Source organism: Zootermopsis nevadensis, unplaced genomic scaffold (genome assembly GCF_977971745.1).
Source record: "Zootermopsis nevadensis isolate Lab colony 2312 unplaced genomic scaffold, Znev_1.0 Znev_ptg000005l, whole genome shotgun sequence".
NCBI classification, from domain to species: domain Eukaryota; kingdom Metazoa; phylum Arthropoda; class Insecta; order Blattodea; family Termopsidae; genus Zootermopsis; species Zootermopsis nevadensis.
In genome coordinates, this window is record NW_028259137.1 from 1519358 (window position 1) to 1591446 (window position 72089).

The 72089-nt window shown below is 36.3% G+C and overlaps 1 protein-coding gene and 1 long non-coding RNA gene across 4 annotated transcripts; both read left to right on the forward strand.

Moving 5' to 3' along the window:
• The first annotated feature begins 3832 nt into the window (after positions 1–3832).
• Positions 3833–18819, forward strand: LOC147874789 (uncharacterized). 2 transcript variants are annotated; one of them, XR_015533743.1, is made up of 3 exons: positions 3833–4213; positions 5961–10838; positions 13945–18819. It is a non-coding gene; the product is annotated as an uncharacterized LOC147874789 (long non-coding RNA). The 2 variants fall into 2 exon arrangements; XR_015533744.1 differs by having other exon boundaries at positions 3834–4202; positions 5961–10849.
• A 1196-nt stretch (positions 18820–20015) lies between these two features.
• Positions 20016–25463, forward strand: LOC110835434 (uncharacterized). Of its 2 annotated transcripts, none has more exons than XM_022075640.2 (2): positions 20016–20286; positions 22060–25463. In XM_022075640.2, exon 2 carries the CDS (start codon positions 22782–22784, stop codon positions 24333–24335), a length of 1554 nt encoding a protein of 517 aa, XP_021931332.1. In that variant the 5' UTR covers positions 20016–20286; positions 22060–22781; the 3' UTR covers positions 24336–25463. The 2 variants fall into 2 exon arrangements, with proteins under 2 accessions (XP_021931332.1, XP_021931331.1); XM_022075639.2 differs by having other exon boundaries at positions 20016–20248.
• Positions 25464–72089: the final 46626 nt, after the last annotated feature.

The following is a 72089-nucleotide window of genomic DNA, read 5'->3' on the forward strand; positions in this document are numbered from 1 at the left end:
GCTAACTAGTAGACGAATTTTTAGAACTCGTGATAAATATATTGATAATAGAAAAAATGCCACGTAAGAAACAACCACCTTCGTTAATCAAAATATGCCTAAAAGCGTTCACAGACTGGTTCTTAAATGCATGGGAGACCACTAATTGGCAAGAACTAAAAAATTTTGGACTGGAAGTGCAGAGATTCCTGTCATCGCATATTCCTTCTGTGGTTGCCGACAGCTTAATTTCACAAATGATCGAGTCATTCGTTAAGAGATATCGACGTCATGGTTATATGCGTACGATCGACTTCCATGACTATATAATTCTGCCGCGGTTAAATGTTTTAGATCTCTCAAATTTAAAATACCTTATATATATCATGAAAGGATGTGAAGATGTTATGGCTATAGAATTACACTCGCTTGGAAGGTTGGTGAAGATTTATTTTAAAATTCATGGAAATCGCAGTGACCTACAATTATGTACTAATCACACTTTGGAGCTAATTGGAAAGAACTGCCCACAACTAAAGTCATTAAATGTTTCTTATAATAAATTTGTTAGTAATGGAGGCCTGCGGTGTCTTGTTCCATGCTCAGAAAATCCAGGGTGTCCTCTCTTAGAAGAAATATTTGTTTATAATTGTCATGTTTGTGAGATAGGAGTGGCTAATATTCTGAGGTCATTGCCCAACATTCGTTTAATTGGATACGAGAAAATGGTTTTATGTCTTCTGGAGTTGCATAAGCAGATTACCAGATACGGCAGGCCTTTGAAAGAGCGTCTTAAACTTACACATGTTGAAAATACGAGTATACACCTTGATCGAAGTTACATGCGATTTGACAAAACAGTGGTCGATGTCGTATGTACGCTTTGTCCACACTTGTATGATCTTAAAGTCCATGTAGCAGATGAGGATGTTCCTAAACTTGAACAGTTCAAGTCTCTCACTTCACTGGAACTGATCTATAAAATTAAGAGACCGGCGTCTCCAGGGGAAGGTACAGAGTACTTCCTCCGTGTTCGAGGCGCACAGCTCGGCAGCCTCAAAATAACTTGTGACGTCCTTCACGAGAAGCAAATTATAATGCTTGGGGAAAATTGCTCTAACTTAAAACATCTGTATCTGAAATGCGAGAGGCTAGAACTGTGTCATTTGGAACTGGAACATGACGACGCGCTCAGCAAATGCAAATTATTTAAACTTGAATCACTGTATTTTTCAACTGAGGAAGAACCGGAGCATGTGTCCGAATTTCCTGTGAGAGTTGTACAGTGCATATTACGTAATACAGACAGGCTTGAAGAGCTAATGATTTTTGTAAATTATTCCTCAATATCAGATGTTTGGATGAATGAGTTGTTATCATCTGTCAACACAGCAGTGCTGAAAGAATTGTTCATTGCTTTGCCTGGCTCAAAGAGTAATTCGGAAGTCATTGATCTGTCGATGTCATCTGTTAACAAGATAATCAGCCGTGCTCCTCATTTGCAGAAGTTAGGGGATCTTTTCTGTTGGAATGTGGAGAAGGAAGAAGTGTTGATGTTGAGGGATCAAATGAAGATATTGAATTTTGATTTAAATATAATGTACTATACCATGCCAGTGAGTTAGTAATGGAGTTTGAGTAGTGTATTTTGAATTTGCAGATGGAGAGCATTTATTGAGAATCAGAATGTGTATTCTGCACTAGAATTATGAACAAGAACATTGCCTGTAACGTCAGAATTGCTTGTATATTAATATTTAGGTTATAAAAATATTATTCACAAAGATGTATATAAATTTCTTCAATGTACTGCAATTTAATATTACCCGAAACATTGTCGTGTGCTATGAAACAAACGCTACTCTATTTTCATAGAGTTGCTGTTTAATATTTTATTGTTTGAATGCAGATATACTGAACTGAACTTTGTCCTTATATTTCAGTACGCTTTATACATCGGTATTTCGAAACTATATGCAAACTGTGTGCCAGTTGCTCTTTATAACAGAACGAGGTAAAAGAATTATATTGTGGTTCTTCAAATATGTGTACGTAAGGTCACTTCATCTTTTATTTACAATTGTATCTTATACCTAATGTCGCCCTCGGTGAATTAGTGGTTAGCTTGCTCGTCACTGGACCCAAGGTACGTGGATTGAAACCCGGCTGAGGTCGATGGATTTTTAAGGTTGATAAAAATGCGTAGTACAACAACTTCCTTCAGAGTTTAAGTAAAGCCAATGGTCCCAAGTTGTAGATTCGCTGCATGTGAAAGAACATTATGAGCATGAATGAGATGTTTCATAAGCAAAATTCAGCGGCAATTTCTCACCTGTCTCTGCTGATTTACTACTAGATGGCTCTAGCAGTCACATCAGGAATGAATTGAAATTGTGCAGAGGCAGAGAGCTGGTCTCACTACCGACAAATGCACGTTTCAAAGACTGGGAAACCTCCAAAAAAGGAGGTGGCGAAGACCCACAACTGGATTGTAGAATTAATTGCTGTGGTCAGACACATTGAAAAATAACGTAATTAATGTAATGAAATTTTCTTATTTCTCAGGAGTTGTCATTTTAAGGCAAGACAAATGTAATTTCTATATGGCAGTATTTCTCACTATTTAAAATGGAAATGAATATTGAAGTTTTTCTACGCATCGAACAATAATTCACAAAATGTAACAGCAGCAAGATCTTGTTCTTTACTGTTTTGTTCTCTCTTCCTTTGTAAAAAATGTTCAGCCTTGGTATTTTCCTTTATATTTGTTGAAAGAAACGTCTGGTTAAAAATTACTGGGCGTGAACCTGTGCTCGTACTAACAGACTCTAGACTCCTTCGGCATGTACCCACTTGTTCCGGTAAGTGTTCAAAGCACTCACTTCAGTAAAGATACCGATGTTCATCTGGGTTGTGATGCCATCCGGACGTGTAGGAAGATATGAACCTTTCTGTAAAATGTTGATATCCACTTACAAGTCCACTCGGTGTTACTAATGTTACCAGCCAGAAGAAAACCACCGTGTTCTGTTGTTTGCATGTCAATTGATGTTTTGTTTCCTTTTCAAGGTGTTTTAAGCTTAGGAAATGGGAAATGTCTCTAAATATCTAACACTACATTTGTATGCGTAATGTTCCAGTATCTGGTGTAATCTTTGCTTGAGATATGTTCTTTCCTGGAAAATCGAAACCCCTCAAAATGTAACAAAAACACTCAGACGTAACAAACGCGTATGATTAGTTACAGACGTACACACCTTAAATTTTTGTGGATTTTACTAACAACAGACAGAATGTTATATAAAATTTAATGCAGTACATACCAACTATTTTTAAAAAAATTCAATGGACGGTAATGACGTTCTACTCTCGTAAACGTCAGGCTAAAGCAACATTTGGTTTATGTTAATATGCTAAATAATTTTGTGTTGTGTTAAGATCTTTTAAATTTTGTATGTTTTATAACTGATTTTCTAAATTAATTTCAAATTTTGATTTGAACCAGTTAGACCCATTGAATTTGTCATGGGAACACATCGACATAGATGGGTGGATAATATTTGCATGGAGGTTACAAAAAATCTGTGGGGACTTTAACTGGATTTATGTGACTCAAAATGCGGAAAAGCAATGATCCTTTGTAAACATTCGAGTTTCATAAATAAGCTGAATCTCTTGGTTTTGTGAGTGACTATCAGCTTCTCAAACAGGGCGCTGTTGCATGTAATTGTGGCCTAATACATCTAGGGAAGGAGAACTGAGACCGATAAATTCGCTATATATTATAACATTTTATAAACAATTTATAAATGGGAGAGACCGTTTATGTCAATGAAATACTTAAATGTCATAACCTTAAAAGTGGCTGTATCTTTATTAATCGTTGACTATTGGCAGTTTTTCCTCGGCGTAGTAACCATGTATGTGGAATAAATGTAAACTCTGTGACGCTCTGTGAGGCCATGGTTGCTAGACTTGTGGAACGAACGAAAGTCGCACATCTCTAGGTTTAATTGCAACCACATGTTTGGTGGCTGTGTTCTGCCGAGGAATTAGTTGCTGATGAATTCAGTAAAAGTTTCCTGGTAGTTACATTATTATTACTCAAGAAAAGCGAGCTGAACTTCTCAAGTTTGAAATTTTCAAGAAACCAACGGCAAAGGAACCATCTACGAATTTGCACAAGTTTGTCTATTGATTCAATGCTGCTTGTAAAAGTTATAGTGAGTATGAAGTACGTATTACTGACCACTTACCGTATGATGGCAAAAACTAGGTCAAATCTACCCACAGAAACGTACCATTAAGGGCGTTACAGGATTTACAACTGTGTTGGCCCTTAAGAGTAACTACAAATTTAGGTTATATTGCAGTTGCAACAACTCACCAATTGAATGGTTTAGGGAATCCGGTGATTCATCACCGAATTAACCAAAGCCCTCCACCAGCCCCAATCCTGGACCAGCAAAATCCAATCGACTTGAACTCTTATGTCCCATAGATCCTGCTTAATTTTATCTTCCTATGTAGGTAGGTCTAGGTCTCTCCATCGATCTCTTCCCCTCAAGCTTCCGAACCAATACCTGGTACACACCTTTTACCCCATCAATGCGTGCCACATGACTCGCCCATCTGTCTTCTTCACATTATCACCCTGACAATACTGTGGGAGAATTACAAATTTTTAAGTTTGTCATTATGCAGTTTTCTCCGTGTCCCATCGTCTTTTCCTCTAGGCCCAAATATACTCCTCAACACCTGCAATCTGTGTTGATCCCTCAGAGTGAGAGACCAAGTTTTGCACCCATACAAAACAACAGGCAAAAATATTGTTTTGTGTGCTTTGATCTTTAGGTTCTTAGAAATCAGAGGAGGAGACAAATATTTTCAACTGAGAAGTATTAAGCATTTCCAGAATTTAGTCTCCTCCTAATTTCCTTTTTGATTTGTTATTGTGATTGTGCATACACTTTTAAAAATACACTATTTTGTGTCGTATGCTTTTGTTGTTCCTAAAGATTTGAATGCAATTACTTATAAAAATACAATATTTAAATATAAAAATTGTGTGATCAGTTTCTGGCTATGATTACCTGGATGCTTTTCCCCATCAGGAAGAAAGAGAAAGACTTGGATATTATGGAGGCCCTGAGATCACTGCCCCAGTTGTTCCCCCTTAAAATCTGGCCCTGATTTAGGAGGTGTGTGGTCCAGTTTGCTAATGACAAACAGCGAAGTAGGTCTACTAGCAAGCATGAAAAATCAGTTCTTAGTAACTGCTTATGAAAATTAAGTACAAACCATTCAGTTATGTTCAAAAGTTTAAAGAGCGGTAACAATAGCATGAGTCGCTGTACTTGAAAGGTCATTGTTGTCCATCAGATCTTATTATTTAGATAAAGTTCATGTTTCAGAGGGGACCACCATACTTGAAAGTTATTCTTGTGATTAAAACTTACATTTTGAGGAAGAAGTTTAGCCACCAGACAAGTATGCTAAGTGATGACTTAATATGGTATTCTATAACTTGCCTGGGTCCAGAGGTGGGATCTCATAATTTGTTAATTCCTAATACCAAGTGAAAGAAAAAGAATTTTTAACCATTTACTCCTTCTATAACGGGGTATGGCTATTTCTGAAATCTATTTATGTGATTTTTTCTTAGATAACGATTTATTGAAGACAGAAATCTAATGTCGCAGATTCGAACCTGATCACACTTTTGATATCACTTCATTTTTATAAATCATTTCGTTATCTAATGAGATATACATTTTATATTAGGCCCTAATACTAAAGCTGTGAGATCCCAAACTGATTGTTGTGACTGTGTTGCACCAGAACAATTATTAGATCAGAGTGAATGGGATTAAATTCAGAGGAAATCAATTTTTTAAATTTGTTTCGTGGAAAAGGGTTCTGCAGGACTTTTTGTTTGAAATTTTATGTATGTGAACCGAAATTGTCGCACTTTATTTCAGAATGTGTTTGCTTGTGAGCAGTGCTCTCACGTTATAGAAATGGCCATGTAACTGCAGACTGTGCCATGACGAGGGCTGCGAAGCCACAAAGTTGATATCCACATACCGAAACTTGACGCTGCACGAAATGTCACTTACAACAGAAGTGATATGGAAGAAATTCACAAGTGTAAGATCTTTTATAATATAAGAATAAGCACAGTAAGTAAGTGAAAGTGAAAGTGTTTATATCTGAAGTGTGGCCGGATTAAGATATGCGTAACTTAAAATATGTGAAAGTTAAATATACTGAGTTTGCTGCACAGAAATTAACATTAAATAAATTTGTTTTATATTAAATATTTGATAAGCTTTAGTAAGATTTGTGAACGTCAACTATAATATCAACAGTTGAAGTAAAGTTGTATAAAAATTAGTGAAGAAACTGTCAAATGGTGGAACTGAGCTGAACTGACACCGCTTAATACTGTAAAATATTTAGCTGAGCGCCCACTGATTCTGGCCTACGGTGACCAGACTCCTCCTCACTGTTAATTCAGGTACATTTTCTTGTCTACTTTTACTCTTCAGAATATATTTTTTGTGAAAGTTCACCACAAACGTGACACATCACGCCATCTGGCAGAGACGTTAACACTGGACTCTCTTAAACCCATACTCAATTTTTTGTCAAAAATCGCTAACTTGTAGACGAATTTTTGGAACTCGTGATAAATATATTCATAATAGAAAAAATGCCACGTAAGAAACAACCACCTTCGTTAATCAAAATATGCCTAAAAGCGTTCACAGACTGGTTCTTAAATGCATGGGAGACCGGTAGTTTGCAAGAACTAGACAATTTTAGACTGGAAGTGCACAGATTCTTGTCATCGCGTATTCCTTCTATGGTTGCCGACGGCTTAATTTCACAAATGATCGAGTCATTCGTTAAGAGATATCCATGTCATAATTATATGCATACAATCGCCTTCCGTGGCTTTATAATGCTGCCGCGGTTAAATGTTTTAGATCTCTCGAATTTAAAATACCTTATAGCTATTATCAAAGGATTCTGTGAAGATTTTATTGCTACAGAATTACACTCGCTTGGATGGTTGGTGAAGATTTGTTTTAAAATTCATGAAAGACGCAGTGACCTACAATTATGTACTAATCACACTTTGGAGCTAATTGGAAAGAACTGCCCACAACTAAAGTCATTAAATATTTCTTATAATAGATTTGTTAGTAATGAAGGCCTGCGGTGTCTTGTTCCATGTTCAGAAAATCCAGGGTGTCCTCTCTTAGAAGAAATATTTGTTTATAATTGTCATGTTTGTGAGATAGGAGTGGCTAATATTCTGAGGTCATTGCCCAACATTCGTTTAATTGGATACAAGAAAATGGTTTTATGTCTTCTTCATTTGTATGAGCAGATGACCAGAGACGGCAGTCCTTTGAAAGAGCGCCTTAAACTTACACATGTTGAAAATACGAGTATACACCTTGATCGAAGATACATGCGTTTTGACAAAACAGTGGTCGATGTCGTATGTACGCTTTGTCCACACTTGTATGATCTTAAAGTCCATGTAGTAGATTCGGATGTTTCAAAACTTGAACAGTTCAAGTCTCTCACTTCACTGGAACTGACCTATAAAATTAAGAGACCGGCGTCTCCAGGGGAAGGTACAGAGTACTTCCTCCGTGTTCAAGGTGCACAGCTCGGCAGCCTAGCAATAACTTGTGACGTCCTTCACGAGAAGCAAATTATAATGCTTGGGGAATATTGCTCTAACTTAAAACATCTGTATCTGAAATGCGAGAGGCTAGAACTGTGTCATTTGGAACTGGAACATGACGACGCGCTCAGCAAATGCAAATTCTTTAAACTTGAATCATTTTTTTTTTTAATTAGGGAAGAACCGGAGCATGTGTCCGAATTTCCTGTGAGAGTTGTACAGTGCATATTACGTAATACAGACAGGCTTGAAGAGCTAATGATTTTTGTAAATACTTCCTCAATATCAGATGTTTGGATGAATGAGTTGTTATCATCTGTAAACACAGCAGTGCTAAAAGAATTGATGATTGCTTTGCCTGGCGCAAAGAGTAATTCGGCAGTCATTGATCTGTCGATGTCATCTGTTAACAAGATAATCAGCCGTGCTCCTCATTTGCAGAAGTTAGGGGATCTTTTCTGTTGGAATGTGGAGAAGGAAGAAGTGTTGATGTTGAGGGATCAAATGAAGATATTGAATTTTGATTTAAATATAATGTACCATACCATGCCAGTGAATTGGTAATGGAGTTTGAGTAGTGTATTTTGAATTTGCAGATGGGGAGCATTTATTAAGAATCAGAATGTGTATTCTGCACTAGAATTATGAACAAGAACATTGCCTGTAACATCAGAATTGCTTGTATATTAATATTTAGGTTATAAAAAATATTTTTCACAAAGATGTCTATAAATTTCTTCAATGTACTGCAGTTTAATATTACCCGAAACATTGTCATGTGTTATGAAACAAACGCTACTCTATCTTCATAGAGTTGCTATTTAATATTTTATTGTTTGAATGCAGATATACTGAACTGAACTTTGTCCTTATATTTCAGTATGCTTTATACATCGGTATTTCGAAACTATATGCAAACTGTGTGCCAGTTGCTCTTTATAACAGAACGAGGTAAAAGAATTATATTGTGATTCTTCAAATATGTGTATGTAAGGTCATTTACAAATGTATCTATATCTAATGTCACCCTTGGTGAGTTAGTGGTTAGCTTGCTCATCACTGAACCCGAGGTACGTGGATTGAAACCCGGCTGAGGTCGATAGATTTTTAAGGGTGATAAAAATGCGTAGTACAAGAACTTCCTTCAGAGTTTATGTAAAGCCAATGGTCCTATGTTGTAGATTCGCTGCGTGTGAAAGAACGTTATGAGCATGAATGAGATGTTTCATAAGCAAAATTCAGCGGCAATTTCTCACCTGTCTCTGCTGATTTACTACTAGATGGCTCTAGCAGTCACATCAGGAATGAATTGAAATTGTGCAGAGGCAGAGAGCTGGTCTCACTACCGACAAATGCACGTTTCAAAGACTGGGAAACCTCCAAAAAAGGAGGTGGCGAAGACCCACAACTGGATTGTAGAATTAATTGCTGTGGTCAGACACATTGAAAAATAACGTAATTAATGTAATGAAATTTTCTTATTTCTCAGGAGTTGTCATTTTAAGGCAAGACAAATGTAATTTGTATATGGCAGTATTTCTCACTATTTAAAATGGAAATGAATATTGAAGTTTTTCTACGCATCGAACAATAATTCACAAAATGTAACAGCAGCAAGATCTTGTTCTTTACTGTTTTGTTCTCTCTTCCTTTGTAAAAAATGTTCAGCCTTGGTATTTTCCTTTATATTTGTTGAAAGAAACGTCTGGTTAAAAATTACTGGGCGTGAACCTGTGCTCGTACTAACAGACTCTAGACTCCTTCGGCATGTACCCACTTGTTCCGGTAAGTGTTCAAAGCACTCACTTCAGTAAAGGTACCAATGTTCGTCTGGGTTGTGATGCCGTCCGGATGTGTAGGAAGATACGAACCTTTCTGTAAAATGTTGATATCCACTTACAAGTCCCCTTGGTGTTCCTAATGTTACCAGCCAGAAGAAAACCACCGTGTTCTGTTGTTTGCATGTCAATTGGTGTTTTGTTTCCTTTTCAAGGTGTTTTAAGCTTAGGAAATGGGAAAAGTCTCTAAATATCTAACACTACATTTGTATGCGTAATGTTCCAGTATCTGGTGTAATCTTTGCTTGAGATATGTTCTTTCCTGGAAAATCGAAACCGCTCATAATCCTCAAAATGTAACAAATCACTCAGACGTAACAAACGCGTATGATTAGTTACAGACGTACACACCTTAAATTTTTGTGGATTTTACTAACAACAGACAGAATGTTATATAAAATTTAATGCAGTACATACCAAGTATTTTTAAAAATTTTCAACGGACGGTAATGACGTTCTACTCTCGTAAACGTCAGGCTAAAGCAACATTTGGTTTATGTTAATATGCTAAATAATTTTGTGTTGTGTTAAGACCTTTTGAATTTTGTATGTTTTATAACTGATTTTCTAAATTAATTTCAAATTTTGATTTGAACCAGTTAGACCCATTGAATTTGTCATGGGAACACATCGACATAGATGGGTGGATAATATTTGCATGGGGTTACAAGAAATCTGTGGGGACTTTAACTGGATTTATGTGACTCAAAATGCGGAAAAGCAATGATCCTTTGTAAACATTCGAGTTTCATAAATAAGCTGAATCTCTTGGTTTTGTGAGTGACTATCAGCTTCTCAAACAGGGCGCTGTTGCATGTAATTGTGGCCTAATACATCTACGGAAGGAGAACTGAGACCGATAAATTCGCTATATATTATAACATTTTATAATCAATTTATAAAGGGGAGAGACCGTTTATGTCAATGAAATACTTAAATGTCATAACCTTAAAAGTGGCTGTATCTTTATTAATCGTTGACTATTGGCAGTTTTTCCTCGGCGTAGTAACCATGTATGTGGAATAACTGTAAACTCTGTGACATTCTGTGAGGCCATGGTTGCTAGACTTGTGGAACGAACAAAAGTTGCACATCTCTAAGTTTAATTGCAACGACATGTTTGGTGGCTGTGTTCTCCCGAGGAATTAGTTGCTGATGAATTCAGTAAAAGTTTCCTGGTAGTTACATTATTATTACTCAAGAAAAGCGAGCTGAACTTCTCAAGTTTGAAATTTTCAAGAAACCAACGGCAAAGGAACCATCTACGGATTTGCACAAGTTTGTCTATTGATTGGATGCTGCTTGTAAAAGTTATAGTGAGTATGAAGTACGTATTACTGACCACTTACCGTATGATGGCAAAAACTAGGTCAAATCTACCCACAGAAACGTACCATTAAGGGCGTTACAGGATTTACAACTGTGTTGGCCCTTATCAGTAACTACAAATTTAGGTTATATTGCAGTTGCAACTACTCACCAATTGAATGGTTTAGGGAATCCGGTGGTTCATCACCGAATTAACCAAAGCCCTCCACCAGCCCCAATCCTGGACCAGCAAAATCCAATCGCCTTGAACTCTTATGTCCCATAGATCCTGCTTAATATTATCTTCCTATATAGGTAGGTCTAGGTCTCCCCATAGATCTCTTCCCCTCAAACTTCCGAACCAATACCTGGTACACACCTTTTACCCCATCAATGCGTGCCACATGACTCGCCCATCTCAGTCTTCTTCACATTATCACCCTGACAATACTGAGTAGAGTAGAGTAGAGTTTAGTTTATTTACATTGCGTAGATCCTTCTTAGGACTCAACCAAAGGATGTAGAACATGTCATTTCATACAATATACATACACTTCACAACTTTCAACACAAGTACAAGAACGTATTTCACATATCAATGTACATAAATTTCAGATTCTGCAATACAAGTATGAAAAATAATTTTACAAATTAATATACATAAACCTCAGAATTTTAAATATAAATACAAAACTTGCTTTACATATACGTAGATTATGGATATAAAGCTTAAACATTTTCAGCAGAGATGAAGTTATCTACAGAATAAAAGGAGTGAGTAAAGAGGTAATCTTTCAATGCAGGCTTGAATACCTTTATATCATAATTTAGACTTTTAATTGTTGGTGGAAGATTATTAAACAACTTGGTATCTGTATAGTACACTCCTTTCTGATATTTAGTAAAGTTAGCATTTGGCACATAGAGATCATGTTTACGTCTTGTATTTAAATTACGTACATCTGTATTTCTTTTAAATTTATCCATGTTTTCCACCACAAATGATAACAAGCAGAGTATAAATTCACTTGCAAGTGGAAGTATATTAAATTTACGAAATAATTTTCTACAAGATACCCTGCTTTTGACACCAGCCATTATTCTAATTATTTTCTTTTGCATGTAAAAACCTTTATTACTGTCTGTTGAATTTCCCCAAAAGATTAATCCATATGACAATACAGAGTGAAAGTAAGCAAAGTAAACTAGCTTTAAAGTATCTATTGTCATGAGTGGTACGACTTGCAGAGCTTGATTTGGGAATAATATACTCAATGTGTTTCTTCCAATTTAAGGTACTGTCGACTTGTAAGCCAAGGAATTTGTTTGTTTCAACTTCCACAATTAATTTTTCTTCAAAACCTATATTTAATCTAGGATATGTCTTGTGCTTAGTAACAAATTTTATGAAGTTTGTTTTTACAAAATTTAGTGCTAGTTTGTTAGCTCTAAACCATTTGTTTATGTTGGCAAAGACATCATTCATGATATTTTCAAGATAGATCAATTCTTGGTGTGCAATAATGATACTTGTATCATCAGCAAAAAGAATGGGTTTGGATATAGAGTTCACAGTTGCCGGCAAGTCATTTATATATATGAGGAAAAGTAAGGGCCCAAGAACTGAACCTTGTGGCACTCCGTGATTTACGATACCCCATTCTGAATAGGTATTATGACTGGTATGAGGGCTTTCAATTTCTACTTTCTGCCTTCTATTATTTAGGTAGGATTTAAACCATTGTCCTGCTATACCGCGAATCCCATAAAATTTCAGTTTCATTAGTAATATTTCATGGTTTACACAATTACAAATTTTTAAGTCCATCATTATGCAGTTTTCTCCATGCCCCATCGTCTTTTCCTCTAGGCCCAAATATACTCCTCAACACCTGCAATCTGTGTTCCTCCCTCAGAGTGAGAGACCAAGTTTTGCACCCATACAAAACAACAGGCAAAAATATTGTTTTGTGTGCTTTGATCTTTAGGTTCTTAGAAATCAGAGGAGGAGACAAATATTTTGAACTGAGAAGTAGCAAGCATTTCCAGAATTTAGTCTCCTCCTAATTTCCTTTTTGATTTGTTATTGTGATTGTGCATACACTTTTAAAAATAAACTATTTTGTGTCATATGCTTCTGTTGTTCCTAAAGATTTGAATGCAATTACTTATAAAAATACAATATTTAAATATAAAAATTGTGTGATCAGTTTCTGGCTATGATTACCTGGATGCTTTTCCCCATCAGGAAAAAAGAGAAAGACTTGGATATTATGGAGGCCCTGAGATCACTGCGCCAGTTGTTACCCCTTAAAATCTGGCCCTGATTCAGGGGGTGTGTGGTCCAGTTTGCTAATGACTATCAGCGAAGTAGGTCTACTAGCAAGCATGAAAAATCAGTTCTTAGTAACTGCTTATGAAAATTAAGTACAAACCATTCAGTTATGTTCAAAAGTTTAAAGAGCGGTAACAATAGCATGAGTCACTGTACTTGGAAGGTCATTGTTGTCCATCAGATCTTATTATTTAAATAAAGTTCATGTTTCAGAGGGGACCACCATACCTGAACGTTATTCTTGTGATTAAAACTTACATTTTGAGGAAGAATTTTAGCCACCAGACAAGTATGCTAAGTGAAGACTTAATATGGTATTCTATAACTTACCTGGGTCCAGAGGTGGGATCTCATAATTTGTTAATTCCTAATACCAAGAGAAAGAAAAAGAATTGTTATCAATTTACTCCTTCTATAATGGGGTATGGCTATTTCTGAAATTTATTTATGTGATTTTTACTTAGATAATGATTTATTGGAGACAGAAATCTAATGTCACAGATTCAAACCTGATCACACTTTTGATATCACTTCATTTTTTAAATCATTTCATTGTTTAATGAGAAATACATTTTATATTAGGCCCTAATACTAAAGCTGTGAGATCCCAAACTGATTGTTGTGACTGTGTTGCACCAGAACAATTATTAGATCAGAGTGAATGGGATTAAATTCAGAGGAAATCAATTTTTTAAATTTGTTTTGTGGAAAAGGGTTCTGCAGGACTTTTTGTTTGAAATTTTATGTATGTGAACCGAAATTGTCGCACTTTATTTCAGAATGTGTTTGCTTGTGAGGAGTGCTCTCACGTTATAGAAATGGCCATGTAACTGCAGACTGTGCCATGACGAGGGCTGCGAAGCCACAAAGTTGATATCCACATACCGAAACTTGACGCTGCACGAAATGTCACTTACAACAGAAGTGATATGGAAGAAATTCACAAGTGTAAGATCTTTTATAATATAAGAATAAGCACAGTAAGTAAGTGAAAGTGAAAGTGTTTATATCTGAAGTGTGGCCGGATTAAGATATGCGTAACTTAAAATATGTGAAAGTTAAATATACTGAGTTTGCTGCACAGAAATTAACATTAAATAAATTTGTTTTATATTAAATATTTGATAAGCTTTAGTAAGATTTGTGAACGTCAACTATAATATCAACAGTTGAAGTAAAGTTGTATAAAAATTAGTGAAGAAACTGTTAAATGGTGGAACTGAGCTGAACCGACAGCACTTAATACTGTAAAATATTTAGCTGTGAGTCCACTGATTCTGGCCTATGGTGACCATACTCCTCCTCACTGTTAATTCAGGTACACTTTCTTGTCTACTTTTACTCTTCAGGGTATATTTTTTGTGAAAGTTCACCACAAACGTGACACATCACGCCATCTAGCAGAGACGTTAACACTGGACTCTCTTAAACCCATACTCAATTTTTTGTCAAAAGTTGCTAACTAGTAGACGAATTTTTAGAACTCGTGATAAATATATTGATAATAGAAAAAATGCCACGTAAGAAACAACCACCTTCGTTAATCAAAATATGCCTAAAAGCGTTCACAGACTGGTTCTTAAATGCATGGGAGACCACTAATTGGCAAGAACTAAAAAATTTTGGACTGGAAGTGCAGAGATTCCTGTCATCGCATATTCCTTCTGTGGTTGCCGACAGCTTAATTTCACAAATGATCGAGTCATTCGTTAAGAGATATCGACGTCATGGTTATATGCGTACGATCGACTTCCATGACTATATAATTCTGCCGCGGTTAAATGTTTTAGATCTCTCAAATTTAAAATACCTTATATATATCATGAAAGGATGTGAAGATGTTATGGCTATAGAATTACACTCGCTTGGAAGGTTGGTGAAGATTTATTTTAAAATTCATGGAAATCGCAGTGACCTACAATTATGTACTAATCACACTTTGGAGCTAATTGGAAAGAACTGCCCACAACTAAAGTCATTAAATGTTTCTTATAATAAATTTGTTAGTAATGGAGGCCTGCGGTGTCTTGTTCCATGCTCAGAAAATCCAGGGTGTCCTCTCTTAGAAGAAATATTTGTTTATAATTGTCATGTTTGTGAGATAGGAGTGGCTAATATTCTGAGGTCATTGCCCAACATTCGTTTAATTGGATACGAGAAAATGGTTTTATGTCTTCTGGAGTTGCATAAGCAGATTACCAGATACGGCAGGCCTTTGAAAGAGCGTCTTAAACTTACACATGTTGAAAATACGAGTATACACCTTGATCGAAGTTACATGCGATTTGACAAAACAGTGGTCGATGTCGTATGTACGCTTTGTCCACACTTGTATGATCTTAAAGTCCATGTAGCAGATGAGGATGTTCCTAAACTTGAACAGTTCAAGTCTCTCACTTCACTGGAACTGATCTATAAAATTAAGAGACCGGCGTCTCCAGGGGAAGGTACAGAGTACTTCCTCCGTGTTCGAGGCGCACAGCTCGGCAGCCTCAAAATAACTTGTGACGTCCTTCACGAGAAGCAAATTATAATGCTTGGGGAAAATTGCTCTAACTTAAAACATCTGTATCTGAAATGCGAGAGGCTAGAACTGTGTCATTTGGAACTGGAACATGACGACGCGCTCAGCAAATGCAAATTATTTAAACTTGAATCACTGTATTTTTCAACTGAGGAAGAACCGGAGCATGTGTCCGAATTTCCTGTGAGAGTTGTACAGTGCATATTACGTAATACAGACAGGCTTGAAGAGCTAATGATTTTTGTAAATTATTCCTCAATATCAGATGTTTGGATGAATGAGTTGTTATCATCTGTCAACACAGCAGTGCTGAAAGAATTGTTCATTGCTTTGCCTGGCTCAAAGAGTAATTCGGAAGTCATTGATCTGTCGATGTCATCTGTTAACAAGATAATCAGCCGTGCTCCTCATTTGCAGAAGTTAGGGGATCTTTTCTGTTGGAATGTGGAGAAGGAAGAAGTGTTGATGTTGAGGGATCAAATGAAGATATTGAATTTTGATTTAAATATAATGTACTATACCATGCCAGTGAGTTAGTAATGGAGTTTGAGTAGTGTATTTTGAATTTGCAGATGGAGAGCATTTATTGAGAATCAGAATGTGTATTCTGCACTAGAATTATGAACAAGAACATTGCCTGTAACGTCAGAATTGCTTGTATATTAATATTTAGGTTATAAAAATATTATTCACAAAGATGTATATAAATTTCTTCAATGTACTGCAATTTAATATTACCCGAAACATTGTCGTGTGCTATGAAACAAACGCTACTCTATTTTCATAGAGTTGCTGTTTAATATTTTATTGTTTGAATGCAGATATACTGAACTGAACTTTGTCCTTATATTTCAGTACGCTTTATACATCGGTATTTCGAAACTATATGCAAACTGTGTGCCAGTTGCTCTTTATAACAGAACGAGGTAAAAGAATTATATTGTGGTTCTTCAAATATGTGTACGTAAGGTCACTTCATCTTTTATTTACAAATGTATCTTATAACTAATGTCGCCCTCGGTGAATTAGTGGTTAGCGTGCTCGTCACTGGACCCAAGGTACGTGGATTGAAACCCGGCTGAGGTCGATGGATTTTTAAGGGTGATAAAAATGCGTAGTACAAGAACTTCCTTCAGAGTTTAAGTAAAGCCAATGGTCCCAAGTTGTAGATTCGCTGCATGTAAAAGAACGTTATGAGCATGAATGAGATGTTTCATAAGCAAAATTCAGTGGAAATTTTTCACCTGTCTCTGCTGATTTACTACTAGATGGCTCTAGCAGTCAAATCAGAAATGAATAGAAATTGTGCAGAGGCAGAGAACTGGTCTCACTACCCACAAATGCACATTTCAAAGACTGGGAAACCTCTGAAAAAGGAGGTGGCGTAGACCGACAACTTGATTGTAGAGCCAAGGAAGAAGAAGAATCTTATATTTAATATTACAGTCAACTTACATGAATGATACTTTTAGTTTGGAGAGTTACTATGGATAGAAATAATTGCTGTGGTCAGACACATTGAAAAATAACGTAATTAATGTAATGAAATTTCCATATTTCTCAGGAGTCGTCATTTGAAGGCAAGACAAATGTAATTTGTATACGGCAGTATTTCTCACTGTCAAACTATTTAAAATGGAAATGAAAATTGAAGTTTTTCTACGCATCGAACAATAATTCAAAAAATGTAACAGCAGCAAGATCTTGTTCTTTACTGTTTTGTTCTCCCTTCCTTTGCAAAAAATTTTCAGCCTTGTTATTTTCCTTTATATTTGTTGTAAGAAACATCTGGTTAAAAATTACTGGGCGTGAACCTGTGCTCGTACTAACAGACTGTAGACTCCTTCGGCATGTACCCACTTGTTCCGGTAAGTGTTCAAAGCACTCACTTCAGTAAAGATACCGATGTTCGTCTGGGTTGTGATGCCGTCCGGACGTGTAGGAAGATATGAACCTTTCTGTAAAATGTTGATATCCACTTACAAGTCCACTCGGTGTTACTAATGTTACCAACCAGAACAAAAACACCGTGTGCTGTTGTTTGCATGTCAATTTATGTTTTGTTTTCCTTTCAAGGTGTTTTAAACTTAGGAAATGGGAAAAGTCACAGATAGCTGTAACTGGCGAGTAGCGAGGCTGTATTAACTGTGTGGTAGGATGTGTAACTGAAACATACAGGGTGCACAACAGAGGTTTATGACACTGCATCATGAGGACTTGAAGATGTCTCAGGATTTGCAAGTAGAAATGTTTATTAATAGTCGGGCCTTGTGGGAATGTACTCATAATGCACAACACCGTTGCAGAAGAAAAAGGACGCTGAGCATCGGATTTGTTTTGTTGTGCTGTTGACATTTTTTAAATGCAGGGACAACTGTAGAGCTATGTTTCATTGTGTGTGATAATTATAGTAATTTAAAAAGTATTATTTCTCTCTTCTCATAAATATTCTTCATTAACATTTTTGACTCTTTAGCCTGCGCATTGGACACGCGGTCTGAGGCATGGAACTCGTGCGCCTGGCCGCTCTCGACATTGGGTTCGAGTCCCACTCGAGGCATGGATGTTTTTCCGCGTCGTTCTGTGTTGGTATATGTAGAAGCTTTGCAGTAGGGCTGAACACTCATGCAAGGAGTTCTACCAATGTCCAAAAACAGATCAGCCGTAAACCGCCAAGAGAGGTAAAAACGCAGAACCTGCGATGCGAGGCAAATGCAAATGAAGAAAAAAAAATTGACTCTTTGAATTGAGTGTGCTTTTCATCATATTCCTTCGTCTGCTATTTGGTCTTATTATCTGTTCTTTTCCTATATCTTTTCACCTTGACTGTTGTCCTTGGGATCCTTATTTTTCATAATCATGTTCAAACCGCACTACACTTTTTTTCTTGTAGTTGTATTTGTAACATTTTCATATTAACCAATATATGAATGTATATTATAGAAAAACGTGTTTGCAGATGTACATCTAATTCATTTCGTTTTGTCTTTGTATGTGAAGAGTTTAAAATGTGAATAATTTATAATGTAATTTTGTGAAACAAGTAATTGTGTGGTGTATCTATAGACAAGGAGCAGTACAGCAAACATTTCATCAAGTGGAATAATAAAGGAAAATATACAAAATTGTATTTGTTACCCTGTTACCATTCTCAGATGTCATTAACTCTTACATTCTCATATGTCGTCAAACTCGGAGTCTCAAAGTCTCACAGAAGTGTACGTGCAGTCTCTCGTCAGATTCAAGAATATATCGTCATAGTATGGATGGTGATTTTTGTTGTTTTTAAGAAAATTATTTTCTACGTGAAAACATACAGTCAGTAGTTTTGTGTAATTGTAAATGTATAAAGTGATTGGTTTTCGCGAAGGATAGTTTATTGAATCACCATCACTGCCAGCTTAAAATTCTTCTAAATTAGCCCTACTGCTGCAAACAGATTCTGAGATTACTCCAGAATTTTAACAGAATCAGTCTTTAGTGAAGTATCTAACACTACTTTTGTATCAGTAATGTTCCAGTATGTGGTTTAATTTATGCTTGAGATATGTATTTTCCTGGGCAATCAAAACCGCTGATAATCTGCAAAATGAAACAAAAACACTCAGACGTAACAAATGCATAAGTTTAGTTACAGACGTGCACACCTTAAATTTTTATGGATTTTTCTAACAACAAACAGAATGTTGTATAAAATTTAATGCAGTATGTACCAGCTATTTTTAAAAATTTTCAATGCACAGTAATGACGTTCTACTCTCGTAAACGTCAGGCTAAAGCAACACTTGGTTTATGTTAATGTGCTAAATAATATCGTTGTATTAGGACCTTGTTTTAAAATGTTTATGTTTTGCAACTGATCTTTTAATTAATTTTTAATTTTCGTTTGATCCAGTTAGATCAATTCAATCTGCCGCCGGACAACCTCGACATAGATGTGTTGATAATATTTGCATGTAGGTTACAAAGAATGTGTGGGGATATTAACTGGATTTATGTGACTCAAGAAAAGGGAAAGTAATTGGCTTTTGTAAACATTCCGACTTTCATAAATAAGAGGAATTTCTTGATTTTCTGAGTGAGTAATCAGCTTCTCAAAAAGGGCTCTGTTGCATGTAATTGTGGACTAATACATCTACGGAAGGAGAATTCAAACCGATAAATTCGCTATATATTATAACATTTTATAAGCAATTTATAAATAGGAGAAACACTTTGTGTCAATGAAATGGTTAAATGTCACAACCCTAAAAGAGGCTGTAGCTTTATTAATCGTTGACTGCAGGTAGTGCCCCCCTCGGTGTAGTATTCATGTGTCTGAAATAACTATAAACTCTCTGACGCTCTGTGAGTCCATGGTTGCTAGACTTGTGAGAGTTAAAGTCGCATGCCTCAAGGTTTAAATGAAAAACATGTATGGTGTCTGTGTTCTGCCGACGAATTAGTTGCTGATGAATTCAGTAAAAGTTTCCTGGTAATTACATTATTATTACTCAAGAAAAGCGAGCAAAACGTTTCAAGTTGGAAATTTTCAAGGAGCCATCTACGAGTTTGCACAGGTTTGTCTGCTGATTCAATGCTGCTTGTAAAAGTTTTAGTGAGTATGAAGTTCATATTACTGACCACTTACCGTATGATGGCAAAAACTAGGTTATATCTACCCACAGAAACGTACCATTAAGGGCATGGCAGGATTTACAACTGTGGTGGCCCTTATCAGTAACAACAAATTTAGGTTATATTGCAGATATAACTAACTAACTGAATGGGTTAGGGAATCCGATGGTTCGTCACCGAATTAACCAAAGCCCTCCACCAGCCCCTGTCCTGGAACAGCAAAATCCAATCGCCTTGAACTCTTTATGTCCCAAAGATTCTGCTTAATATTATCGTCCTATGTAGGTAGGTCTAAGTCTCCCCAGCGGTCCCTTCCCCTCAGGGTCACAACCAATACCTGGTACACATCTCATGACCCATCAATGCGTGCCACATGACCCGCCCATCTCAGTCTTCTTCACATTATCACTCGGACAATACTGAGGGAGAATTACAAATTTTTAATTTCACCATTATGCAGTTTTCTCCATGCCCCATCATCTTTTCCTCTAGGCCCAAATATACTCCTCAACACCTGCAATCTGTGTTGATCCCTCAGAGTGAGAGACCATGTTTTGCACCCGTACAGAACAACAGGCAAAATTATTGTTTTGTGTACTTTAATCTTTAGGTTCTTAGAAATCAGAGGAGGAGACAAATATTTTGAACTGAAAAGTAGCAAGCATTTCCAGAATTTAGTCTCCTCCCAATTTCCTTGTGAATATCATTTTGATTTGTTATTGTGATTGTGCATACACTTTTAAAAATAAACTATTTTGTGTCATATGCTTCTGTTGTTCCTAAAGATTTTTTAAATGCAATTACTTATAAAAATACAATATTTAAATATAAAAATTATGTGATCAGTTTCTGGCTATGATTACCTGGATGCTTTTCCCCATCAGGAAAAAAGAGAAAGACTTGGATATTATGGAGGCCCTGAGATCACTGCCCCAGTTGTTCCCCCTTAAAATCTGGCCCTGATTCAGGAGGTGTGTGGTCCAGTTTGCTAATGACAAACAGCGAAGTAGGTCTGCTAGCAAGCATGAAAAATCAGTTCTTAGTAACTGCTTATGAAAATTAAGTACAAACCATTCAGTTATGTTCAAAAGTTTAAAGAGCTGTAACAATAGCATGAGTCGCTGTACTTGAAAGGTCATTGTTGTCCATCAGATCTTATTATTTAGATAAAGTTCATGTTTCAGAGGGGACCACCATACTTGAAAGTTATTCTTGTGATTAAAACTTACATTTTGAGGAAGAATTTTAGCCACCAGACAAGTATGCTAAGTGATGACTTAATATGGTATTCTATAACTTGCCTGGATCCAGAGGTGGGATCTCATAATTTGTTAATTCCTAATACCAAGTGAAAGAAAAAGAATTTTTATCCATTTACTCCTTCTATAATGGGGTATGGCTATTTCTGAAATCTATTTATGTGATTTTTACTTAGATAACGATTTATTGAAGACAGAAATCTAATGTCGCAGATTCAAACCTGATCACACTTTTGATATCACTTCATTTTTATAAATCATTTCGTTATCTAATGAGATATACATTTTATATTAGGCCCTAATACTAAAGCTGTGAGATCCCAAACTGATTGTTTGTGACTGTGTTGCACGAGAACAATTATTAGAGCGGAGTGAATGGGATTAAATTCAGAGGAAATCAATTTTTTAAATTTTTTTTCGTGGGAAAGGGTTCTGCAGGAATTCTTGTTAGAGATTTTATGTATGTGAACCAAAATTGTCACACTTTATTTCAGGAAGTGTTTGCTTGTGAGGAGTGCTCTCACGTTATAGAAATGGCCATGAAACTGCAGACTGTGCCATGACGAGGGCTGCGAAGCCACAAAGTTGATATCCACATACCGAAACTTGACGCTGCACGAAATGTCACTTACAACAGAAGTGAGATGGAAGAAATTCAGAAGTGTAAGATCTTTTATAATATGAGAATAAGCACAGTAAGTAAGTGAAAGTGAAAGTGTTTATATCTGAAGTGTGGCCGGATTAAGATATGCGTAACTTAAAATATGTGAAAGTTAAATATACAGAGTTTGCTGCACAGAAATTAACATTAAATAAATTTGTTTTATATTAAATATTTGATAAGCTTTAGTAAGATTTGTGAATGTCAACTATAATATCAACAGTTGAAGTAAAGTTGTATAAAAATTAGTGAAGAAACTGTCAAATGATGGAACTGAGCTGAACCGACAGCGCTTAATACTGTAAAATATTTAGCTGTGATTCTGGCCTAGGGTGACCAAACTCGTCACTGTTAATTCAGGTACATTTTCTTGTCTACTTTTACTCTTCAGGATATATTTTTTGTGAATGTTTACCACAAACGTGTCACATCATGCCATCTGGCAGAGACGTTAACACTGGACTCTCTCAAACCCATACTCAATTTTTAGTCAGAAGTAAGTAACTTGTAGACGAATTTTTGGAACTCGTGATAAATATATTCATAATAGTAAAAATGCCACCTAAGAAACCACCACCTTCGTTAATCAAAATATGTCTACGAGCTTTTGCAGACTGGTTCTTAAAAGTATGGGAGACCGGTAGTCAGCAAGAAATAGAAAATTTTGGACTGGAAGTGCACAGATTCCTGTCATCGCATATTCCTTCTGTGGTTGCCGACAGCTTAATTTCACAACTGCTCGAGATGTACGTTCAGAGATATGAATGTAATCCCGATATGCATATGAGCATCTTCCTTCACTGTATAATGCTGCCACAGTTAAATGTTATAGATTTCTCAGAAGTAATAAACCTTGGCATTAATACCATAGGATTCTTTGAGTATGTTATTGCTTCAGAATTACACTCGCATGGAAGGTTGGTGAAGATTTCTTTGCAAATGCATGGAAGAGACAGTGACCTTCAATTATGTACTGATCACACTTTGGAGCTAATTGGAAAGAACTGCCCACAACTAAAGTCATTAAATGTTTCTTATAGTGGCCATGTTCGTAATGAAGGCCTGCAGTATCTTGTTCCATGTTCAGAAAGTCCAGGGTGCCCTCTGTTAGAAGAAATATTTGTTTATAAATGTGCTGTTTCTGAGATTGGGGTGACTAATATTCTGAGGTCATTGCCCAACATTCGTTTAATTGGATACGAGAAAATGGTTTTATGTCTTCTGCAGTTGTATGAACAGATGACCAGAGACGGCAGTCCTTTGAAAGAGCGCCTTAAACTTACACATGTTGAAAATACGAGTATAAACCTTGATCGAAGTTACATGCGTTTTGACAAAAGAGTGGTCGATGTCGTATGTACGCTTTGTCCACACTTGTATGATCTTAAAGTCCATGTAGCCGATGAGGATGTTCCGACACTTGAACAGTTCGAGTCTCTCACTTCACTGGAACTGACCTATAAAATTCAGAGACCGGCGTCTCCAGGGGAAGGTACAGAGTACTTCCTCCGTGTTCGAGGCGCACAGCTCAGCAGCCTAGCAATTACTTGTCTCGTCCTACACGAGAAGCAAATTATAATGCTTGGGGAAAATTGCTCTAACTTAAAACATCTGTATCTGAAATGCGAGTGGCTAGAACTGCGTCATTTGGAACTGGAACATGACGACGCGCTCAGCAAATGCAAATTCTTTAAACTTGAATCGCTGTGTTTTTTTACTGGGAAAGAACCACGGCATGTGTCTGAATTTCCTGTGAGAGTTGTACAGTGCATATTACGTAATACAGACAGGCTTGAAGAGCTAAAGATTTTTGTAAATACTCCTTCAATAACAGATGTTTGGATGAATGAGTTGTTATCATCTGTCAACACAGCAGTGCTAAAAGAATTGATGATCGCTTTGCCTGGCAGATACAGGAAATCGACAGTCATTGATCTGTCGATGTCATCTGTTAACGAGATAATCAGCCGAGCCCCTCATTTGCAGAAGTTAGGGAATCTTATATTTTGGAATGTGAGGTCAAAAAAGGTATGGAAGTTGAAGCGTAAGATGGAGAAATTGAATTTTGATTTAAATATAATAATCGAATCCATGACAGAGAATTGGTAATGGAGTTTGAGTAGTGTATTTTGAATTTGCAGATGGAGAGCATTTATTGAGAATCAGAATGTGTATTCTGTACTAGAATTATGAACAAGAACATTGCCTGTAACATCAGAATTGCTTGTGTATTAATATTTACGTGATAAGAAATATTTTTCACAAAGATATATATAAATTTCTTCAATGTACTGCAATTTAATATTACCAGAAACATTGTTGTGTGTTATGAAACATACGCTTCTCGATCTGCCTTGTTGCTTGAAACATAGAGTTGCTATTTAATATGTTATTGTATTTCAAAACTTTATGCAAAGTGTTATCGTCATTGTATGGATGGTGATTTTTGTTGTTCCTAAGAAAATTATTTACTATGTTAAAATGTACAGTCAGTAGTTTTGTGTAATTGTAGATGTATAAAGCAGATGTGGACGTAATTCAAAATAAGCAAGTTGAAGTTTGAATTTCTAATGGTTTTGCTAGAATATAAATTAGTACTTCAGCTGGGATAGCTCAATTATAATGACTAGGCTACAGGTTGGATGACCAGTGTTTGGTATCCTGACTTCAGAATTATTCTCTTTTCCGCAATGTCGAAACTGACCCTGGGGCCCATCTAGCCTCATGTCCAATGGGCACCAAAGTTTCCACAGATGTAAAGCAGCCAGGGTATGAAGCAGACCATCCATTTTCTTCTGGTACCCCATGCATCTGCATGATGTGGTGTTCCGTCAAGCATCGGGTAAACTAAGCCGTTGGTTCTAAGATTAATAAGCTGCCTAACATAATAAAATATTTTAATTCTTCACAGGAACAGTAACATCGCACACAAAATCTCAGTTGTATTAGAAGTAGCGTTTGTGTCCACAGGTCTGGTCATATTAATGTCGATGGATTCGTGTTATTGTGTACTAGAATGTAGAATGTATTGTTGAGGAACTAACCATCTTGTAGTTATTACATTGCACAGTTAGAAACCATTTTTCCATATTTATGTAAGTGTTCACCTTGTTAAAAATGTTTGTAGACCTGAATGACATTTGTAATTAATATTTTTACTTTTTTCAATTGGTACTTGGTGTCACTGTAAAGCAAAATAGAGGTTATGTCTGACAAATACAAACTTTGTGAAAATTTTTTTAGTGTACATTCCCAGCACCACGTTCAGCTGACATCTTGTCTGTTTCAATTAATTAGAAATGAAATGGATGCTTGTGAAATAGACCTAAGGTAAGTCTTGTCATAAATTAAGAAGTGACTTTTATAAACCTGTAGAGGTAGGTGCAAGGAATATACAGGTTCATGAATTTGGAGTGCAAATAATGGACACGAGTGTGTGAAAAACTGTTTAAGCCTTTTAGATCGTTTGTCATATATAAGTCAGAAATCTTTATACTCTGAAATTAAATAGAGAATGTGAAACTGGCCTAGGTATTTGTCACATTTAATCCAACATTTACAAAATTATATTTGAGTAGTAACAGCATCTGGTGAAGTGTTATATAAAGGTAATTTGGACTTCAAAGGGTTATGGAATCCTGTTTACAAATGTTTCATGGTAACGGGTTGATTGGGAAGAAATATAAACATCACAGAATCGGCTACTGAAGAAATATACTCCAGGAAAATGTAAATGACTGAGAAGAAACGTGTTGAGGTTAGTGAATCACTTTGAAACAGCCACAAAAAATAAGGACCAAAACTAATTGTAAACTTTTCATGTTTTCAAAAAAGTGCAATCTTTTCTGGCACCAACATTTTCAAGTTTATCATCTGATTTCAGAAGGCTTGGGAATGAAACAGCACAATTTTAAGCAGCATTGAGAAAGCCTTAAATACGTTATGCTTTACCCTGCTGAAGAGTTAATAATGTTTAAAATAAACTCACAAAATTTAAAAGATTTCTTGCCTTAATATATCATATAATGTAGAGAATTTTAATGGTGTTTCTAGACCACAACTATTAATTTTGATTTAATTTTTAGTGCTTGTTGTGTGGGGGTTGGTAAGACTAATTTTTCAATAAAATATACGCGGAACATTTCCCACGGATAAATTTCAGTTTCTCGTATTTTCCATCACACCCAATTTCTTCAACAAAAGAGGCTAGGGCTCAGAAGAGCAATATTACATTTAACCTTGCATATATGTCTGGTCGCAAAACTTTTTTTGTGTGCTTTACAGACGCGATTTATCAGTCCATACCATCATCAGCGGCTTTTCTAAGGCCACTCGATCTGCACTAATGAGAAAAAACTGCCTAGAACGCTATTTGCGGAAAGTCGTATTTAAAGTAATCAAAATGTGTTAGGCTTACTGCAAATGGTTGGATAAATATAATTTATATTAGACCTGCTATAAATCTGAAGCTGCTGCCACCTGTGGGTAGCAGATGAAATTAATTTTTGACTTCTTTAAATTCTTATGTTAAAGTAGGCAATTTGTTATGCATATAACTACTCTGTGACTTCTAGATTTGTTTATAGTAGGGAAGTTTGGAATTGTACTTTTTTAAAACATCTGTGAAATTCCCTGACTCGTGTGTTGGACACACTTGGCACAGTAATTTAGAAGATGTCGGTTGTGAGCTTGTGACCGTGTTGCGTGTTGTTTGATTACAGTGGACTAAGTGTGACTGTGTTTATAACAATTGTAAAGATGTGATCTGTTCAAGACGTTTCTCGAGTGCAAAGTTAAACTTGCTGCACACACAACAGGTCAGTGTGACTTTCATCACTACTAAGAAAGGTATGGAGAGTATTACATTAAAAGCAACAGGTGTGTGTGTGTATTTGACCGCAGAATCTTGAATGTGTACTTAATTGTAAGCGATTGAAGTGATGACTCCTTTTTAACTAAATATTTTACTGCATTGATCAAAGTTTGTTTTGAGAAGCTATTGTTCGGTTCGTCAAGACAAATAAACTGAATCTGTCCCAATGCCAATTGTCCACCACAAATCCCACACGGACTGACCATAACAGATACGACTTGCTACAAACACCGTAATAGCACAGCCCAAAATTTCAACATCGCTGAAACCTGCGTCCTCCACTGAATAGGATAGGATCTTGAAGCTGGAATATTATCTGTCTTTCTTAAAGGAAAACCCCATCTCCATCTCGGTCTTCAAAGTGCACTATTTCAAAGATATTTCCTCACCAAAATTCTGCATTTATTTTTCCTCCACACCATACTAAGACCTTTCTAGTTTTCATTAGATTTCGTTAGGTGATCTGTATGTCAACATTTTCTGTTTACGTAAATAATATCCTAAATTACTTCATCGTTTTGAAGGTGAATTATTTCCCAGAACACTTCGGTTCAGATACTTATAATCTTAGTTCTTACCACAAACTACGAGGCCACAGGACTCGCATGTAGTTAAATACACACGAAGCACAGACCTTGTTAAACAAGATATATAGGCCAATTTCATGCTATATATGACGATTAACCTTGGAGAAGCCTACAGTGCAATTTACCTTGAACGTCAGAGATTGCTGTAAGCTTCCAACTATTTTATTTTTATTTTCTGATATTATTTAGGATACTTAATTTCTAAACGCGTCACGAAAACATCTTACAAGGAAGTTGCAAATATTTCGAATATAAATAATTTTGTATTGCTATAAATTAACAGCGTTTTATATCGGTTTATTGGTTGTGTGGTAGAGCATTTAAACATTTAAAATTAATAATAGTCTGCAATATATTTCCTGGACAATTAATTAAGGAAATTAGATAAGAATACATATATGTTTGTGCGTGTGTCTATGTTTGAGGAAGATTACTAAACGTTGATTTGAATATTCCATGTGGAATTCGTAATAATTCAGCGAGATTTGTGTGAGGTAACAGAATTTTTGGGAGTATTTAATATTTCTATTAAATATCATGTATGTACAAATCGTATGTAAGATGACGCTCAGTATGGGAAAGGGTGTATATTTAATACCCCAAAAATGATTTATGTTTTATGCCCAGTTTTCCGTAAAAACACAAAACAATAAAATTAGCATCATTGGAATATGTAACACATTTTTTATGATTACCGTATAAAAATATTTATTTATCTAGGTATTAAACATTCAGTGTTTGTTAACGCGTTTTGATTTAGAAGCGAGTATTTTCATTTGCCACTATGTAGAATGAACTTTAAACAATTTTTAATTAAAAATATAATGAAACTCGAATTTCTATTACATTTTAATAGATATAACATTACGAGACTATTTGTACGTGAGTGTGTTGCATTGTGTATTTGGAATATGGAAGACGTAATTTAACCTTTGTTGTCGTAAGATATATTTTTTTAAATATACACAAAATTATATCACAGGTATTCTGTTGCGATGTTTATGTCTCGATTAGGCATTTGGTACATGCAAGAATTTAAATATATTTATAATTTTTTTTATATTTAAATACGAAAACCAAAAGTAACTTTTCCTCAGTCACTACAACGTAGCCTACATTTCTAAAAATATTTTGTATATTTCTGTTCGCTTATTGTTTATATTTATTCATCATACTTTTAAGTTATGTCTCTCAAATAAGTATTTTATTATTAAAATTTTGTACGCATTTCTGTATTTGTTATCTAAGTTACGGAGTTTGTTTTATGCCTTGTAAAAGAGTTTCACTTTGTCGTATGAAAATTTTACAGGCAAAATTACTGGTTAACGTAATTATACCAACATTTACAGTGTTTGTCGTGTTGTTTAAATTTTATTAAAAGTTAATCGAATAACATTTCAAAATTATTAAAAACGTATCACAGTTAAAAACCTTTATCACAATAACAGTTCGATTAATGTTTATAATAATTATAGATGAATGACATTATATTCCGAAATAGGGACAAAGTTACTTTTAGAGTTCAAACCACGAAGTAATGTCTTATATTCCGGAAGCAAAACGTAATTGCCCGTTTACTATTAAATTATTTGTCTTTCAACAGAATTATACGGTCAACAATGCTAACGTGTCTTTATTTTGGTGTGAAATTGTTATTTTACGGGTGGAACAGTTTTTAGAGCTTATGTTCTTTCGCGTTGCGTTGCAGTTAAGTTTGACTAGAGTCGTAAACAATAGGCGACTGTGATTTCAACTGTAAAAATAATAGCCCTGAGGATGAGAGCAGAGATGGCTGTCGAAACGTTGGCGGAAGAAATGGTTCGTTCACTATTCAGCCACCTGACGCGGCTTGTCCGAGAGTCTATCATCAATAGACTACGTTCTTAGTCGCTAAACAGAGAAGAAAAAAGAGCTGTGTGTAAAGTATTTTGAGGAATATTTTAATAGCAAAAGGAATCTAGATAATTTAAGCAATTATAGTACTTGGAACGTTATATTAGAAGTGAAGTTAAATCGAATTTGTAATGACAGTTTAGAAGAGACAAAATGGTTTAAGTTCATTCCATTGAAATTAAATGAGTAGCTGTACCATTGATTGGGTTACTAATTAATCAAGGACACATTTGGTTTAGATAGTAATTAACCACGTGATTAAGGAAGTAATTAAGTATTTTATTTACGGATGTACTAAACGTGTTATATTAATGAAATGCGAATTGAAATAACGGACGTTTTGGTATTTAATCCATGATTATTTATAACACACGTTTATGATGCTGCATGTTTTTTTTCCAGACGTTGGCTGCTGTGTCTTTGTTCCGAAAGCGACATGAGTAGTTTAATGTATTATTTCACGGATAAATGTAATTTTTGAAATTCGGCATTAAAAATAAAATATAAGGTTTTTTATCTCATAACTATTTCTTTCTGAATAATCATACTTTTAAGTATTTGACGAAATATTATTCCAGACGTCAATGTAGGAAAAAAGTTATAATATTTTGGTGCCAAATTTGGCATAAGTGCCCAAGGCATGACGTAATTTCAAAAATATTTGATATTAGATTAATGATAAATGTGTAGGTTTTGAGGTTTTCACGGCGCTGGGACAGAAGCTCACTGTCTTCTGGGTTGTTGAGCCGTGTAGTCTGGTAGAAATTCACCAGTAATCTTGCTGCTTCCATCATCAGAGTGATCGCCCTGATGATGGAAGCAGAAATAACCTCTGAAACGTCTGTAAGTTTGTCTGATTTGGCCACAGTATATCTTCGGAAATCCGGTTTAGAACTTGTTTCATTTGCCTTAATTTCTTACAGAAACTTAAACTTTAAAGCAATTCACGTCTTCCCGAATCGTACATGATTTTCAATTAATAATTTTTATTGTTTTCTCAATAAGTTGCATTGAAAGACAAAGTACATGACCTAAATAATTTAATATGTTAAGATTTCGACTGAAATAGTGATCATGTATTTACGTTTAAAGTATAAGTTTTGTTTCTTCTTTAATATTATCGTTATATTTTCTTACAAATTTAATTCTGTCACGTTGAAGCTCAAAATTGAATAATTGCTACATATGAGTGAATTATTTATTTATTTATTTATTTAGTGTTCTGTCTGACGACAGGTCCATATGAACAGGATCCTTCCATCCTTTTCTCGGACTGGGACCTGTTCATATACGTTCTTGGCAGATGATCCAGAAGTGGTTTGCCATTGCCTCCTTCTGTGTGTGAATGGAGTAATTGTTGGGATGCCACGGAGAAACCGGGGAAGCCCCCGGAGGAAAACTCCGTGTTGCCTAGACCACCGTGGCTGTGTGAATAACAGTTCTAAAATATCTTGATGACTATGAATATTTTATTCAGTTTAAAGTAAATTAACACATTATTAAAATATAAATGGGGAAATGAAACATATAAAATTAGAAAAATTGTAAATCATATAAAGAAATAAATGTAACTCTCGAGAATTGTCATTTATGGGACACTCATTTGACTCCATTTTAATCTTTAAAGCGTGTACGTTCTGAAATTCGTGAACTCAGTTATAATAACTCTTGGGGACTGAGGGAACGAGACGCAAATGAAGAAAGAAGTCAGAGAGAGCAAACAATATCCTGAAGTCTGGTGTGTGATAAGCCAAAGATTGCCGTGGCATACAATTTGCCTTCCGACTGCATTATCCTGATGTTACCTCCATTCAGACGAAGGCCCTACGAGGCTGGAGAAAGGAGGACAGAAAATGGAGAGGAAAACGTAGCAAATGGAAACTCCGATAAAGATGATATGGATAAGAAGTCAGCAGATAGGAGGCAGGAGAGGTCGGAAGAGATCCCCATTTTAATTTCAAATAGTGAAATGGTTTTAACTTGCAAGGTCTCAGTCGAATTTATCTTATTCAAGCTCCTGGTAGTGAGAAAACCAAATGGTTTTTGAATTATCCGAGCCTTGGAAGTGGAAATAAATAAAATATGTCCTATTTTACATTAGAAGTTATAATCCTGTTCAACTTGTGTGTTGAACGGAGAAGGAAATTATCCTAGACCAGGGTTTCTCGACGTTTTCGCTGGCGTACCACTAATTCTAATTTAACACGTTAAATGTACCACTGACCAAATGTGTTCAGGGACAACTTATTTATTTTAATATAAAGTTTTGATTTTGTTACTTAGTTCACGTACCATTCAACATTGGCTCTCGTACCACCAGTGGTAAGCGTACCATACGAGGTGCGATCGAAAGGTTTCAAGACTACGCGTATAAAAACCCGTACACTTACCTCAGGTATTAAATTCATCCATCACCCTCGAAGTAGTTCCCCTGGGAGTGAACACAACGATCCCAGCGCCGCTGTCAAGCCTGGAAGCATCCCTGGAAATCTTTCTTTGTCAGCCTGTCAAGCACCATCTGCGATTCTGCCTGAATCTCTTGTATCGTCTCAAATCTCCTTCCCTTTAGCTGAATTTTCAACTTTTGGAAGAGGAAGAAGTCACACGGAGCTTAGAACGGAAGTTGGGGTCGGTTCTTGCAAGATCTTTGAGCCCCTGACAAACGAGAAGTCGATTCTGCTTCTGGTCCTCAGACAGGATGCGTCGCATGTGGAGTTCTTCCTTTAGAATCAGCTGACAGGTCCCATAGCCTATCCCAACAATGTCGCACAAGTCGTTGATGGTACGACGTCGATCTTCGTGAATGGCCTGCCGAATCTTCGTAACATTTTCGGGCGTTGTGCTCGAAGATGGTCGTCCAGAACGCTCGTCATCATCGACAGAGGTTCGGCCATTTTTAAAACGTGAATGCCACACAAAAGTTTGTGCACGACCCATTGCGGACTCCCCAAATGCTTGCTTTAGCATTTCATAGGTTTCCGTAGCCGTTTTGGCGAGTCTTTGGCAAAATTTGATGCACACGCCATTCCGAAATCGCAGGAGGGTCGGTGTAATGCACTACCAAAACGCCCGCCCGTAACTAAGAAACAAATGCTATTTCGATGATGCCGGCTGGCACACTGATTCACTATGAATGTAGGCCGCACCCCCTAAAGGCAGAAGCTCGTACTACATCCGGTTCGCCCTATATTGACACAGTCTGGAAACTTTCCGATCGCACCTCGTATTAATAGTCCAGAAACATTTAAAGTCATAATTGACGTCCAACAGTCAAGAACACCAAAAACCTAATCTGCTACTTACTGCCTGGTATAAAATGGCTTCCAAAAACGCCCAGTTTATACACATTTACCATGAAGGTTAAAACTGCAATGTTTGCAGAAACTATGGATTGTTTTCAACATTCAACGCGACATCCCCAAAACCCAAAGTTACTCATTAAACAACAACCGGACAAGATTTATATATTTTGCGTCTCTAGATAAGAGCTATTCGTATCAGTGACCACCGTATTTAAATTAAATGGTGGTGGGTTTAGCGGTTAATTTTTTTTTGTATGTTAAATTTAATCAAACACATAAATTTTTTATTTTTGTACACACTATATATATATATATATATATATATATATATATATATATATATATATAACATGGAGGTTTACTGATTATGTAAGATTTCGCCTTACTTTACGACGAAATGTTCATTTACGTAATGACATAAATGGGATCAGTGTTATAGTATGGATCTCAGTTGAAGGATCTATGGTTAAAGTGAGCACAAAACTACGACTGGTTTGTTTATCCGCGATGCTCTCTTTTAAACATGAAAACTTTCAGAAAACAGAAACCTCAAATCCTTGGAAGAAATATTTAATGTTGCCATGGGAATTCTGTGTCCACGTGGCGAGAACACGTGTGTCTAATCGCCACTCATCGAATTTTTGTGAGAAAAGTAGGACATGGAAGAAAGTTATTATTTTGAATATACGTTTGTTATTCTTTGTATCGTGTACCAGATGCCGGAACGATATATCTTAATACTTTAAATTATCTGTCATTAACAACCGCTAACAGAATGATCTTACAAATTTTTGAGGTAAGAATTAATATTAGTCTCGTATTAAAATATTGTATGGTGATTAATTTAATAGAAACACGTTTTGCTTTCGTTGAGATAATTTTTTGTAACGTAGAAAACAACTGATGGCTGTCCAAAAATACTTTGTTATTTTAACTAATGATTCGATATTTGAAATGTATATAATGATTGGTTGTAGCACCGCGAAGTAATCTGGTACATGTTTACCGTCGTTTCAGAGGTATTTGATGCCTCCATCATCAGGGTGTTGATCCCAAAGGCAGCCATCTTCATACTCCACACCGTCAGAACCTCAAATCCTATGGTGGTTGTCAGGGTTTATTAGACATAGACACAAGTGTGTTGATTTATGATTGACAAAGGTTTCTTATAATTAAGATAATAAAATATCATTCATGTTCCATATCGATTGATCGATTTACATTTTGGAACATCCTTTACACAACATGTTTCAGTTTTTATAAAACCATCTTCAGGTGTAAAAGATTTACGAACTTAAAACTCAAATATGATTCCATTTGGTGATGTTTCATGCCATTTGTTTTTCAATTTTGGGCGAGGTGTTGTCTTTTCTTAAATTTTATCAGATGTACATATCGGTCCTAGATGTAGGAGTGATTGTTCCGATATGTCCAGAAGTACGACTGTCATCGTATAGGTGTGGGCCCAAAATTGAAAAACAAATGGCATGAAACATCACCAAATGGAATCATATTTGAGTTTTAAGTTCGTAAATCTTTTACACCTGAAGATGGTTTTATAAAAACTGAAACATGTTGTGTAAAGGATGTTCCAAAATGTAAATCGATCAATCGATATGGAACATGAATGATATTTTATTAACTTAATTATAAGAAATTTTAAATATTGTGATAAGACGGATTAAAATAAATAATTGTTAGAATATTCACAATATGACGCAATTACACTATCTTATTGACAAAGGTGCTAGTTTGCAGCTACCTAAACAATTTCACTTTTATCTGTCTCAGTCCTTTTGTCGGTGTGCCGTCTTTACGACATTTCGCTTTCATACAAGTAGATCCCTGCTATAGAATTCTCAATGACGTATAAATCACCATGCCTCTCCCGTCAGCTGCTCATAAGGGGTTGACGTAGGGAGACGTTTCTTCAAGCTGACATTGCACTATGCTACTACTATGTTGCCAGCAGACCTACAATTCTTTAACTCCGGATTTTATGTGAAACTTAAAATGTTAAAGGAGAGAAATACCGATCCCGTGGGCCAGGCTAACTAAAGCGCGCAAGATCTTATCCCTGTCCATTATCCGAAAAAGATTTATCTTTTAGAAACAAAGATTTGTTCTGATAATAGCATTTTTCTGGTACATGATGGTGTTATTAAAATACCTCTTCTGTCGTCTTTAAATTTTTATAATTGTTGGCTGTAGCCACGGTGATCTAGCGGTTAGAACGCTGGCCTTGTAATCCTGGGGTCTCGGGTCCGATTCCCGGCGGTGCCCGAATTTATAACTTGTGTTGGAGAAGGCCGTGGTCTAGGCAACACGAAGTTTTCCTCCGGGGGCTTCCCCGGTTTCTCCGTGGCATCCCAACAATTACTCCATTCACACACAGAAGAAGGCAATGGCAAACCACTTCTGGATCATCTGCCAAGAACGTATATGAACAGGTCCCAGTCCGAGAAAAGGATGGAAGGATCCTGTTCATATGGACCTGTCGTCAGACAGAACACTAAATAATAATAAGATGAGGTGGTCTAGCGGTTAGAACGCTGGCCTTGTAATCCTGGGGTCTCGGGTTCGATTCCCGGCGGTGCCCGAATTTATAACTTGTGTTGGGCAAGGCCGTGGTCTAGGCAACACGGAGTTTTCCTCTGGGGGCTTCCCCGGTTTCTCCGTGGCATCCCAACAATTACTCCATTCACACACAGAAGAAGGCAATGGCAAACCACTTCTGGATCATCTGCCAAGAACGTATATGAACAGGTCCCAGTCCGAGAAAAGGATGGAAGGATCCTGTTCATATGGACCTGTCGTCAGACAGAACACTAAATAAAAATAAATTGTTGGCTGTAGTTGAATGCACACAAGGCAAACATAAACTCAGGATTATATTTCCTTAAAACACGCTGGGATCGCAGATTTGAATGCTACTTATTCGTACCATGGTTGTTTCATACTTATCTTTTTTCTGTGGTCTTATGACGTTAGTTGCGTCGTAATTTCTTTCATTTCTTCACCAGGGTTGGACAAAATATTGATCAATGCCCGCAAGTTCTCTGTACATATCTGGCCAGTGACAATGTCCAGATGAATTGTTCCTAATCGGGTTTTGACTTCTCGTACACAAATCGGGAAGTATCTCAAGCGAAAATTAATTGATTTGGACCGATATTAACATTTCGGATCGTTAGTACAGGTAAAAATGATATAATTTTTATTTAGGATATGAGAAGTTGAGTGTCGAACACTCCAGCTGCAGATGGGTTGCTCTGTATCGAGACACTTCTCCGCTCATAGAAAGTAGCTTTTGAAAGACTTTGCTCCATGGAGTTAGTTAATGCTCTGGCTATGATGCACTGTTCATCTAAATTCCTGAAAATTCTCAGTTCTATAAGGTTAATCGAGAAATATTTAAAATAGAACTCGGGGCATACATACACGTTATAGGTCTAAGACTAGACAGAGCCATGAAATGTTCATAAATAGCTTGTGTAATAAAGAGGCTATATGCATTTTAACTTGAAATAAGCAGAAACTGAACTCTATGAAGTTATACTCAGATTTCTGTGTGAGGTTTTTAGCATTTAATTAAATAAAACAATGAACACGCATACTTAGTAGAATATGTACTACAGATTTGGGCCATAAAATATGTTGCTCAATTCTAAAATTTTGTGACGATGATGCGTTGTTGACGTAAAGAGCATTCTGGATATTTTTTATCGTCTAATACATAAAATAATAAAATCCACGACGTTTCGGAGATGGGACTCTATCTCCGTCTTCAGGTAGACCTACTCAGTTGGGCCCAATCGATAGAGCTAATCCCTATATCCGGACGATATAGTCCCATCTCCGAAACGTCCTGGATTTTATGATTTTATTTGTTAGACGATGGAAAATATGTAGAAAAATCTTTACGTCAACATATATGTTGTTAGTTTCAGGATATTTGGTTAAAATGCTTATGAATTGATGATAGATCTTGAATGTAATCTTGAATAATGTGAATGTTTATTTAATATATTTGCCCCATTTTCAATCTGAGGATGAACCATGTTTTGGTGATACAGTTAACATTTAAGGGCAAAATTAATATTGCCTGTGTTATTAAGTATACTGCGTTTTATATAAATAATCATGACATTGTACAATATATTGTGTCCGTAATATAATTAAATGACAGGTTTGTGTTCAAGTTTATAATAAGATTCACAATAAGTAACAGGATATGCAAATAATATTTTGTTCTGTCGATGGTAGATTGCATTTAAAATTATTCATTATCAGGACTTTATTCATCGTCTTTTCTTTAAGACGGAGATAAAATCATCCTCCGAAACGTCGTGGTCTTTAAAGAAAATACGATGGAAAAGTTCTTATAATGAATAATTTTAAAATAATACGTGTTTCACAGATATGGAATGCTGTTTTGAAACATACTGGATAAATAAAGAACACATGATTTAGGACATAAGGTGACATGTTTAAAGTTGTAATATTATTATTACAAAGCGATTAGGGGGAAGGTAAAACTAGAAATGCCATTCAGGTAATAAGTAAAAAAAGAAACAAACAAGCATTGGCAACTTCATTCTGGACCCTGAAGCTACATTTTTTTTTACAAATACCTCTAATCCAGAAATTTCTCTTATACAGATTTTAAACATGGTCCTTTGCATTAGTGTGAGAACATCGATTGAGGGTTTTGGAAAATGAAAATTACGGAGACTCAAAAGTCAGGAAGTAACAGAGGATTTTGGTGATTATGAAAAATAAGACGGTAGAGACATGCAGAAATTTTACTGGAGGCTGGTAGACAAGTGGGGCTGGAAGTAAATTCAGAAAAAACTAAGTACATGTTAGTATCTCGTCATCAGAAGACAGGCGGGCAAAATTATCTTAGGGTAGCTAATAAATCCTTTGAAAGGGTTACAAAGTTCAAATATTTGGGAACAACAAAAACAAATCAAAATTATACTCGTGAGGAAGTTAGGAGGAGATTAAATTCTGGAAATGCTTGCTACTTCTCAGTCCAAAATATTTTGTCTTCCCGTCTGATTTCTAAGAACCTGAAAATTAAAGTATACAAAACAATAATCTTGCCTGTTGTTTTGTATGGGTGCGAAACATGGTCTCTCACTCAGAGGGAGGAACACAGATTGCAGGTGTTTGAGAATCGGGTGTTGAGGAGGATATTTGGGCCTAAGAGGGAAGACGATGGGGCGTGGAGAAAACTGCACAATGACGAGCTTAAAAATCTGTACTGCTCCCCCAGTATTGTGAGGGTGATTAAGTCGAGAAGAGTGAGATGGGCGGGGCGTGTAGCGCGCATGGATGAGACAAGAGGTGTGCACCGGGTGTTGGTTGGGAAGCCTGAGGGAAAGAGATCGCTGGGGAGACCTAGACGTAGATGGGAGGATAATCTCAGGCGGGATCTATGGGAGATAGGAGTTGAAGGAGACTGGATTTTGTTGGCCCATGACAGGGTCCGGTGGAGGGCTTTGGTTAATTCGGTGATGAACCTTCGGGTTCCATAAGCCATCTGGTTGGTTGGGTCCACTATTTGGGAAGCCTGAGGGGAAGAGGCAGCTGGGGAGACCTAGACGTAGATGAGAGGATAATATCAAGCGAGACCTATGGGAGATAGGAGTCGAAGGCGACTGGATTTTGTTGGCCCATGACAGGGTCCGGTGGAGGGCTTTGGTTAATTCGGTGATGAACCTTCGGGTTCGGTAAGCCATCTAGTTAGTTAGTTAGTTAGTTAGAGACATGCATCAGACACAGACAAGATGAGAAATACCGTAGGTACACACAGGCCTTAAAAGAATTAATCGAAAATTTCAAGGTCATTTGATGCTTGGAAGATAGAGATGCAAGTACGAGGATATTTATAAAGTAGATCTGAATTAAATAGGGCATGACTGGATTCATCTGGCTCAGGATTGGGCGCAGTGGTAGTAAGGAATCTTCGAGTTCCATAAGAGTGGAGAATTTACTGACCAGCTGTGCTATAGTCAATTTTCATGAAAGGCTCTACGCAATGTAGTAATTTATGAAAAGATTTTTATGTAATTTGTGGAATTTAGGGGTCGAACTAGGGGAAATTAAAGAAGAAGATATATTTTCCAACAGTTACGATGCATTGGATAACCAAGGGACATTTTACGAAATGTGTAAATGTATGTTAGTTAAGATAATGCACGAAATTTTTATGTGTATTTGGGCGAACTATGGGAAAATGTTAAAAAACAATATTCTGATATGTTTCAAACTACTTCCGAACTACGAAGTTCTCATTGATACAGATAAATCCGCATTTATGTCTCTCCCTAACCAAGCCTTTATTTCTCTGGATGTCCACAAAGTAAATTAAATGTCTTAAAACTTCGAATTGTTTGCCAAGTAGAACTCTCTGAATCTAATTTTTTTTTGTCTTGTACTCAGCTACGTAAAGTACATACACCCGGAGCCAGATTCTTCTTCTTGTTTGATATCTGATAAAAATCTGATAAAAATGTACGCTAAAATAATATACAGAAATTGTATTTAAGTTATTATTGATTTAAATCTTTATATAATTATATACACCTGAAGATAGTTCTTTTAGGAACTGAAACATGTCGTGAAAAATGATAGTCTAATGTAAATCGAATATTTCGATAAAGAACATCATTTGATATATTTTAAATATTTTAAATGTTAATTATTGTAATATTTTAATATTTAATAAGAATTTATTGTGATTAGACGGACAAGATTTAATATAATATATATTTCTTGTTATTTATTTAGTATTTTCAAATACCATTAACACAGCTCAAAATACTTTGTAGTTGTTGAGGAATGTTTTAAATTATGAATGTGCAGTGTGCCTTGGGTATCGATTGGAAGGCAGGACCACAAGATTGGAGTTATAGCTCGGATGATGTTTGAATTCTCCGGTGGTCCACCGCACAAAAGAATTTGTGGACTTTGAGCATCTATTGATTTATATTTAATGATTTGCTTAGGCGTTTTTGTTTTCGAAATGCGCATTTAAGCAGAGATCATGGATTTGATTATTTTACGAATCTCTAACAGTTACTTATGTTTTATAGTAGTACCAAATAAGACATGATAAGGATTATCGTGATTAATTAGCTTAATCCTTAATGACTTTTTGATCGGAATAGCTGATGATATTACAATATTTCAGGTTTTACGGCGGTGTTGAAAATAATAGTATTATTCTGGGTTTTGGCGCCGTGTGAACCGGTCGGTATATGGAGAAATATAATACTTCTATCTTCAGGGCTAAAGATGGAGACAGTGACATATATCGACCAGTCCACACGGCGTTAAAACCCAGAAGAACATAAACGTTATTGATCACGATTTTGATTGGAAGATCATTGATCTAATGGTAATAATAGTAACCAAACAAGCAATGTATTTAAGAAGTATTGAAAAGGCTGATGCGACCTGAGTTTCAATAATTAATATTATATTCTAATGGGTCAGAGAAAATACATTTTCCATATATTCTTTATATTTACTGTACAGTAAAACGCAGGAATATAATTAGTTAAATACGAAAATAATGAGTTCTTTTCCATGGAAATTGTGAATCCTAAATTCCAGGTAACTTGGTTTATTTGGTTAATGTCTGAGACCTTCCTTGCTTGCTGATAGCGTGCGCACGTAACTTTTATACAAAAATTGTACTTTGAGTATTACATCAATATTACATTGATAAAATTAAAAACGAAAAATATAGCTATTCAATATCAAATCTAAAACTTCTTGACGATGGTGAAGAGTCAATTGAATAAAATTTTTGGATATTATCCATCGTCTAGTAAATATAAAACATAAAACGACTTTTCGGAGATGGGACTCTATCTCAGTCTTCAGACGATGGATAATATCCAAAAATTTTATTCAATAGCTATTCAAATTCATTCACAGTACACGGGTCATTCCGTAATATACAGAGAAAAATAATTATAATTGCAGCTGACCTACGCTAACTAAAATCACATTTCAAGTCCTGTTTATCCAAAATCAAACTACGGAAGAAAGCGGTTGGAAAACATTAAAGAATCTTCATGCTTTCTTATTCGGGAGTTTCTGGAGACCGTCTCTCAGGAATGAGGTTCTTCTTGGTTTACCTCAGTCCCTCCTGACAAATTCCGGAATAATATCATAAATTTGGCAAAGAAAGTTTCCACTCATCTTTACAGTTCATAGTCTCAGTTATTGACATCATCGTTAAATATATCACAAATGAATAAACAAACATAAATTCTTAAGGTAGTATATTTGCGTCATATTGTGAATTAGGTTAATATTTTAATATTTTCCGTCAAATCACAATTTTTTGTTAAATATAACCGAAATATGTAGTAAGAGACGTTCCAATTTGTAAATCGATCATTCGATGCGGAACGTGAAATGATATTTTAAATATTTTATATTTTATTATCTTATTAAAATTGTGATTTGACGGAAAATATTAAAATATTAAACATAAATTCTTCTGAAACCTCAGTTAGGGTCTTATACTTTCATTTTACAAATAAAATTAGAGATGTTTCAGAAATTTGAACCGTATTTAAATAGGCGTAGGGAGAAGTGGGAAAGAATTATAAAGTGAAATGAGTGTGAAGACATGACAAACGTGGATTAAAGATAGTACAAAAACATGGAAGACTTTGTAAAGTAACAACAGTACAAAGTAAACTAATAAATGAATTGTAACTAAGTTATCGGAGCAGAATACCAGGGAGTCAATGTGGACATGAATGAATATGTATGTATTATATAGGCCAGATTCATTATTAAAGTCATTAAAATCGTTAAAGCCTTTACAGCTACAAGAACTAATGTTTTACCAACCTCTGTACCGTAAAATAAACATTTTAAATGCCCAACTTTGCTTCTCTGTATGTTTTCAACAGTAGCTTTATTATCGTGTAATCATGACGGCCTTGTAATCCTGGGGTCTCGGGTTCGATTCCCAACGGTGCCCGAATTTATAACTTGTGTTGGGCAAGGCCGTGGTCTAGGCAACACGGAGTTTTCCTCCGGGGGCTTCCCCGGTTTCTCCGTGGCATCCCAACAATTACTCCATTCACACACAGAAGAAGGCAATGGCAAACCACTTCTGGATCATCTGCCAAGAACGTATATGAACAGGTCCCAGTCCGAGAAAAGGATGGAAGGATCCTGTTCATATGGACCTGTCGTCAGACAGAACACTAAATAATAATAAGATGAGGTGGTCTAGCGGTTAGAACGCTGGCCTTGTAATCCTGGGGTCTCGGGTTCGATTCCCGGCGGTGCCCGAATTTATAACTTGTGTTGGGCAAGGCCGTGGTCTAGGCAACACGGAGTTTTCCTCCGGGAGCTTCCCCGGTTTCTCCGTGGCATCCCAACAATTACTCCATTCACACACAGAAGAAGGCAATGGCAAACCACTTCTGGATCATCTGCCAAGAACGTATATGAACAGGTCCCAGTCCGAGAAAAGGATGGAAGGATCCTATTCATATGGCCCTGTCGTCAGACAGAACACTAAATAATAATAAGATGAGGTGGTCTAGCGGTTAGAACGCTGGCGTTGTAATCCTGGAGTCTCGGGTTTGATTCCCGGCGGTGCCCGAATTTATAACTTGTGTTGGGCAAGGCCGTGGTCTAGGCAACACGGAGTTTTCCTCCGGGAGCTTCCCCGGTTTCTCCGTGGCATCCCAACAATTACTCCATTCACACACAGAAGAAGGCAATGGCAAACCACTTCTGGATCATCTGCCAAGAACGTATATGAACAGGTCCCAGTCCGAGAAAAGGATGGAAGGATCCTGTTCATATGGACCTGTCGTCAGACAGAACACTAAATAAATAAATAAATAAATAATAAAATCATGACGGAAAAGAATGTAAATTGTAAATATATGTTATAGACGTTCATTGGTGTCAATTTAATCCGTGTTAATTATATTCATACCGGCAGACAGAATATATGCTGTGACTTTTCAACATCGATTTTCCCGCTAGAATATCGTTTATTTTAATATAAGCACGTCAATCATTTCTCATTATATATGTCTAGTAATATAACATTTCTAGTTATTTATTTGGCTTTTCTGTCCTGATATGAACATTATTTTTCGATGTTTCTTCATTTGCTATGACGTCAGTGATGTGCTTTGCAGAGAAAGCAATTCTGGCGCGTGTTTGTATTTCTTGTTTTCCCCCCATTTGTCTTCCATGCAACATTACAACTCCTTTAATAAATGTCAGAAGCCGAGATAGCTGACTTGGTTAGGGTAATTTATTATTATTATAAGTCTGAATTTGATTTCTCAGGGGCAGAGAGATTATTTGGTATATTTAAGAATTTGTTGACTCCATAGGTTTGTAAGTCGAGAAGTTGGAGGATGATTCGGGAAATATGTGGAAGTCACTGTTGCCTGCTTTATCGTATATTTGACCGGAACGATTACTAAGAAGATTGGAAAGTTTTACTCCGCAGACTATTCGAGGTGCGATCGGAAAGTTTACAGACTGTGTCAATAGAGGGCGAACCGGATGTAGTACGAGATTCTGCCTTTAGGGGTGCGGCCTACATTCATAGTGAATCAGTGTGCCAGCCGGCATCATCGAAATAGCATTTGTTTCTTAGTTACGGGCGTTTTGGTAGTGCATTACACCGACCCTCCTGCGATTTCGGAATGGCGTGTGCATCAAATTTTGCCAAAGACTCGCCAAAACGGCTACGGAAACCTATGAAATGCTAAAGAAAGCATTTGGGGAGTCCGCAATGGGTCGTGCACAAACTTTTGTGTGGCATTCACGTTTTAAAAATGGCCGAACCTCTGTCGATGATGACGAGCGTTCTGGACGACCATCTTCGAGCACAACGCCCGAAAATGTTACGAAGATTCGGCAGGCCATTCACGAAGATCGACGTCGTACCATCAACGACTTGTGCGACATTGTTGGGATAGGCTATGGGACCTGTCAGCTGATTCTAAAGGAAGAACTCCACATGCGACGCATCCTGTCTGAGGACCAGAAGCAGAATCGACTTCTCGTTTGTCAGGAGCTCAAAGATCTTGCAAGAACCGACCCCAACTTCCTTTCTAAGCTCCGTGTGACTTCTTCCTCTTCCCAAAGATGAAAATTCAGCTAAAGGGAAGGAGATTTGAGACGATAGAAGAGATTCAGGCAGAATCGCAGATGGTGCTTGACAGGCTGACAAAGAAAGATTTCCAGGGATGCTTCCAGGCTTGGCAGCGGCGCTGGGATCGTTGTGTTCACTCCCAGGGGAACTACTTCGAGGGTGATGGATGAATTTAATACCTGAGATAAGTGTACGGGTTTTTATACGTGCAGTCTTGAAACCTTTCGATCGCACCTCGTACACTGAAATTCCAAGAGTGTTCTTCATGCCACAGCGGAAGTCGGTAACGTCAACAAGTTACTTCGTTGGTAACCACGACTCAAAGGAACTGTGGACGTAGATCACTCTGACAAAGGTTGACAAAGGCTACAGAGGTATCCAAGATACGATACTGTGCGATAATGTGGTGTGTGCGCCCTGGAAAATCCCGACGTACGGAGTAATATGGATGGGCCCACAAGGTTGGCGTCGTCCTCGATAGAGGGTAAACACACAAAGACGGCGAAAACCATTCAGTCATGTCTGCGAACTAAGATTCGAGCCCGGAGTGTCTGTAAGTGTTGAAGCGACCGTGTCTTATATAATTTCAGTTTCTTACAGAGTAGTAATGTATGTAAGTCACTTCGAATAAAAGTTTAACCCATACGCGTTAATTTATAGCTGTTTATATGTGATGGAACACTGAAACACTTCAGTATCTGACGACGAACCGAATCTTACGTAGTTGTGAGGTTATGTGCATAAATTATGCTAATATTATTCTTCATATTTACCGTTCTACATTCTTTAGTTTGTATTTTTTTTAAATTTTTTTTTGTTCTGTCTTTGTGTGTATTTCGGTATGTTCACTCGCTGTAAAACTTTTGAACCGAATGACCGATTTTGAGAACACTCGTCTAACAATGGCAGTTGAAACAGCGTTTTTAAATAACTCGAGTCTGAATTAAATGCTATTTACAGGAATTTACTTTTAAATTCCTAAAATATGACGAAAGACAAATCTCTGCTATATGTACTTATTCAAAAGTGTAAAAGTTTTAACAAGTTACGTGTATCATATAATTGCTTTTGACTTCTGAGGTCACATTTATGCCCTCGACTTTGTTCAATATAATTTACTGGGTTGCTGTGCACTACGAACTAGACCAAGTTTCCAGGGATTCCGTGTTTAAAATTTACACTTAGTAATAATGAAACAGTCTTACTAAATTTGAATTTAAATAGCTAATTATAAAATATAAAATAGAATATAAGATAGTATTAGGAGACGGACCTCGTATTTTTGACACATTTAATATCTAATTCTAATGAGTATATCTCCGGGCGGGATGAAACTGAATTTATTTAGATTCTATAGTTTAACTCGTCTGTAATGAATATCATTAGCAGCAGATGCGCTGAGAGATAATCTGGAGGTTAATTAGAAGACTTGATGAAAACGAGTAGCTTTGAATTCGTCATTGTTTATACTGAAGCAAGTCTCGATTCTCCTCTTACAGTTTCAAGAAAATTCAATTTCCTCAAATCCTTCCTTGTCTCTCCTCTCTCCTTACTCCTACCACTCCAATTGGTTTCTGTTTTGTTTTGCACTGTAGAAATGAAATCTCTTCCCTTCCGTTCTATAAGCCAAACCCTTATTTGTAGCTGAAGAACAGAACCTCGTGACCTCATGCCGAGAAGATTAGGTTACGAGAGGTGGCTAACCTGTCTGATGTGGGTTTTGTAAAACACACCGATGGCCTGATTAGAGTTATTCTTAATAATCTCAGGATATCTGCAGTGACATCTTATCTACTATAAAAATTTCTGATTTCGTCGTCGTCAACCAATTTGTCGTCAAAAAATGACGTCATCAACAATATCACCTTATATTTGTTTACTCGGCATTGTTGTACCAACACAATATTATATATTATAATAGAACACAACAATGGCGAATAAACAAATGGCTACAAATTGGTTGGTTATAATAGAACACAACAATCAAATTGGTTGGTTATAATTGAACACAACAATCAAATTGGTTGGTTATAATAGAACACAACAATCAAATTGGTTGGTTGTAATAGAACACACGTCAACAAACAATGTCGAGTAAACAAATGTCTACAAAATGGTTGGTTATAATTGAACACAACAATCAAATTGGTTGGTTATAATAGAACACAAGAATGGCATTGTTGTAACAAACAACAATGCCGAGAAACAAATGACTTGACAAATGACTTGAGTAAGACACTAAACTAACCCCCCTCCCCCGAAGGGGGGTTGGTTTAGTTTGTTACTCAAGATTTTAAAACGCAACCAACTCCCCGAAGGGGGGTTAGTCAAGTGTTTTAACCCCCCATTTGGGGGGCTTGGTTTAGTTTCTTACACAATATTTTAAAACGCAACCAACCCCCCCCCCAGGGGGGTTGGTTGCGTTTTGAAAACTTGACTAACACCTCCGAGGAGCTCCGAAAGGAGCACTCTGCTCTAGTTGGATAAAAATTAGAGCCCAGTTACCAGGTTAAGGGCTCAAATATGCAGACGTGTGGTTACATGTCAAGATGATTAATTAAATATCTCTTTGGGGATATTTTTCTGTGATGTCCTGTCGTGTGTACGAAGATGCCTTGCAATCGGCCAATGTTAAATCCACGGAATGTTGCCAAAAGTATAAAATAAGGGGTTTCAGCACGCGATACGCCATTGTGTTTGAATCAGACTACTTACATTGCTTTCAATCTCTAACGGGATAACAGTACCAGAAGAAATGTAAAATACGTATCGTTTTATGAGCTGGAAGCCACGAGAAGTAAGATAATGACGAGGAATAAATCAAATGCATTAAATAAAATTTTTAATTAGTCCTACGCTGTTCTGTTATATAAAAACGAAAAAAAAAATTCACAGGGGCAAAAATATCTTAACTTTCTAAAAATTGTAGGTCTTATCACAATAATTTCCAAAAAACAAAGTTAGTCTAGAAACGCTCTACGGTAAAATTTATAGTAGGTCTTTTAACAAAACAATTTACACACACGTGAAAATTTGACATTGGACGTTGAAATCAAAAGTTGAAACTATAATTTCTTGAATAGAATACAAATCAAAGCGGCCGTTAAATTATTTGATTCACAACACTAGAATTTGTCTAGAGGGACTGAGGAAAACTACGAATAACTTATGTCAGGTTAGCTGATCTCCATTCAGAGGTTTGAACCTGGGGCCATCCGAATATGGAGTAGGACAATTTCTTTCTTGTGATGAATATTTCAGTTCAGTTCAGTTAATTTATTTACGTGTTTGCCAACAGCAAGAAGCCAATAACAGGCAAACATTGATAATATATACAATAATAGTGAAATAATAATGGATAATATTACACAAACGGATTAACTAAACTTATACATGTACAGTATTAAATGTAACTGCCAAGTACAGGCAAACCCAAAATAGAAACAATATTAACACAGAGCAAAAAATGAATAAATATAAATAAAAACAAATAATCCACCTAGGGAACACTAATATAATTGTAAAACTTTAAAAAATATAAAAAGACAGATAACGAAGCTAGATCATTTCCCTTGTTGAGAACGTTCGCTCAAGGGAGACAATGCTTATGCTAAATACGTCCAAAGATTTACATACGTCATTTTAATTACTATAATTAATTTTCTTTTTAATTTGGCTAAGCTAGATAACATAAAATTGTTTCTGGTGTGTGGGACAACTAACAGGCCTATGTCATTGTATAGAATCTCATAAATTATATTGTTTGCTCTATGATATATACAGAATTTTAATCTCGTTATAGACTTTCGTGTTTTGTTTTAACAGCAGACATGGACGGTGGTCATTTTGAACATCTACACTATATTCACTGATTTACTAAGTTCCAGTTTTAACTTATGTAATGATTTAGTTTATTAAAATGTCAATTGAATAAAAATTTACTTGGATATTATCCATCGTCTAGTAATAAACGTAAAAAACGTAAAACGACGTTTCGGAGATGGGGCTCTATCTCCGTCTTCAGGTTCCTACTCAGTTGGGCCCACTATCTCCGGAGATAGGGATTAGCTCTATCTAGTAGGCCCAACTGAGTAGGAACCTGAAGACGGAGATAGAGCCCCATCTCCGAAACGTCGTTTTACGTTTTTTACGTTTATTACTAGACGATGGATAATATCCAAGTAAATTTTTATTCAATTGACTCTTCACCATCGTCAAGAAGTTTTAGATTTGATTATTAAAATGTCTTTATTTCATTCATTGAATGTGTGAATAAATATTTTTGGGACAGTCTATATTTAATAAACAAGACGTTTCGGGAATTTGATCTTAAGCCTTCGTAGCTATACGAGCGTTGTTTTTTTACCGACTTCAGGTTCTGGGAGTAGGTCCATTATAGTGAAACTTGTTGACTGGTTTTGTCAAATTTGTCTATTCTACTTACAGATTAGATGTTTAATATTTAATTACATTCGAACGTCTTCATGACCAAAATAAATTATAAAAATATAAGTCGGTTGAATTTTAGTTTAATGTTGTTATCTGAGGATAATTTGCTTAATTGTGGTTTATATAAATGCGTTCTTCTATATGAAATTTTGTTTCTTTTAATTAGTTGCGATGTAAAGAAACATTTTGTGGTGTACTAAATTCATATATGACGTGAAACTACGTAAGAAATAAAAATCCCGAAGACAGAAACCCAAATTGACAGTTCATTTTACCGGTATTTGATTATTTTTGATAGTTTTTGTTTTATATGTGAAAGTGGCTGTTATCTGCTTATGAGAGCATCTGAAATGAAATATTTTAAGGACGCGCAGTTAATTACACTTACCACAAAGCAAACGTACAGCATTTTAAGCAATTTGTATAGATCTCTTATGTCATTTTGCTTGAGACGAAAATGATAATTTAGTAAATTGTCTATTTGAAATATAGAATTTTGTTTTTATTTAGTTCTGAAGAAGGAAAAAAAGTCACTATATAATGTTGGCCTCCTTTTTATACGGGCTACGATCCATCACACAACAGGTTTATGGAGTAAAAAATTGAATTAGAGAAGTTTTTCTGAGTTTTTCTTCACATTTATCATTTGAACTCATGACGAGAGTATTAGGTTTCTTCGAAACGTCGGTAATCATAACACTGCTCAGCTTCGCAACACAATACCACAGTCCCAAATCTGTGTTTTCCTCAGTCTCTGTAAGCAAATATTAAGATATAGCCTTAAAATTAGCCACGACTGTTTTCTTGGCATTTTCCTAACTCATCACCCGTAATTATTCGTTGGTTTGACGCTGTGATCTGTGCTGTTGAGAAAAAGACGTTATAGAATAAATTAACTTTCTTATATGGTTTGTTTAAATCTTGTCAGTCTGATTACAATAAAATTCCTATTAAATATTAAAATATTACTATAATTAACATTTAAATATTTAAAATATATTAAAAAGGATGTTCTCTATCGAAATGTTCGATTTACATTAGATCATCACTTTTTTACACGACATGTTTCAGTTCTAAATGAACCATCTTCAGGTGTATAAAATTATATAAACTTAAATATAATTTCTTAAATGCAACTTTTAGTCAGATGTTTATCGGATATCAAATGATGATCACTTCCAGATTTTAATATATTTTAAATATTTAAATGTTAATTATAGTAATATTTTAATATTTTAATATTTAATAGGAATTTTATTGTGATCAGACTGACAAGATTTCTTATATGGTGTTGCTTTAGCGCGTCAGTGAACAATGTAGTGTAATTCAAACGCAGCCTTCCAAGAAGAAGGAAGTTGCAACAGACTCGGGTAACCCGAGCTCAGTCGACGTCAGTTCGTATTATTTCCAGCTCGAAGGCTGTTATAAGAATTTACTATCCTAAAGTTTGGTAACGTTGCTTAGGCAGTGAATTACGTAAGATTTTTAAGGGGTACAGTAACATATTTTTGTTTTATTGTAAGTATCGACCAGACGGGAGCAAAGCAACATAGTTTTATCCACTTGTAATAAACTTTTCTTGCTAAGAAATGCATACGATGTGCGATCGGAAAGTTTCAAGACTGTGTCAATAGAGGGCGAACCGGATGTAGTACGAGCTTCTGCCGCTAGGGGGTGCGGCCTACATTCATAGTGAATCAGTGTGCCAGCCGGCATCATCGAATTAGCATTTGTTTCATAGTTACGGGCGTTTTGGTAGTGCATTACACCGACCCTCCTGCGATTTCGGAATGGCGTGTGCATCAAATTTTGCCAAAGACTCGCCAAAACGGCTACGGAAACCTATGAAATGCTAAAGCAAGCATTTGGGGAGTCCGCAATGGGTCGTGCACAAACTTTTGTGTGGCATTTACGTTTTAAAAATGGCCGAACCTCTGTCGATGATGACGAGCGTTCTGGACGACCATCTTCGAGCACAACGCCCGAAAATGTTACGAAGATTCGGCAGGCCATTCACGAAGATCGACGTCGTACCATCAACGACTTGTGCGACATTGTTGGGATAGGCTATGGGACCTGTCAGCTGATTCTAAAGGAAGAACTCCACATGCGACGCATCCTGTCTGAGGACCAGAAGCAGAATCGACTTCTCGTTTGTCAGGAGCTCAAAGATCTTGCAAGAACCGACCCCAACTTCCTTTCTAAGCTCCGTGTGACTTCTTCCTCTTCCCAAAGATGAAAATTCAGCTAAAGGGAAGGAGATTTGAGACGATAGAAGAGATTCAGGCAGAATCGCAGATGGTGCTTGACAGGCTGACAAAGAAAGATTTCCAGGGATGCTTCCAGGCCTGGCAGCGGCGCTGGGATAAATGTGTTCACTCCCAGGGGAACTACTTCGAGGGTGATGGATGAATTTAATACCTGAGATAAGTGTTTTTATAGGAGCAGTCTGGAAACTTTCCGATCGCACCTCGTATATCGTGTTGCAGAGAATTTCTGAAAGGATTCTTAGTTAGTTGAGAAGTTGGATGGACTTGATCTTATTTTTCCACTGCAGTAAACTTAGCCATTATTGTAGAATGTCTTGTGACAAGAAATAAAGGTTCGCGCTTGAGTTTACTACGACTAAATAATGTCTGTAACTAATTCTGAGCTTTTCTCTTTTTGAAGAAACTTTTTACCAGCTTTACGAACCTTTTTATACATTTGTTAAAACTTCTTTGACGGCGTATCGGCCCATCGGAAGGCTTCTACGGGATAGCAGAACACATAACAATGCGAATATACATTCAGGACTCGAGTGGGTGGGATTCGAACCTACAGTACCATTGTTCGAGAGACCAAGAGCTAGGTCTCAGATAGAGCGACCACCGTGTTCAACACGTGTTTTGCCTCCAGGTTTCGAAACCATTTTGTCCAGAAGGAGCTTCCATGGTTTTTCTTGTAATGTGAGATTGAATTTATAAATCCTGGAAACAATTTTTTTAGATAGCAGTTTCCATGTTTCCATGGACGAACCGGCGTAAATTGAAACTCTTTTATAATGTAAATCAATGGGAAGTCAATGACATGCGTTCCCAGCACCAAAACATTGACGAGTAATATAGTGGCATTACATTTAAAGCTCTGAAATAACGTAAATAAATTAAAGGGAATTTAAAAAATATATTTTATACAATTACAATCGGAAATTCGTTGGTCCCCGCGATTGACTGAGATTCTTTCGTGTGATTGATGTGTACCGTCATCTCTGCTGTTATGCGATAGTTTCATTCATGTAAGACGCCGACCTATAGAAAATCCCGTAGTAAAAATAACCCCGGTATCTCCGCAGAGATTAAATTAGTCCTTTGAAAGTTTAAAGCGCCAGGAATGAAATTGCATAAGAGCAAACTCGCATATGCAAAAGTTTGCATTTCCCAAACAGCTTTTACCGATTCATCGATCTCATTGGAGCAAATTCGCGTTAACGAAACATACGTAATTGCAGAGATGACTGTATTTATAATTTTTATTCAAAATCAGCGATGTAAGAATCACGATTTAGTATAAGAATCAGCACGAGATACGTTGTAAAACGTTATAAATAATATTAAAATATATTTTTTTCACTTTTTGACTTTCTGGTTTCAAAATCGGCGTTATTCTGAATCGACGCAAATTTGACCGGCGCAAATCGAAGGCTACCTGTATGCTTCGGTCCCTGATTATTAGTGTATAGATATCTGAGTGTGTTTTTCATTTCTGCCTGTAGTGTGTAATCGCATTTTCGGGGCTGTTTCATAACCTGCCTCTTCATGTTACACAAATGACTCTCTTTATAGTCGGGGATTCCTTAAAATTTCCGATTAAATCGAAAATTCGTAAAACGGTGATCGATTTTGTGAGTGATACTCCATGAGAGGATGTAATGTGTGGTCCCCGAGGTCAGAATTGTGGGGTAAATCAATGAAACAGTGCGATTAACTAAGTACCCCTGGGCGGCAGCTTTTACCTTGGCCGCGGATATGCTCTCATGATACTTAAATGAACCCCGAATATTGAAAGCGTATATAATGATTGTCATCTGTATATAGAAGTGAAGTTTTGGGTATATGTGTATTTATGTTCGGCAACAGATAAAGAACTGATACAAAGATTTGTGCCAAACTTGGCATGCTTATAGCTTCGAATTAAGAATATATTTCAGATAGGTTAAAGCTCCAAAGACTTGCCCATCGATTCCTGGTGAGGGTAATTCCCTTAGTTAGGAAAATAATACCATCGTTGTTTCGTTAGGTAAGTAAATTTCGAGATAAAAAGTCACAATATCGAAGATGGTTTTTCATTATATATAAAACTAATTGCTGTAAATGACTATTTAGAGTCAAATTTAAAAAAAAAATACATAAAAAAATTCTGATGCAAAAATTGTTCTTTTTCACGGATATTATACCATAAAATGTACTGGGACAAGACATCAGGTTGAAAATTGTAGAAAGATCATAATAGAAGTCATAATCATAACAGAATATTCAAAAGATAACCTCATTTTATCCCCAGAATAACAGCAACATATTAAATTCCGACAAAATCGTTTGTGTTTAAACATTTACAATTTTATGCTAAATTGTTTTGCTATGATAATTTATCTCAACATAAATCTTTGTATGTGAATATTGATTTAAGAGGTAGTGTTTTTTACTTATGTGGTTTGCTTAAAAGTTAATTTCACAAAAGTCGAACATTTACTGGCATCCTCAGGAGAAACTCGAAATGTACAACCCTAAATTCTAAAAATAATTATTAGTTTGTGCTAAACATCACCATTTTAAGACTGGCAATACAGGCCTATATAAATTCTTATTTATACTCATTTATCTTTACAGGTCCTAATAATTAATTTTATAAATGAAACTGCCGCCTTAATACGAGGCGCGTTCCAAAAGTAAGTTTCCCACTCGTTCCACAGCTAGCAAACCTTATATTGAGCGAAGCGACTGTGCGTACGTGATAGAGCAATGACGTAGCATGGCGCATGCACTAACGGCACCTCCCGCGTTCTCACAGTAGCATCGTTGCAGCTGTTGAAGATGGAGGTTCTTATTCCAGCTCCCGCCGACTGTGAAGTGCGGTCAGTGATAACGCTAGGCCGCACACGGCTCGACGGACAGCAAGTCTCCTGCAGGAGTTCAGCTGGGAGGTGTTTAATCATTCACCCTACAGCCCGGACCTCGCTCGCAGTGATTTCCATCTTTTCCTACACCTCAAGAAATTCCTGTCCGGTCAGCGTCAGCGTTTTGAGAATGACAGAGAGGCGGAGATGGTTGTCACACAGTGGTTCCAATCCCAGGCGGCAGACTTCTACGACACAGGTATTCAAAAGTTGGTCCCACGGTATGACCAATGTCTCAATTCCGGTGGCGAATATGTTGAAAAATAGCTGGACACTTGCTGTATCTGTTGCAATAAATATTTCCATGAAATTGTGTTTTGTTTCTGTAAACGGCCCCAGGGAAACTTACTTTGTGGACGAGCCTCGTATATAAATAATTTCGTTTTATAACTTATATTTTGTATATTCATACAGAAGGAAAGGTTAAAGTCATGACAAATGTTTTTAAAACTAATAATCGTAGAGATCCTGTAAAGAGAAATGTTATTGGGTTTGGGATAATAAATTTACTATGATATCGAAAGGTACGTATTGAATAATCATGCTTGTGTTAAGCTTTCTGGTTAGAGAGATTGTTAAGAGATGTAAGCATTTGTCGAATATCCCGCACTGATACTGGGGCACTCTTCATAATACTCGGAAGTGATTTGCAGGATTGAGTGAACGTAGGGAATTCGTAAAAGATAATTCCCCCAGGGGAAAAAACCATTGACGCACACAGCTGCAGAAGAACGCTTTTCAGCTTTGAAAGGGACGAAATCCCTTTCTAAATGCGATCTGATGTAAAAGCGAGAGAGTAGCTGTATTTATGGGCCTTGCTCAAACCTTTGTGTAAAATCTCGTACTGCTAAGTTCTTTGAATAGATTGCTACGGCCTCAATAATTATCTTGGGTTAATTTTAAGAGCGTCGTTCTGTGATAGGCCAGAAATGCTTAAGTTGTTCTGAAACCCTTCATGCCGAGGTTTGAGGAGAAAATTAATAGTTCCTGCCAAGGAAATTCAGAGTTAAAAATTTTATACTGTTAACATTTCCCTCGTTGGTGTACACTGACATATTAGAGGTGTTCTTAACGTCATATCACTTACGTCAATGTTGCACTAATGTGATATTCAATTCAATTCAATTCTTTATTAAAGTAAAGTGTTCCAAAAATTGCATTTTTGAACGAATGTTAGCATTTAGGTTGGTGGAAACACAGGGATAGCGAGGTCTGTTGACCAAGGCGGGGGAGAGAGACCCAAGAGCAACCATCACTGGGGCCAAGCCCCCCCCCCCCAAAAACATCGTGTGGAAAGGTTTGGATCGGGAAACCCCAGGCGTTGAGAAATATTTTTGGAGAAGACTTTTGGGGCATTATCTGGAGTTTCACGAAAGGGCTTATTCCCCTAAAGTGACCTAGCCCCACGGGTGGTAAATCTCTTGGGGATAATCTAGATCCTCCTGAGATCTGGAAGGTCTAACCTCTGTTGGTAGACGCCAGGGGAGTCCAGGACACCTGAGGCAGGACCTTCAGAGCGTAAAGGACACATAAAAATCCACGAATATGTGACTTGGAAATAACTGTTTTGTGCACTCAAAGTGTTAACACAGATTTTGTTGTAGAGGGCGAAATTTATCCGAATAAGAGGGGGTTCAAAGACAAATTAATAAACGACGGATTAAGATGATAGGACATGTTTTAAGGATGAGCGAAGGGAGAGTCCCTAAGATCATGAAACTGTTATGAAAACGGACAAGGTTAAGACAGATGGTTAGGCTTCGTTGCGTGCAGTGAAGAGGTTTTAAGAAGAAGAAGAATAACACTACATGGACAGTAATAACGCAAGGTGAACTGAAATTGAATTGATGGTTGTGGCTGGTTGCATTTATTGCATTTGTAAGGAACTTTCTGTGAACTTGCTACAGAATCACTTCATTTTCCGGTGCCTTCATAACACATAGCTCGAAGTATTTTATTATTTGAAGCTCTAAAACTTTCCTTCGTACGTGAAAGAAGTCAGAGTGTGAGATGTAAGAATCCCTAAACTTCCATTTTGTTTTGTATATTTTATCAATTTATCGCCTCTCTCCTGTGTATGGACGTGAATCCTTTGATATATAAAAATATTAGTTTCCTGTCGGCTCGCGAGTGGGAGAGAGACATCCCGGAGGATTTGAGCAAACGAAACGCAAACAAATTAAAGAAAATCTAAGAGAAAGGCAGGGAACAGTAGAGACCAAGTATTTGAGCTGGGTGGGGTAGGAGACAGGACGGTCTTTAGAAATTGGTATTTCTGTGAAACGAAAAAAGTCAGTGGTAAGTAGCCTGGCAAATGACAAATGTGTTACAGACAGAAAAGCGTCATCTTTTCTTCGAAATGAGCAGAACAGTAACTTAATTTTCAAATAATCGTATTCTAAGAGACTTCCATTTATATTCCTAAGAATTAAAATCTATATATTTTAAAGTTACAAAACTTCGCTATGGTATAGGTAATTTTTGCTATTTTCACTGTGTGTATAAAAGCAAACATTACAACGTTCATTATAGAGTTATAAATAATTATATTTTGTTTTTATTACCTTGTATGTACAATGTACATTAACAGTCATGACTTTTTAATGACCCTAATTATTATTTATATTTTTTACTTCCAAGAATTATGATTGACATATAAATGACAGACGTTCTCTTAAAGATGTTAATTTATAATACAAAATAGGATGTAAAATTCTTGGTTCATTTTATCTAAACACATTTTGTGATATTTATGTAAAATATTATTTATTTTTGTGTTATAGTTTGGAATCATTTCTTAAATGATGGAAGCTTATTTTAAAAGTTATGCAATTAAACAGCCACTATACATCTGTAATCGTAAGATTATTAGTATGCATGGGGGAGATAAGAAATAACCACCGAATTTTAATCGAGATACCATCGGTTAACACATACAGGATTAAATGTATGGATAATATTTAGTTAAATTTTTTATTACATTGTAACTAGTGTTTAAGAAATGGAGTTTGAAAAGTTGGACTGGACTTGAATCAAGCACCGAGGATGAAGTTTAAGATTCCAATGGCGAGTTACATAAATTACTCTGAATTTCATGACTAGATGAGCAACTATTGGTTTCTCAGTAAGGACTCTATTTCATGAATGTATTTGTTCAATCAGCAGGAATATATCATTACGATGATAGAAGTTACAATCAAAATATTTGTTGCTAACAATTACTGTACTACTAAAAAGTAAATTTTACAGGCGTAAATATTAGAAAAGTTTTTTAGAACTGCGACTCTCAATCTCTGTTAATCTGATCTCATTTGAGGTGATTTGAAGCCCACAAACTATAAAAATTACTAAAAATGTGGTTTAGTCATTTTAATAAATAACTAGGCAGCACAACGATATCCATTATGTTAAATTATATTTTTGTAATCTAACGTAGCTGTTTCATAGGAATTTATGTTTTATAATTAAATGATTTAGTTTCCAAAGAAATCTTCACGGACCCTTGTGGTCCGCGGTTCTCACTTTGAGAAAAATTATTGAACATGCATTTTATTTTCCTTTAGGATACATTTCAATTCATACTCAGTCACTTTTCGTCCTTTTAATTTTTTTTTTGTAAAATCTGTAGTCAAAAATGTATCAACTAGAAATAAGTAAGGTGTACAATCCAGAATGTCTTACGTATCCCGTGCATTTATACCGAAATTTATTAATGCATTTCTCAAAGACCCACCTCTGAAGAGTCTAAACTCATATTTTTAACAGCTAAGTTGATGAGCATCTTTCTTTTAAATATCTTTGCATTACCATTTTAATGTCTTCATTAATATGGAATATGAAAAGGTTCTGATATCTCTGCCTTGTTCTTATATTTTCAAGGAACAGATAATACGAAATAAAATACTGAGTTGTTTAATGAGTGTGGTCGGTTTTGTAATGTCAGTAAAAATTTAAATGTCTATATAGCACATCGCAAACCTTTTATTTGTTGGGTATGAAATGAAAATTACGAACTACGTTAAAAAAAGCCCCTTGCTTTCAATCTCTGTGTTTAAATGGGTTTTAAAAAGCATAAGATAAAATATAAAAGAACGTACTTCATTTCAGTATCTCCATTTTACCTAAACATTTAGATTACGAACTGAAGAGAGATGGATTTTTCTTAGTACATGATTTCTAATTAGAAAATTCTCAGTTTCCTTCGTCTGTTGTTGACTTTTAATTCAAAATTTGCTGTTTAACCGTAAAGAAAAGAGCAAACTTTCTTAGTAAAATAAAATATATACAAATTAGATGCCTTTTGATGAGGAGTCTTAAAGTAGCTATTAGTCTGTAGTTTGTAAATAGTGTGAATGAGATGACGTGGTTTCCAGGTATTTGGGAACACGGTTAGTCTACAATCGATAGTTAAAGAGTGTCGATATTAGATGCGTCTGTGGCGAAGAGGCTACGTGAAATGGATGTGGGCCGATGAAGGAAAATAGCGAACATTAACGAATTTAATTTTTCAGAAATGAATAATCGACTGTCACTAGCGAGAGAACTTAATATAATACGAATTAATCGTAAAAATGTGGCTTAGATTTATCCATCTATAATTTAACGAATTTTAGAAATATTAGAAAAATTAGTAACTTTATAAAAATAATCATTTAGAAGAAGTTTAGAACATTTAGAATTTTTTTTTTGTAAATTTTTTGAAATAAAAATTTTATACGTGTTAAAATTCTTTAAAATTAAATTCCATATTTTCGTATTTTATTCCCTTATTTTAACCACTCCCATTTCGTGATATATTTACGATCCTTATCCTTTTTAATTATTACTATATCTGAAGGCTGCAAGTAACAGTTTCATTTTAACTCGCTGCCCGAGGGCCACGTGCGGCCGTGTTCGATGTCTTATGCGGTCGGACTTATTTCTCGAATTGTAGATAATGTTCGAACAAAAATGTCCTGGTTTTAATACATTCTTATGTTTAAAACGCGTGTCAGAGAATTACGCATAGAGTTATTTTTATTTCAATTAAATTCACGAATTATATGTTAAAAAATAATTTGTTTGATTTTTTCCCGATATAACTTCAAAGCATAAAAAAGAATCATATTAAGTTCAATTTGTAAAGAAGATATCACAGAAATTTGCAATAGATTTTGATTAAAATGTTCCAGATATTGATTAGACAGGCCAGTAGACAAGAAAGCTGACTGTAAGTTTATTTTACAACCTCATCCATGGGAACGGAGTTTGAAAAAGAATTTTTGCAAATTTTTGACGAAACATTAGCCCATTTTCATAAAAGATTATAAAGCAAAGATAACTTCTTTTATGATGATACTGGACAGGATAAAGCTCAACACGTTGCACTGTTTCTTCTCAAAGTTATTCATTACTCTCCACAGAGCCACAACCTTCTCGAGGGACGGGAAATTCTTCAGCTGGTTAATAAATTCCCCGAATTTATTGAAATCAAAAAGTTCCTTAGAATGTTTACAAAATCCCACATATATTTTCTACCCTGTGCCAGATTAATCCAGTCTACATCCTCAGTATCAGAGTTCGTGTGTGTTTTACTTAAGGTTTTAAAAGTAAAATTCTATATGCGTACTCGTAAGTTGCTAAATTCTTTCCCGCATTTGAAATATTCAATTGAATGTTTTAATCGTGTAGTCTAATGATACTGTTACTTGTAGCTTAAGCTATGGCACGTTATATGAAGATACCCTGTGTAAAAATACTTCGGTAATCACTATCGTAGAAAGATTGTGGGCTATTTCGGGATTCATCTTGAAAGCGGTAGGTGTAATCCGAAAGGGAGATAATCTAATGCGATTCTACAACTCCCAGGGGGGAATTCTGAACACATCTTCCGAGAAGGAGACACTGCACGGCCAACTGAACACTAGATGATGCGTATGGCGCCACCAGAAGATAAATTACTGTCCCCCCCTTCTGCACTATCGAGCCGACAGCCAGCTCTTTTGAGGCTGTGTTACTAGCTGGCTCCGATATATCAAACTCTGTAACCCATCTCGAAAAGTTAATTTCCCAAATTTGGAAGTATTAGGGATCATTGGTTTATAGATCGTTACATCCGGATCTCAAGATGTTGTTCTCTAAGCAGTGAATCCATAACATGATTAAATGGATCATTTACAGAAACATGAGTCCACAAAACTCAGTTTGCAGAAAACTAAGTATGGAGCGTGCTAAGCTTCAATTATTTTTCTCCGAGAATAATCTGAAAAGCCTTGTCTGGTGGTTAATTATTTAAAGGAAACCAATTTTCGTCAGAATTGTAAATATTAGCTGGTTTATCAACTAAATTTAAAGTAACAAGTTCTGTACGGAGCGGGTTAAAATACATTGACAGCCTCGTTGATTCGATTGCAACAAACTTTTTGGTTTACGGAGGAACAATTCCTGGTGACGTTCTTTAAACCAAGGAAGGAAAATGTTTTCCATCCATTTGTTTTACATTATTTGTAACAGCAAAACTGCGAAAAGCTTTCCCAACATCAGTGAAAACAATGGGAAACCGAGATTTTTGACAGTTCTGTTATTCTATCCACAAGCTGTTTTCGGACTCACAGCCTTGAAAACCTCAAATCCTAGTTAAAAAATCAGTCTGTCCACCATGTTTCTTCAAATATTTATTCATTTTCATTCCCTGAATTCTTCTCTGCTGTGGGAAAATAAATGCCCTAGCCTCTAGGCAAATCGACTTAATTTTGAACAGCCTGTATGCCTCTTATATGACATCAACAGTTCATTTTGGCTTGGTCCCCCGCAAATAATTACGCTTTTTCATATAGGATACATATTCAATACATTATACGTTTGTTAACGCTAGAAATATAAGAAATATAACTATCCTATTTACTCGATAAAAAAAATATCCATTTCGCTAGCGTCTCTTTTCCCCGCCTTACCCGATTTGTATTACTGTACCCTACATGGCTTTGACGCCACGGTGGTATAGCGGTTAGAACGCTGGCCTTGTAATCCTGGGGGTCTCTGGTTCGATTCCCGGCGGTGCCCGAATTTATAACTTGTGTTGGGCAAGGCCGTGGTCTAGGCAACACGGAGTTTTCCTCCGTGGCATCCCAACAATTACTCCATTCACACACAGAAGAAGGCAATGGCAAACCACTTCTGGATCATCTGCCAAGAACGTATATGAACAGGTCCCAGTCCGAGAAAAGGATGGAAGGATCCTGTTCATATGGACCTGGCGTCAGACAGAACACTAAATAAATAAATGATGGCCACGGTGGTCTAGCGGTTAGAACGCTGGCCTTGTAATCCTGGGGGTCTCGGGTTCGATTCCCGGCGGTGCCCGAATTTATAACTTGTGTTGGGCAAGGCCGTGGTCTAGGCAACACGGAGTTTTCCTCCGTGGCATCCCAACAATTATTCCATTCACACACAGAAGAAGGCAATGGCAAACCACTTCTGGATCATCTGCCAAGAACGTATATGAACAGGTCCCAGTCCGAGAAAAGGATGGAAGGATCCTGTTCATATGGACCTGTCGTCAGACAGAACACTGAATAATAATAAGATGAGGTGGTCTAGCGGTTAGAACGCTGGCCTTGTAATCCTGGGGTCTCGGGTTCGATTCCCGGCGGTGCCCGAATTTATAACTTGTGTTGGGCAAGGCCGTGGTCTAGGCAACACGGAGTTTTCCTCCGTGGAATCCCAACAATTACTCCATTCACACACAGAAGAAGGCAATGGCAAACCACTTGTGGTTCATCTGCCAAGAACGTATATGAACAGGTCCCAGTCCGAGAAAAGGATGGAAGGATCCTGTTCATATGGACCTGTCCTCAGACAGAACACTGAATAATAATAAGATGAGGTGGTCTAGCGGTTAGAACGCTGGCCTTGTAATCCTGGGGTCTCGGGTTCGATTCCCGGCGGTGCCCGAATTTATAACTTGTGTTGGGCAAGGCCGTGGTCTAGGCAACACGGAGTTTTCCTCCGTGGCATCCCAACAATTACTCCATTCACACACAGAAGAAGGCAATGGCAAACCACTTCTGGATCATCTGCCAAGAACGTATATGAACAGGTCCCAGTCCGAGAAAAGGATGGAAAGATCCTCTTCATATGGACCTGTCGTCAGACAGAACAATAAATAAATAATACATGGCTTTGTGACGTGATTATTACGCATGTGGATAACTTAAATAGTACCTTTACATCTACCAAGTTTGGTTGAAATGTTTGAATTTGTGAGTAAAGCTTTCGGATTCGAAGACTACTGCTGCAGTGTACGACTTTGATTTGATCGCGTAGTTTCATAATCATTGAAAACCCATCTTTTGTCACAGTACGTTGTAGTTGTGCTGTTAGAACAGATCCACACTCTGGAGGTCCCGGGTTCGATTCGTGGACCGGATGGCTTGTGTTCTTTCTTAAGATTATATTGTGCTTCTGAATTCCGTCTAGGAAGATACTAAGATAGTTTACCGACCTCTGTATTTCCAAAATTTTTATTCGTATTTTTCATTTTCGTGAATTACGCTCTTGAGAATGCGTGGTTTAAAAGACATAATGTTCTATACAGATACGCGAAACCATCCCTTATTCTCAGCGTAAGTGTCGTGGTAAAACTTTACTACAAACCGACGTTATTTCTCGGAACGTCATCGCTCTGAACATTTATTAAGGATTATCAAAATTCCTGCTTTCAAAAAAGTAACGGAGGGCAAAAATCTATTGATTTTTCCAGTCCCACGTTAAAGTATATGTGAGTTTCACACTTCATATTTACAAAATATTATTAGGATAGTCAGTACCAAAATGTAATCAAACTGGACGAACATGTAGAAAGCATTTTAGTAAGAAAATACTAAAAGAAAGAGAGAATTTGTTAAACCTAAGCATAGATGGAAGGATAATGAATGGATCGTAAGAAACAGAAGAGCGATTAGACTGGATTGTAGTGGTTCAAGTTAGGGGGTCGTGGCTGGTATCTTTTAGCGCTGTAGTGAACGTGGGCGTTTTGTTTATTTGTTTAAATCTTGTCAGTCTAATCACAATAAAATTCCTATTAAATATTAAAATATTACTACAATTAACATTTAAATATTTAAAATATATTAAATGATGTTGTCTATCGAAATGTTCGATTTACATTAGATTATCACTTTTTACACGACATGTTGGGTTTTTTATAAAAAAAGTAGGAATATGTAATATTTAAGTCGAAATAAGTAGCCAAGTTTCACACCCATACAAAAAAAAATTCAATTATAGGCAATAGTTCTTGTATCTTCATTTTGTTTCTTCATGAAAAGGATATTTTATTTTCTAGTCTGACTCTGAATTTCGAGTTCTCTTGTTTTGTTATACAAGGGCAGGAAACAATTGTTTCCCTGACAATGACTAGCTCTAACTTGTATCAGTGAAGGGTCTCTTAACGCTATACGGGATGATATTCCATGCTTTGATGGTTCCTAGTGGGAACTGGCGACTGGAAAAAGTTAGTTCGCCCACCAACGCATCCTATAACCGCACTTAAAGTTTATGTAGTGGTTGAAGCCTCTGTTGTGCGGGCATATGATCAGATAGAAATTCTAGAAACTGCAGACTTTAGTGGACCTGGTCTACGTGGAAGGCTTGTTTCTGTTGGTTCCCGTTACACTCCAGAAACTCCCTTCAAGTGGTTTAAATCGACGAATGAAGGATGGATCGTACAGCTTTCATCGACTCTAAAGTGTTTTATTACTTGAGAAAAATAGTATTTCAAGGCACGTAACTGCCATTTTAGGCCTATGTATCAGCAGGAGAGGACCTCATGAGATAATTCCCCACGTGGGGATTCCCCAGACAACTACCAACTAAGGTAAATATAGTAACGAAGGTAACCATGGTAATTATGACAAAGGCCGTCTGGGAATTTACGACCCATTCGCGAGTGCACAGGGGTTGTGTAGGCCTTTATGTAAAATGTATGTTTTTGTGTTCATTACACGATGTAATGAACACGCACAGGACTAATCACATGTCTGTCCGTCTCTGTATCCGCATAACTCAACTCTAAAACCGTTGGTCGGATTTAGATAAAATTTAGGATGGAATTGATGTCATTAGGGAAGGGGATCTATCTCAAAATTGTAATTTTCAATTTGATGTAACCGGTAATACTGACATTGGGACTGATTTGGATAAAATTTAGTATGGAATTGATGTCATTAGGGAAGGGGATCTATCTCAAAATTGTAATTTTCAATTTGATGTAACCGGTAATACTGACATTGGGACTGATTTGGATAAAATTTAGTATGGAATTGATGTCATTAGGGAAGGGGATCTATCTCAAAATTGTAATTTTCAATTTGATGTAACCGGTAATACTGACATTTGGAACTGATTTGGATAAAATTTAGTATGGAAGTAATGCCATTGGTGGTCTACCCACAGAATCATTCTTTTAAATTTTGTATCATAGGTAATACCAACATGACGGACGAACTTATTTATTGGGTGGAATTTTTACCAGCGCGTAATGCAGTGGTGTATGATTTACGGAATTTAGAGTACTTTGGTATAATTTAAGTAAAATCATCCGGGGGGGGGGGGGGTTCATGAAACGGAAACAATAAATCTAGTCTGACCCATTCTTCTTACCGCTACCATTGTCTGTGACTTTTTGTGTTGATTTAAATGTTAGTTTAAGACAACATTAAGAATTAATTATATATATATATATATATATATATAGTTAGAAACTGAAGTTTTCTAAATAAGAAAAGTTAGGTAATTGACATGTGCCATATGCATTCATTGATCAGTTTGTAGTAGAATGTCGATGTCCTCTGAATGTATATGCTGTTCTCTCAACGATCAATTTTTGTTAAACAATTAAATCAGTACAGAAGAAAGGAAACAACGTTTAAAACATATGTTTAAGGTGAAAATTTTAGAATGTGCATATGTTAACGGCAATGTATAGGATGCCTAAAGTCAGTAGGTAATGTATGAAATAAATCATAATGTTAATATTGTTTGATCGCGTAAGTTAAAATTAATCAAAGTCGATTGGGTAAGCTCTCAAGATGGAGGTTGTGCAAGATAGTCGCGAAAACTCCAAGCGAATGAATCTGAACATAACAAAAGTTTTGAGAATTAAAGTAAATTGTTTTATATACTAATCAATCCTAATAAAAGTTTAGAGAATTAAAATAATTGTTTTATGTTAAGATTTTGCAAATATAGAATAAAACTTTATGAATCGTATTATAGAAACTTCTTTGTTATATACTTTGCCTAAAGATTCTGAGGCATTTTATTAAATTCCTAGGTATTCTATAGAATATCTAGGCAAAGTATAAAATAAACTGCTAGTTTCATACATTGCCTAAAAGTTCTAAGCATTTTATAAAATTTCTGGGCATTTCCATAGAATGCCTGAATTTCATAATTTGCCTACTGACTTTAGGCATTCTATAGATTGCCTAGGTATTCTATACATTGCCGGATTTCATAGTTTGCCAGTAACATATACATTAGATTGCCATTTTGTCGTTTGTTTTGTTAATAAAAAAATTGATAAGTAGGTAAGAATTATTTATTTTAATCCGTCTGATCACAATATTTAAAATTTCTTATAATTAAGATAATAAAATATCATTCATGTTCCATATCGATTGATCGATTTACATTTCGGAACATTTACACAACATGTTTCGGTTTTTATAAAACCATCATCAGGTGTAAAATACATCTAAGAACTTAAAACTCAATTATGATTTTTGTAGTTTTTTGGTGATGTTCATTACGTTTGTTTTTCCATTTTTGGGCGAAGGTGTTGTTTTTCTTAAATGTTATTAGATGTACATATCGGCCAAAGATGTAGGATTGAGTGTCCCGATATGTCCAGAAAAACAAACGTAATGAAACATCACCAAAAAACTACAGAAATCATAATTGAGTTTTAAGTTCTTAGATATATTTTACACCTGATGATGGTTTTATAAAAACTGAAACACGTTGTGTAAATGTTCCGAAATGTAAATCGATCAATCGATATGGAACATGAATGATATTTTATTATCTTAATTATAAGAAATTTTAAATATTGTGATCAGACGGATTAAAATAAATAATTGTTATAATATTCACAATATGCCGCAATTACACTATCTTAAGTAGGTAAGAGGTAAATCTTACGTTGAAGAGACACGTTTAAGTTTTTACATTGCTTGTAGCGCATTGCCACGCTTTTGTGGGTGGAAATGGTAGTAAATCTTGGGTAATTTGTTTTTTATAGAACGTATGTGTATTCAGGTACGGTTTGCACCTTGAATCTTATTTTACGATCGTAACCAAACAAGGACGCGACTTGCGTATTATGAATTCATTCGACACAGTTATTATAAAGACCTTTGGTCAAAAGATCAAATTTCATAAAAGTTAATAAATGCTTTGTTTTATGTTGTTACAAAATTGGCCTTTGAACATGGTATAAGAAATAGAATTATTTATTCGAAACTATGTGATTAAACTAACATCATGAAATTGAGTGACTCCCACTTGCATTGTATGAAAATAAGGATTAGAATGTTTAATCTTTTAATTCGGTTGTCAGGGTGATGACAGTAATTTGGAACAGACTGGCCGGACACACATTATAATTTTTGTTACGTAACATTTGTTTTATTGTAAACTTTTTTGTTTTATTAAATTTTAAGTTGCTGTAATATCACATGCGATGTTACTCTAGAAAATACCATGTAACGAATTGTGACTGTTGCATTTATAAATTGAAATTTTATGTAGAATTTAAGTAACATTCTTTTAACTTTATTAGATTTAAAATTTCAAATAAATTGTACAGATTTTAGATATGACTTTCCTCTTTCTTCGGCCTTAAAGTTAGGCCTCAGTATTGTAGATTTTAAATTTATAGTTAATAGAAATATTAACTTGTTTATTGCAAATCAGTTCCATTTGATTTGCAGCATGCGGATATCCGATGGCCATATCTCCACTGCAACTGTTCAATCATTATTGTTTATTATTATTATTTAGTGTTCTGTCTGAGGACAGGTCCATATGAACAGGATCCTTCCATCCTTTTCTCGGACTGGGACCTGTTCATATACGTTCTTGGCAGATGATCCAGAAGTGGTTTGCCATTGCCTTCTTCTGTGTGTGAATGGAGTAATTGTTGGGATGCCACGGAGGAAAACTCCGTGTTGCCTATACCACGGCCTTGCCCAACACAAGTTATAAATTCGGGCACCGCCGGGAATCGAACCCGAGACCCCAGGATTAAAAGGCCAGCGTTCTATCATGCAGTCAAGAAATTGTAGAATGGTCATTGAAGAATTTAAGATGTCAAGTATCGAAACAGTAGCTGAAAATCTGGAGCATTTATGACATGAATATTGCATTTTATATTTTCCCGTGGACATTAAACCTCTGTGGATATAACAGAAACACAATACTCTTTAAAGACGTCGAAATATTCAAGATATGGACGTTTTTGATATTTGATCACGGAAGATAGAAAACTCAACTATATCTGTTTTAGTACTGTCAGCAGTTTTGAGAAAACAGTACTTTTAACTCTATCTTACAAAATATAATATAATTCTGTCCTTATTTGTGGTTTATAACCTGCGGGCCGGGACGGGGAATCAGATAAAATGTTCCATTTTCACTAGAATTTATTTTTCGGAAAGTTAGTTTTTAAATGACCAGCAGAACGTCTGTTAGGAGAAAGATAAAATATTTATCTGAAGGAAACTGGTTCTACCGTCGGTTTAATCTGACACACATATCAGACCCTTAATATAAAGCAAGGAACGTAAGAAACGAGAGAGAAAGACATAACTGTTTTATAAGTAAAAACAGTTTGGTCCATAGTACGGAGATAAGCGAATAGGTCAAGGAGCCATTCTGTTTCTCCCTAACGTTATGTGCTCCACTCACACACATGTATGTATCTGTCATGTCTCTAACTTTGTTAAATTCCGCGGTTTCAGCTTTGGAATGTCTTTCCGAGACCACAAAATTTCGTCACATTTCTATACCTCCAGAAGCGTCCTTTGATCTGTAAATATGCAAGGAAATTTATCACAAAGACATTGCCGTCTTAGATTACGACGAGAATATTAAGCACAGATGTTTTGTTTTCTGAAATTCATCAGAGATAATATTTCGACAATTCACGTGATTTTATGTACAGGTTAATGTTTAAAATATTTTTTATTACAGGCCTACATTTAAATTGTTTCGAATCTGTATAGTTAAAGGTTATTTTCTAACATCATCTAACTGTCCAGAAAATTCTCAGAAGAATATTTTGCTCTGTGAGAGATGATGAAAGAAACTAAGATGGCTGTCTTCTGGGCTGCAGCGCTGTGTACCCTGGTAGAAGGTTACACGGCAATACAACCCAGAAGACAGCTAGCTTCGTAGATGTCGCCGTCAGAACCTCAGATCCTATAAAATAAGAAACATTCAAATAGAATTGGAAGTTTACACAGCGGTGAGTCTGAAGATTTCTGTCTTCTGGGTTGTTGCGCTGTGTAGTCTGATCGATGTTAACCAACGTTTCAGAGGTCATACTGCCTCCGTCATCAGGGCGATGGTGAGTCTGAAGATTTCTGTCTTCTGGGTTGTTGCGCTGTGTAGTCTGATCGATGTTAACCAACGTTTCAGAGGTCATACTGCCTCCATCATCAGGGCGATGAGTATGAAGATTTCTGTCTTCTGGGTTGTTGCGCTGTGTAGTCTGGTCGATGTTAACCAACGCTTCAGAGGTCATACTGCCTCCATCATCAGGGCGATGGTGAGTCTGAAGATTTCTGTCTTCTGGGTTGTTGCGCTGTGTAGTCTGATCGATGTTAACCAACGTTTCAGAGGTCATACTGCCTCCGTCATCAGGGCGATTCTTAGTATGAAGATTTCTGTCTTCTGGGTTGTTGCGCCGTGTAGTCTAGTAGATGTTTAACAACGTTTCAGAGGTCATACTGCCTCCGTCATCAGGGCGATGAGTATGAAGATTTCTGTCTTCTGGGTTGTTGCGCTGTGTAGTCTGGTAGATTTCCACCAACGCTTCAGAGGTCATACTACCTCCATCATCAGGGCGATGAATTCATCGCCCTGAAGACGGAGGCAATAACCCAAAAGACATAAATCTTGAAAAATGACTTGAGTAGGACACTAATTTCGTGTCTTACTCAAGATTTTAAAACGCAACGAACCCCCCCCCCCCTGAAGTTTAGTTTCTTACTCAAGATTTTAACCCCCCATTCGGGAGGGGGGTTAGTTTAGTTTTTTACCTAAGATTTTAAAAACTTCACCAACCCCCCGAGGAGCTCCGAAAGGAGCGCTCTGCCCTAGTTTGAAGAAATAAGATGATGTTACATAATTTTTCTGTTTGGTATTGTGTGTTGACAATGTGTTGACAATGTGTTGGCAACGCGATGTGAGTTGTCTATCGAACGTTTCGATAATATGGAAACGGACGTCAAACTGAATTTTACATTCTCATGTGTCTTACTGTACTTCAGAAGTTGTCCTTAATGGGTGTCAGTAGAACTAACGGGAATGTCCTGATATTCAATACAAGTTTGTTGCATGCCAGTAGCAGTTTTGGAAATTGAATTCTCTAAATTCGTACGAGGGTGACAGCGAACGGTTTGGGGGGGGGGGCGGAAATGACGCTGCTTCCCGATTGTGGCGCCGCCAGTGAATGCTATTATCAACTGTTTCGATACATTTGGCAAGGAGTGTAATCGGGGCAAGAGGTTCACACTGCCTGCTTCTGGGGATAAATTGCATTATTCGTCCTCATAAAAGTTTGTTGCTTTAGTTTGTAAACTCCATTTCTTATACGCAGGTTGAAATATTGGTCAGGAGATCGGCTATACCGATTAAAATTTGTCGTGGTTTTCGTCAGTTCCTCCAGACACATTCCGAGTTATTACGTTAAATTAAGCCAAGAAAATTTTTTTCATTTGTTTTTAAAATCATTATTCATTAATTATCCTCTCATTCAACGCCATAGAGTTTGAGTTACTGAAAGCGTCGTTTAATAAAATACAAGCGAACGACAAACAAACAAACAAACAAACAAACACGTAAGTAAGCAAGGAACTTTATTAGAAATTTGTAGGCCTGTGCAAGGTTTTCCTGCAAAATTATTAAGTAGGATTCGAGGTTTTCACGACGGTGATTAAAAATATGGCTATCTTAGGGGTTGTAACGCCGTGTAGTCTGGTAGAAGTTTACCGACGTTTCAGAGGTAGTTATGACTCTGTGTTATAGACGTATCGGAAAAAATCAATAAATAGCTTTTAATCAGTTCGATATTATCGTGTGGTTTGTATTAAATTTTATATGACAGTACGTACTATTATATATACATTCAGTAGTGAAACTGATTATTAATTTCTAAATACACTCTTAGGTTGGCCACGTATTAACGATACTTAATGTCTCACCTTAAGTATTTATTTATTATTTATTTAAAGACGCTTTCAGTTGCTTCAAATTATATCACATTAACTCCATAAAGCCGAGCTCATAAGTATCAGCTGTTTTAATAATCAGTAATCCTGTATTTTTTATTTACGAGTTTCGTATTATTCGTAGAGTAAACAGCTGATATGTCTTTAAACAGCGTTAAGCAATTGATCGTTGCCATGAAGACGTATTGTGTATTCTTTGCAGTACGGAATTGGTAAATATTATTTAGATAAGCTACGGCTTCGAAGGGTTAAGTGACGAACTGAATACTGTGTCATGGCCGAATTTATGGTATTACTCTGACGTTTTCCTAAGGGGATGACGAAAATCGTTAATATCATCAGTGATGACAGACTCGCTCCGGCCCACGTTCCAAATACGAAGAACAAGTGATTAATTCTTGTCCACGACGCTAGGTGTAGTTCTGTGATACAGAATCTGTCTTCAGAAGTTAATAGCCGATAAAGAACTTTCTTACTGTTATAAAGTCACGATTTTTATAACCGACACTTCAGAGACTCGAGTGTGGACCCTATTGTGAGCCAGTTAATTGAAACATATAACATATTAGTTAAATAAAAATATTAAAATTATTTGAGATTTCAGTTTCTCACAGCAACGATTGTACTGATAGTAACTGATTGACTTTTTAAAGCTGCTAACTGTCTTTATTATCATAAATGACCTTTTGATTTTATCCCATGAAATATTCTAAGCAAAAATTTATGTCTTTGATGTTTCTAACACGTAGTTACTAAATTTATCTCTAATATCATCCTTCTAATTTCTAAATTTAATTTCCCAGGTGATGAAACTTGAGGATTAAAATTTATTTGTTCCGTAATTGTATGATTTTCAGTGTCAATTCGTCCAAGTTTAAATATTTTCTTACAAATTTGTTTCTAAACATCGTCAGCGTGTTTGTAACCACTACAAGAAATAAATTTCGTTGTTTTTAATTATGAGATGTAGATTACAGCCCGGTGTATATCCTTCTTGTCGTTATCATCAAAATAACTGGTAAATTAAATTGGAATATACTGGATGATTCAAAAAGGACTTTACAACTTTGAAAGTGTATAGACATTTATTCAGAAGACTTACAGAATCGGTTGAGGTGTCATTTTGTATCAAAACAAATCAAGTTTTACCTCAAATAGTCATTTTGGTTCTATGTGATTGCCATTGGTGATACTGCAGACATCCCACCTGAAATAAATTTCTTGCCAATCCAGCATATCCGGTGTCACTTCTGCAAATGCGGCGGTGATTCGAGCTTTGAGCTCAGTGAGATTGGCAGGTAAGGGTGGAACAAACACACGATCTTTAATGAAACCCCATAAGAAAAAATGGAGAGGTGTCAAATCTGGAGAACGAGGTGGCCATGCTATTGACCCTGTTCGACCAATCCACCGACCTGGGAAACGGTTATTGAGGAAATCCCGGACTTCTGTGAGGTAGTGAGGTGGTGCGCCGTCTTTCTGGAAGTGAATGCGTCCTTTTTGGTCATCTTCGTCTAACTTTGGTATGAGAAAATTTTCGAGCCATTTTCAAATGCACTGCCGTTTGCGCTCGCGGTGACGGAATTCGGTACTACGGCACAACGTGAGTCAAACTTGATTTGTTTTGCTACAAAATGACACCTCAACCGATTCTGTAAGCCTTCTGAATAAATTTCTATACACTTTCAAAGTTGTAAAGACCTTTTTGAATCACCTGTGGTATATAATGAAATTAATTGAGTAAATAATTATGACCATTTTCGTTTTTCGAGAGATCTTTAGATGGGAAAACTTGACGTTCGTGGTTAGAGGAACATATATTGGAAAAGCAGATTCATCTATCAGATTTGTTATATTTATTGGAAGAAATTAAGTTACAATGCAAGAAACTAAGAAATATATATAAGACAGAAGCGGTAGAAATTTAAACGAAAACTC

Excerpts from the sequence above, each read along its gene's own strand:
- LOC110835434 (XM_022075640.2), top strand. The coding sequence starts at position 22,782 with ATGCCACCTAAGAAACCACCACCTTCGTTAATCAAAATATGTCTACGA.